Source organism: Clarias gariepinus, chromosome 4 (genome assembly GCF_024256425.1).
Source record: "Clarias gariepinus isolate MV-2021 ecotype Netherlands chromosome 4, CGAR_prim_01v2, whole genome shotgun sequence".
Classification (NCBI taxonomy): Eukaryota; Metazoa; Chordata; class Actinopteri; order Siluriformes; family Clariidae; genus Clarias; species Clarias gariepinus.
Window position 1 is genome coordinate 35,458,120 of NC_071103.1, and position 72,089 is coordinate 35,530,208.

Here is a 72,089-nt window from a genome sequence, read left to right on the forward strand (position 1 = left end):
TAGTTATTCCCTCTTAAATCACTGCTTAAAACTAGCCAGGGTTGTAGTGGATCTGGAATATAGTATATTGTTGGAAACCATGAAAAGACCTTGGATGGAAGACCAGTCCATCTCAGGGCACCACACACAATCACACACATTCACACACTCATTCACACGTAGGAACAACTTAGTGTGCCCATTCCACATTTTGGAGGACGCTGTGGAAACTCTCTCAGACCTTTTAAAAAAGGAGCTTACAAATTCCTTACTACATACAAATGCAATCAGCAGAAGCAGCGGTGCACATTTTATAAGATCCACCCAACACTGAAAATCTTTGCGCATGAACTGGGAAAGCAATAAACCAATTCATAAATGTCACGAGTGTACATCATGTTCCCAATCTGGATTCATCAACTGACTAATGATTTGTGTGATTACGATTTTCATCAATGCCTAATAACCTTTAACAGGGAATCACCTCTATGTGTAAAGATGCTTTATGGCATGCTTGACATCTCACGGGGGTTGAACTGCTTTATAAAAACACACATTCACACACACACACACACACACACACAGCTGTATCAGGATAAGAACATAAAACTGTCCTGGTTTCTTGCTCATGTTGTCTCAGGGAGTTTTCCCCCCTAACAATGCTCATTAGGAATCTAAAACTACATCCAGATTTCAGTGAAACTGATTCCTGATAAGGTCTATTGTTAAAAGTGTTTTCCAAATACAATTAAATTGAATCGAGTATTGTGTGGAAAACAGTCCAATCTGCTCTTAAGCTGTTAAATGGATAATCCGTCTGAGAGGCTTCTAACACTCAGTTTTATCAAAGCAAACTAAGGGAAAAACCCTTCTCCTCTTACTCTGGGCTGAGATGGAGTGCCGAAGCGGTCCCGTGTTCAGGACGGGTCATTAACACTGTTAGTGCTGTTTGATGTCGGACCCTTCGGCTCTTGGCACAAGTGCTTTTTGATTAGGGTTAATGGGAATTGGTAATGGCCTTTGGCTGGTACATGAATGTTCATGCTTAAACAACAATGAGAAAGTGATGGGGGTGTTGTTTGCTGTTGTGAACGCACACACCTAATTACTTTTCTCAAGGGCACGAAACTGGTGGGATTGTGAGAGTTGATTGTTGGCTGCAGTTTTTATGGTTTATCTCAAACCACTGGCACTAATCAGCTCTTGTCAGTGCCAATTGAATATGATGCTAAATCAACCACTGAAACAGATTTAAATCTTTTTTCTTTTTTTTTACATCCCAAACTGCATCCATATGAGCACTCACTCACCAAAGACAGCCATCCTGTACTGATTTTAAAAGCATGCTGGGACTGCTACAGTATGGACTCCAACTCTCTTTCACATTCAAGATCACCTGACTGCAAAGTGTGTTCAAACCTGGCTTCAATCCCATTCTCCGTATGCATACCTCTTGTGAAGTATGCTTATCTGTTTATGCTACTGTACAGTCCTCTGTGTTAGCGTTTGATTCTGCGTTGATTGATGTGTGTGATGATTGATGTCTTCTGGCTCTCTCTTTTAGTTATGCTGTCATAGTTAGTCCCGTAGTCCCTGCACTAAATATACATTCACCTTATACATCACGTGACCGTGTCCATACCTAACTGACCTCTTTCTCTCTCTCTCTCTCTCTCTCTTGCTATACAGGGTGCTCCCCCTCTTCCCCTTAGGACTCGTCTGACTCATCCCAGTTTGCTGCTGTGTAGCTGGTGATCAATATTGTTCAGTGTTAATGATACGGCTGATCAGTGTATATAAAAATAACACTTCTGACTATAAACAATAACTGGATCTTTACACATTATACACAGTTGCCTACCCCTGTACTATAACAAAATCCACAAGTTATAAGTAAAGTTATAACTAGGTAAATAGCATATGTGTTGTCTTCGTTATGCCTACTATTGTTTTCCTTCTCTTCAGATTACAGTATGCCATTCTTTAAGCATGCCTAGAAGTGAAAATTCCTTTCTGATCTTATAAGAGGCTGGATTAGTTTTTCATTCTGAGGTTGGACTTTCCCAGAGACCATTAGCTAGGAATCTTTAATTAGCCCTTTCTAATGATATTAAATGATAGTTAAATTTAAATGAAAGTGTAAGACATCAACAGAGTCACAACCTGGTTGACCTGGACCTTCTAAAAGATGTCTTCATGCTGTTTAAGGATCTATTCAGAACAACCCTTTTATTTTATTTCTATGTAAATGTGCATGTCCTCCCTGTGATTGGTAGGTTCACCCCACAGTTTCCTCCCACTGTCCAAAGACATGCAGATTAGGCTATTTGGCATTCCCAAATTATCCAGTGTGTGAATGAGCATGTGAGTTTGTGTATGCGGGTCCTGTGATGGATTGGGACCCCATAAGGGGATACGCCACCTTGTGCCCCAGACCCCCCGCAACCCTGTGTATGGGACAAAACGGTATAGACATTGAGTGGGTGAGTGGGAATATTTTAATGTAATATCTCAAAATATGCAATATTATACAAGTAAGTGTACTATTTTTGAATACAACTTGGTGAAAAAGGCATTGTCTTTGTTTTTTTTTTGGTCTACTCATCCCTAAATGTAGGCTACTGCTCCAGTCTGGCATGAAGACTAATTACCTTCCACATGTGCAAGCCTTCCATCAACCATCATCTATTGTCATATTTGCAATTTTTTCACAAAAGATTCTCAGTTAGGTCATTTTCAGCCAACCTTGCTTGGAGTAACTTTGTTGCTTTCTACTCCCTGATACTTACCTATTCACTATGCGCTTGAAGCTCATCTCTAAGTTATTCCGACTATGCATTACAACTAAACATGGCCTTTCAAAGAATCTTAGCAATGAAACCCAGCCAGATGCTTGATCACACCTTTGTTTTAGCACACACCAGTATCGAGTGGCATTCTGTCCAGTATGACAATGCGTTCTTGCGTTTCGAAATCCCAACCAAACTAACCAGCATCTACTTTGAGACAGGCTCTCTCGCATGCTAATCCTAGCATAATATTATTCTTATGAACTGCCGGTGACTTCACGTTAGCCAGCGCTCCGTCAAATTAATGTCAATTCCATTAACACTGCTGTCCATTTGTGCCCTCGTCGCCCCCCCCATGCCAGCAGCTGAAAGTTTTTCTCAGTGGAGCCAGCGCAGCAGGTCTCCTTTCCTCTGCTAAGATGAAAGAGCCAGAGAGTAATGGATGCCCAAGGTCATTTGTCAAAAGCACGACCCAAAAGTGTGGATGAAACTGCAGATGAAAATCGGTCCTGAGATGTGTCTGTGACAAATTAACTCCAATGGATCAAATCTGAGGCCTGCACAGTCCTGAACATTTTACAATCTTTCAAATGGAGCGAAACTGGTTAGAAAAGAGACATACAGTAGCTGAAGGCTTTAAGCATAGAATACCTCACCAGTACAGACTATACAGTTTATTACTCCTTTCCAAACTATTATTTTTGCACTGAAATGTGAACTGTTTTCACCATAATGTGACTACATGTCAGTTCCTTCAGACTGCTTTATGCATCAAGTATTTTTACTTACAGGGACAACATACTGTAGACTGCTTGAAAGAACTGGACAAATGTTCCATGAGCTCCTCCATGGGTTTGAAGAGCGGTTTCAAACTCAAATGTAAAAGCTTTAGTCATCGCCATCGTGGCAGGCGCTGACTCCACCTAAACCCAGGTTAATCCATAAATGGGCAAATGGGCGGAGTCAAAGAGACTGTTTGGAACAACTACTTAACCCCTGGGGTGGTGGTGGTTCAGTGTGTTAAGGCTATGGGTTACTGATTAGAAGGTTGGCAGTTTGAGCCCCAACTCTGCCAGGGTGCTGCTGTTGGGCCCTTGAACATGGCCTTTAACCCTGTCTACTCCAGGGGTGCTGTATAATGGCTGACCCTGGACTCTGACCCCAGCCTACTAACAAGAAGCTGTGGTATGTGAAGAATTAAGATTTTCACTGTGCAGTAATGTATATGTTGCCCTCCGATGGATTGGCACCTTGTCCAGGGTGTACCCCGCCTTGTGCCCTAAGCCTCCTGAGATAGGCTCCAGGCCCCCCGTGACCCTAAATACAGGATAAATTGATATTGTCGATAAGAGAATGAGTAATGTACAGCATATGTCTCCGTTTCCACAATCTAGTTAGCTTACCTTTAGCTTATAAAAAGAACCTGTGGTGGATAATGCTAGTTTATATGCTAATACACCATCCCTACTCTATGCATCATCCTGTTAAACTACAACAGTTCCAGTTAGCTGGTTGACTAATGCGGTGCATAGCAGATTGGATTGACATTTGCAGTGTCAAGTTGTCACTCAAATCACACCTCTAATTATGCATGACTTAATTCACGGTGTTACGGGGTAGGCAATGTATTTGAGTTAAGCTTAATGGATTTATGGATTAATATAAATCGAACGGAGGAATTACGTAAAAATTCACCCCATACAGGTGTTATAAATGGGAAATATAACTACAGAACTGTTTTGTACCAGGGGGTCTATGAGGATTGACTCGCTTTTGCAGCCAGCAAAACCCAGTGGATATTCTAGGAACTGCATGCTTTGGCTCTTCTCTGTTGGCTTTATTTTTCAAAACTGGAGAACGCTCCTTGAGTGACATGAACATATGTTATATTTCAGGTGAAAAAGGTGTCCGATCTGTCACATATGCTGGCTTCAGTCAAAGCATGCCTTATAGCCTTAATCCTGAAGCAGGAGTACGATAGAAACAGCACAGCTAGCTAAAACAGCTGATTCCTCATTCTTTATCAAGTAAGCCATTACAACCAATGTATTCTATTCAATGTCACAAATGACTTTTTTTCCCTTTAACTGCCACATTGTCCTTTGTTGCCCTTCAATTTGTGAGCTGATTGATCAGATTGTTTTTTGGAATCTCATGTGTGACAGAAAAATGCTGATAGAAGCACTTTTTAAAGGCTGCTTTCCATAAAATTGCATGTAGCTCATCTGGAAATTTAAAAAAAGTGCAACTATGAAAGCAACCCTAATAAGCTATTTAGCAGTCACCAATATTTGTTGCTTATTATCAGGTCATTAACATACCTGCAACATACAGCAGTGGCCAAAAGTGTTAATACAACATATGCCGTGGATTATAGTTCTCCCGGTGCACAAAACAGGTGATGTCACTAATTAGTTTGAGCATATCTGCCTGAAGTGTTGTGCTAATTAGAATCAGCTGGTTTAGTTAATAGATGGAACAAATATGTGGCAGGAGTTTTACTTTCTGAAGCCGTGGTGTCCACTTCTGCACAAAAATAGATAAAAGTAGAGAAAAGAGTTGCACTTGATCATCAGGAAGGGAATGAAGTGAGCGAGCGAGTGAGCGAGCGAGTGAGCCCAGAATACTGAGTACTGTAGACGTCTTTTCGCCTCTATACCCAGCTGGATCCAACATGTTGTGGACAATAAAAGAGTCATAATATTAATAAATACTAATTGTTTTACAAAAATTTCATTGCATAAAATGACCAAAAACAGAATGTCATTATGCGGCACAGTGGAGTAGTGGTTAGCACTATCACCTTGCACCTCTGGCGTCCGGGTTCGATTCCTGCCTCGGGTCTGTGTGCATGTTCTCCCCATGCTTGGTGGGTTTCCTTCGGGTACTCCGCTCTCCACCCAGTCATGGTAATTGGGTTCCCATATTACCCATAGAAGGTGAGCGAGTGTGTGAAATTGGCACCCCATTCCGGGTGTACCCTGCCTCATATCATAAATCTCCAGGGATACAGTAGGCTCCAGCCCCCCTATGGTCCTATATACAACACAGGATAAAGGGGTATACAGTAGATGATGGGTGAGAGTGGCTAAAAAGTAATCATTAAAACTTTGAATTTCACTTTAAAAGTGTTCAGTCATTAATTTTTTTTATTTATTTGTTGTTTCAGACACATACACACATCTTCTAATATAGCCCAGAGGCAGATATGTCACTGGGCCATCAACAGTTATGTTCTAAATGCGGCAGCTCTTTAATATTCTGGTTAAAATAATCCTGAGAGGGAGCTTTCTATCATTGCACAATTATCCAAGGTCTATCTAAATTCCACCCTAAAACCAGTTTCACCATGCTGCTTCGAAAAAAAGAAAAAAAAAGAAAACACCTTGGGGCTCTTGAACATCGATACAGCATGGAGCAATTTTAAGGACAGTGGCTCACACTGCCTGTCTTTTCTCCGATGGATTTTCTTCCTTGTGTGTAGATATCCTAGAATGATCCGAGTGCAGTTCTGGGACGTCAGATATTCGGCGATTTCTGAGATATGTGAAAAATGGAGTCTCTTTACTCACAGTGTCGCATCTGGTTTGCGAGAAGGTGCTGCTTCCGATGCGATCTCCAATACAAGCGCGTGAAAGCGAGCAACTCTGCAGCCTTTAATCAATGAGGGAAATCGAGAGTCTGATACCGCGCACACTGTACAATACTGTACGGATTCGTTCAATCAGTCCGAGAGGAAAAGTCTGAGAAACTTGCATCCATCACAGCCGGTCCTATTGAGCCGCTCCGGCTACACTGTTGCACTGGTTTTATTCTTCCTATGGATGTATAAGGCTATAAATATTCATTTCTTACTGTCTACTGTACACGTGTCACACGGTCATGCTGTCCGAGTTACGCACACATGATTTATTTGAAAGAGAAATATTGCCTTTTTAATATCCCAGGCAAAGATTTATTGTCCCTCATTACCATTGTTATTGCAATAGCTTTCAAGTAATCTTTTTTTTTTTTTTTAAACCCACTGTGAGTATTCAGCATTTAGTGCAGTCCGGTTTCGTCCAGGATCATACATCTTTCTCTGAAAATCCATACATGCAGAATCAAAGGCAGAAATCTGCAACACCAAGCATTCTCGGCTCAGACGGCTCAGACGCAGCCCCGAACCCGGAGTGCGTTTAATGGGATATAGTCTCTTCGCCAGGCCATTTGAATGCTTACCGGCTTCGAGGTTTAATTGGTGCGGCGCTTAAGGTGACTGAAGTATTAAATGAAGATAAAGTTGAGGAAGCACACATCTGCCTCGGCTACGTAACCACACCCGGTGCATTCATTTACAAGCCCTAATCAGTCTGATGAGATCAGATCAGAGTCTGATTTAAGAGAGGGTAAGAAAGAGCGAGGGCAGAGATGAAATGGTAATTACTATTGATTCCCTATGTGCATATGACCCCATAGGCCTTGCTTTGCATTCTTAAATCAACTCAAATGATTGGATTTGCTAATTCTTTTTCATGCACCGTGTGCCATTAGGGATGCTGCTGCTGTGAAATACCACCATGACGGAAAAACACACACACACACACACATCTAACCATATTTATCCCAGTGATCCCAGTGTTTGATCATTTCTATTCCTTAATCCACTCCAAAGGTGAAGGTGATGCCCGCAGGGCCACATTATCTTTTCTCTCTCACCCCGCCACACACCCTTTTTTTTTTTCTCCTCTCATCAGCACTACACAAGGTTAAAATGACTAGCAGATGTAACCGCTTATGATTCGGATCAGCATATATGTGCTGAGTAAATCCATTTAAGTGTGACACTTCGCTTCAATTACAAGTGCAAACTGACACAACAAGCCCCCTGGGAGGGTAAAGAAAAATGGATGGAGAAAAAAAAAATGGCTCTGTTAAAGGACACAGTGTATGGCAGATATATAAAAAATGTTCATGGACACACACACACACACACACACACACACACACACGCTGAGAGTAAGCGTATTTCCAATGCAGTCAGCAGTCAGGAAATTTGGCAGAAAGTGAGAAATGAGGCATTGCAGATTTTAAACCATGCTGCAAAAGCATGGCAGGTCCATGCTGCAGAGCACGTGCCGACCCTGGCGCTGAGACAGAACTCTAACGCCCTCTACTGGAGAAACCACACCCGTACTCTAATGTTGGCCCTGCTATACAGTAGTAAGTGATCACCCTCTCACTCACTCATTGTAAATACCGCTTTATCCTGTATACAGGGTCACTGGGGGCCTGGAGCTTATCCCAGGAGACTAAGAGGCAGAGCACACACACACACACACACACACACTCGCACACTACGGGCAATTTGGGAACACCAATTAGCTTAATCTGCACGTCTTTGGACTGTGAGATGAAACCCACCCAAGTACGGGGAGAACATGCAAACTCTATGCACACAGACCCCCGAGGCGGGAATCGAACCCGGAACCTGGAGGTGCAAAGGGACAATGCTAACCATTAAGCCGCCATGCTGCCTGTAGTAAGCATTGAATCAGCTTTATGCAAAATCAAAGGCTGAAGACTAAAATGGCCATTTTATTCAATCAAGTCTGATGTATGCTTCTCACATTTTTATTTGCAAATAGGTTTAAGAAATTAGACATATAGCACTCACTGCTAATGCAATAGAAAAGACAAAAAGTGGCTAAAGAGTATTTTGTTGACTCTGTTATGTAGGGGCGTTTATTCATTCGCCTTGGTTTGTGCTACAAATCAACATAAAGTTCTTCAAAGTGATCAGAGTTCTACTGTATCAGATCCATGATGACCTTGGACACATTGGCATCACTAAATGGTTTGAGGGAAATAGAAATGATGTAACTCATAGGCCATGGCCTTCACTCTTGCCAGTTGAACACCAGTGGGAAATGTTGGAGCGATGTGTTAAACAGTGTGCTCTAGAGCTCTAATCGAGCCTTAAAAGTTAGACCAGACAGAATTCGGCCCAAGCCCGACAAGTACATTGACAGCTTTTTAAAAGCCCGAACCCGTTTACAGCCCGACATTATTCAAATATGCGCACGCACACAGCTTTTGCCAAGAATGAGTCATTTATACATATTTTAACATAATTTATTGATAACTAACATATAGGCTATAAGTCACTTGGAAGTTATAAAACAAAGAAATAAAACAAGTCCTCTGTAACATCGTCACATTTCAGCGAGGAACTCCCCATTTTGCTGTCGTACTTTAACAGAATGTTGCATTTTTTTTTTGCATTTTACAAAACCCACTGGCTCATTATTCTCATTATAGCACATAGTCAAAGCTTCTCCACACCTCAGACTTAGCTTTCGTTGCTGGTGCAACCAAGAGGCAAACCTCCGTTTCACCTCCTCAACAGGACCGGACCCGACAGGTTCGGTCGGGTTCAGACTTAACTTCTATCATTTTACACAGGCTCGGGCTGAGCTTGGACGGTAAATGAGTGGTCATGTGATGCATTTCGATTAGTGACCTTGCCCACAAGGTGACAGGCTGCACAGTGCTTAAAGATACATTTTAAAAATTAGTTATGTAACAACCTCAGCAGCGACCTCATTTCCCCTCTCGTCTGTTCCAACCACTCAGCATTCAGCATCACCAGTATACTAATCACTGGTCTGATCATCTGTCACCATCTCCACATGTCTCGCACTGGTTCATGCCTTAAGTTAAAAGCTTTAATCTGCTTGAATGATTCATAGGTCCCTGTTTAACATTTCTCTGAAACTGCTTAAGTACAGGGATTGGGCTGAAAAGGACTTTCGGGGAGAACTATTCCTGAAGACTCCATTAAAAATCCAAGAAGGTCTGACTCTGAAAGCAAAATATGAAGAAATGGGAGAAATAAAAAAAGGAATATAAAAAATGTTTTGTACATTTCCAGAGACTTCTTTGAACCCAAATCAATGCCAATGTAAAGTCCTTTTCATTCAACCACAACCACAGAAAAGCATGATTATCATAATCACCAAATTACATATAGCCTAATATCACTTTAATATGTTTTTAAGTATCACAATTAGAAAATGAATAGACAATTGGGAACTAAATTAAACCATAATTGACATGCATGTACGGTGTTGTACATAAGTACTCACCCCACTATTAACTTTTTAGAATATATTTTGTAGTGCAACTGTAACAGAGATACAACGGTGGACAAACATATTGAGAAAAAAAAGAGAAATTCAACTTTTTAAATGACAATCAAGATAATAAGCAGAATTTGTTATTTTTAAGCAATGAAATCTCGATACAATAATCAACATTTAGCTGAACATAGAGTCAAAAAGACATCTGCAGTATTCTGGTGTCTCTCGCTCAATCCATACCTACACGAGTGCTACTGGATTCTTCAGCATTGTTCAACAGTTTTTTCTTGACTTTAGATCTGGAGATGACTCCAGAAGCTAAATACATGAATTTTTGCTTTTTAATACAGTATAAAAAATGAGACTATGACTCAAACTAATTGAACGTTTTCTCAGTATGCCGGAGCCATGATCGGACTGCCTGCTTCCACTCTCAAACGCTGGCCTCCCAGGAACTCGTATAATGGCCCAAACATGTGGAAATGGCTTGGAGTGAGGTCAGGACTGTAGGGTGGATGTGGCAATAACTCATAGCTGAGTTCCCGTAATGTGCAAGTGATGAGGTAGCTAGTATGAGGATGTCCTGAAAAAACACAAGATGACCAGACCAGGTCGTTCTGTCCCTTAAAGGAGCTTTAACATACAGTAGTTCCTCATCATGGCTCTAGTGGACTGGGAAAGCTTTCTACAGTACCTTGATGGAACCCAAGCACTGGTGAAACACTGGAGATATAGCTCATGTGAATGCTTTGAAATGTACAATTTCCTTAATGGAAATATTTTAACGATGATGTAAATTTCATACTGGAATAGTCATAATGGCTTTACCAACAATACCGAAAATAAATACATTAAGCTCTATAAGGAATTGATGTCTAGATTACTGCTGCATTCCTGACTCTTTGTAAAAGTAAGCTGTAATAAAGAGACTTGGATTCCTACATAATGGTGTTTTTGTTGTTCTGTCAGTGCATGTAAAGCTCATAAGAACCGACACTAACCATCCCTTTACAGTTACAGGCCGGAGTAGCTGCTACTTCACAGTAAACTCCCCAGTGTTGATTTAACACATTCAGAGATGATTCGAGTGCAACTGCTGGGTATAAACACTGCTGGGTGTTAATTCAACGCTTGTGTACAGTGAACTTTAAACATTCATGCAACACTCTGGAGTGAAACTGCAACAAGTTTGCCAGCAATAACAGCAAGTAACTTAGCAACCAAGTAACGGGATAACATTAGTGTTAACCCTAGTGTTGATGAGCACAACAATCTAATGCTAATAGTGTTTAAAACTAATTTTAAAGTAGAGAAGTTCACAGTGTCGCTTCATAATCAGGGAAGATGACTATACCGAGGGATAAACGCTCTGTACAGCACATTCAGGACATGACCGGGGAAGGCATGAGCGGAAATTACAAATCAGGGAGGAATTTTCCGTGGCTTTTACAAGATGGGAAATTGCTACATTGTTACACCTTTAACTTTGATCGCAGAATAATATTAAAAATAAATACAAGGGGCGTTCAGTCAAACCAGGTGTTTTGATTGTGCAGAATAACACAACACAGTTACGAGAGTAAAAACTTCCTTAATTTCTTTATAAAATCCCCTGATACACTAATGCACTTATCCCAGAGTTTTACGAGTGCTTGAATACCATGGAATCAGGGGTAGCTCATTGGTTAAGGCACTGGACTATGGCTCAGAAGGCCCCAGGTTTAAACCAAAACCACCAACCACCAAGGTGCCACTGTTGGCCCTGAAATGGGTATTAAAGTATCATCATCATGGCTCCAGCTTACTGGGAAAACTTTCTACTTTGATGGTATCCAAAAATTCTTGAAACACTGTGATTAGTGCATTAGTGAAGCAGGGGATTGATTATATAGAGAAAATAAATGGTTGTGTCATTCTTCACAATCAAAAATCCCAGTCTGACTCGAACACACAGAGTTAATGAGATGTGTTAAAAAAAAAAAAAAGTTAAAAATAACTCGCACACATGTTCAGGCAGTTCAAGCAGGTGAAGGTGTACTTTATTGTTTAAGCTCATGATAGTCATACATCCACACACCAAACCGTGCTCGAGAGATTGCACTGGATTTACATATAAGTTACAGCATCTGGACACTAACACGCGGGTCTACAGTACGGCTCTGCTTTGAAGGGAGAAACATCTATTTCACTCAGCAGAGGTGAGAGTTCGTTACATCATGGACACGCACTAATAGCCGAGGACGTGACCGATCTCTTGCTATAAACACTCCGTACAACACATTCAGGACACGACCAAGGGGGGGGGGATGGGAGGGATGAACGGGTTCTAACGACGCGACGAAAAGCCGATGGTTCACGACGTGGATGAACAGAAGCATCTGTGTCATCGCACACTACACACGACAGGGTGACCTTTGACCCTGCTGCGACTTCAGATGGCGGCAGTGACGTCGCACTCTTTGGTTCCCCTGCGCACGACGTGTTCCAGCTGGCCCGAGTCCGACACGTCGTAGCTCGTCTTGTACTTGGCCAAGATCTTCATCAGAGGACGAAGCTTCAACCACCACTGCTCCTTAGGAATCCTGTGACTGAACACACACACGCACACACACATTAACACAACTGCATCTGTTACATAACCCTAACCTCATATGGTGATTAAATCTATTACAATATATACACTCGCTGGCCACTTTATTAGGAACAAACACTTCTTCATATGTTTGGGCAATTTAAAATAGTGTATTAACGTAGATATTTATAATTTACCTCTCTTTTTTAGAATGATTATTTGCATAGGTTATTATTTCTATTTCCCATTTTTTCTTCAGCATCAGATTAGGGCAATTACATTACATAACGTTTTTCTTCACCAGCCTTTAAAAAGGAAAGTAATAATTCTGGAGCTGTAGATTGTAGATATTTTTTTTACTTTTTTGCCTTTAATTAGGTAAATATTATGACAACTTGAATTGTGAAACATGTTCTGACAGCCCTCTAATGCTACATCTAGTTCTTTTCCCAATGGTTATAAATTATAATATTTGAAACGCAGAAAGTGCAAAGCAAAAAAAACAGCCTAAGGAGACAGAATGCACTAAGTGACTAAAATATATCTCACAGCATAAACGGTGCCAACAGCAATGAGGTTCACACGTACCAGTCTCTCTCTCTCTCTCTCTCTCTCTCTCACACACACACACACACACCACCATCTCAGTATCACTGCTGTACTAAGACTGATCTATAATCAGAGTCATTTCTGACAAGTGGTGGTACAAGTAAGTCTATAAGGAACTACAGTACATATAAACAGGACAACCTAGAGAGAGAGAGAGACTGTTGTGGTAGGTGACAAATAAAATATTTGCAGACATCATGTTATTTCACTGTAAAGTTTTAAAAAGTGTTCCACAAAGCGACTACGGCTGCACGTCAAACACTGACTAACTGATTTAGCCCAAAGATTTTGCAAGTCAAAATAAAACCTATTGTACAAAATTTACTTTTTGGTTATTTTTGGACATTCAGATGGTTCTCCAGTTAAAAAAATGTGGAAAAAAAAAATCCCTGCTTTTTGTCTTTTTTGATATATTTGTATTGACCGGGGTTTAACCAGTCTAATCCAATTAGATTTTTCCCTATTGTGACTTACTAGGAATATACCCCTCCCTTGGCTTGTTGCTTGGCTCTGCTGTTCCCTGGTGGGTGTGGCTTGGTAGTCGCTCATTTACATAAACACTGAAATGGCACGCTTGGAAGTGGAGTGAAATATAACGGATTTGGAACATGATAGTGATATCTGCCACCGATGTTATGTGTGTTTACTGAAAATGTTATAAAGTATGAAGTAAACGCTTCGCTGCAGCCGAATTATAAGATTAAATATTGGGTGATTCTGTCTCGGATTATGTTTAAGAAACCAGTGAAAGCGATTCAATGCCGGGTGATAGCAGCAGCAGCAGCACTGAGAGTGAAAGTGAAAGTGAGTCAACAACATCAATTTAACATCAATACACAACCTGTCATGATTTATTAAAATAAAAAATACTCGGCCCCAGGATTCTGCACTTTTTAAAACATGTGACGGTCTAAGACTTACGGTCTTGAAACTCAAACTCATCCTTGCCGTTTCTGATTATTAGCACTGGATAACTATAGAACTTGATCAATGTCTTTAAACAAGAAGACGTCTGGCGAAAAACTATCCTTGTGAGAGCATCTTCCAAGGATCTACTGTACAAGACATGCTTTATAACCGTTCTGTTTAACCCAGTGTGAGAAACGGCAATACACCAAGGGTGCCAATAATTCTGGGCATAACTGTAAATACTTTAAATATGTAAATATTAGGACAATTTTGACTGTGAAATTTAAAAAAAGTTTATAACACATGAAGTAGTCACAGTAGAACAATCATAACAGAACCATCAGAACAGTAGAGGTACACTTTTGCTTTATCAGCTTATCCCTGCTAGGTTGTGTTTGTAGTAGCGTGTGAGGCATACATACACAAAATCGGTCTCATCCTTTAGCTGGACCACAGGCTGGAAGACGAGGTTACGGCGACGCATCCCCAACAAACAGGCCGAGTCCTCGGTGTTGGCAAAAACTCTCCCTGGAGGACAAACACACACATGCACACGGGTGAGCAAATCATTAGGACTGTCTGGAGTCATTTCTATCTCAATGCGTGAGGGGGCTTAACCTCTGCGATAACTGGATTTATATTACACCCTTGTTGAATTCCTGATTCATCAGCTCTGACTGTAGGTTCTTGCTGTGATTTTCTCAGTCTAGCAAGTTTATAACTTATTCAGAGTATTTATTCATAAAAAAATAGTGTTTATAAAGCTATGGTTAATGCATAATATAAGTCATTAAATAAAAGAAAAGTAAATGTCACTTTAAGTTCTTCACAATGTGTGGAAAAGTTTTCTTAGTCACATACTACTATTAATTAACGTTCATTGCTGATAGAACGACTGCTTTTAACTGCTATAAATTATGTCACAAGTTAAACCGACTTGAACATTAGATTTAATTATAAATTGTGAAAACTGTAACTGTTGGTAAATTACTGTGGTATAAGAGGAATAAAGCATTTTACTCTCCTGTAATATTACCACCCAAATGAAAAGACTATTAACCATGTTAGCATGCCTTGGATGAACGTACTGTATGAATTAGCACCACAGACCCCAGATCGAGTGGGCGATACGAATGCAATATTATCACAATACCCTTCATTATCACAAGTATCTAAACAGGTATCATCAGTAGCTCTAAAACTTATTAATAAAAGTACATTACAATTTGAGTGTACATTGTGTTAAGAATTGAGATATTCGTTAATTTGAGAAATCAAACCTACGTAGATCGAGTAAACATTTAGGAAATCAGGTCTACTCAAAATCTACCTATAAAACAGAAAACTGAAGATGACTTTTAAAACTCATGATTAACCTTTTTTATTTTTAAGGGTGAGGTATTACAGTGATATTATAATCATATCGCCCAGCTCTAGTTAAAAGATGACAACCATACCGTTCTAATTCCCAGTCTACGGGTACACTATGGCCTAGTATGAGGATGAAAATCATGTAGATGAGAGTTTAAATAGTTTTAATAGAGGTTGTAAAGAGTTACCTTCATCTTCCGTCAGCCACACGCACAGCAAAAAGGCAAAAACACACACAATGGAGAGATCAAACCCACGACTCATGCACAGTTAATCGTGTCACACTGAAACTTTAAATAAAAGTGTTAAGAAAATTGATATAAATAGATCTAACTGATGAACCCGTCTATTTACCTGCAATACACTGCTCACCCTACGTACGGTTTAGTTTTTTCACCTTTTCTGCTCACTCAAGTTGTATAAAATGTAGGTTGTATCCTGTGCATGGTACAGACATGTTCAAGTCAAACCAGGACTTCTGATAAAAATCAACGTTTAAAGAAGACTTCAAGCGCAGTACGGAGTACTTAGCCGCAGTAAAACATTTAAACAGAACAAACATTTTAAATGTCTGTCTGTGATTGACGCCCTTTATTCTTGAAAATCATTCACCAGCACCACTTGCACATCACAGGAACTCGGCTGGGAGTCATTGCCACATCCCACGTACAGCCCTGACCTCACTCCAAGCCATTTCCACATGTTCGGGCCAGTAAAGGGGTTCCTGGGAGGCCGGTGTTTCAGACATCTAATCCACAATCCAAAGTCCCGGTTTGACTTGAACACCCCTCATATACACACATAGGATCTGTGTTCTGGCTAATATCATGAAGTGATGCATCAGGATTTCCACACATAAATTGTAACAGTATTTTAACAGCATTTCCAAAAACAAACAAAAAAATGTCATGCTGCATTTTTTTATTGTATAACTATAAGCAGTTTTCTGTTTTTGATAAGCCTGCCTAATCGAGTACAATATACTGTATACATACTGTAGAGGCATTGCATTCTTTGATGTTGGTCTAACAAATACATCTGACTGAATGTTTGTGCCTGTTCCACCTAAACTTGATTTCCTGTTATTTTAACTTATTAAAATTGTGTTTATTGACTGTTAAGACGAGCTTTGCGTTGTTTTTCCAGTATTAGTTAAAATGTTTATATAATAACGAGCTCCAGCGTGTGAAAAACAGAAACATTATTTGTTAGTTAGTGTATTGTTTCTGAAGTTTTTTCATTTTTTTAGTGTACACTTTGTTTCCACACATGGTCTGACCTTGAGAACGTGACACTTTTTGTACTTTTGCTTCGTCCTTAAAAAAACTGTTCGTTCTGTTCCCAAATCTTCTGATATTTCTTGATTATATGGCTAAAAGTTACTTTATATCATATTATTCATATATCACTTTTTAGAAGTGACAAGAATGGACAGGATCAAGAATGAATCCATCAGAGGGACAACCCATGTTACTGTTGATGTTTTGGAGATAAAGTCAGAGAGGACAGTTTGAGGTGGTTTGGACGTGTTCAGAGGTTGGAACTGCCAGGCAGGAGGTCTAGAGGAAGACCAAAGAGGAGATTTATGGATGTAGTGAGAGAGGACATGAAGGTAATTGGTGTGAAAGAAGAGGATGCAGAGGAAACCTGAAACGTGTGGAGTTTTGGACAACAGAGACTTTACAGATATCTTTAGCCTAGTTGTACAGTATGTACTGTACAGTTCACCTTCTGCCTTCATTTTCAGTTCCAGGTGTCAGGAACTCGGCAAAAGTTCATAAAGTGTTGAATACATATACACAATTCACAACCTACTGTATAGTGCTGCTCCTACAGTTAACACCAAGCCGCATCCTCAAGCTCGGCACACACAATGGAAATATGTTGCGATGTAGGTAAAGAGGCAATTATTTTGCTGTGTTAGTGCCTCGGGCTGCCCGTGCGCTCGGTGTGTTCCTGCATCAGCTCGGCGTGTCTCTCGTCAGAAGACTGTCTCGGCATGTTAGGAGTCTGTCAGCGTGTTCACCCACCTTGCCTGTAGCACTCGTTCAGCTTTTTCGTGATCCACTGCATGGCCTTGGCGGAGATCTTAGTGCCAAAGTTGCGGTCGAACGGGGACGGAGCGCCTCCCTGAGGAGAGAAGAGGAATAATAAATGGAGAGACGAGAAGATTTTAGTGTTTTTAGCTCTGTTTGTTTTTAGCTTTTCATTTTAAAGCCAAAATAATGAGAGTAAAGACATATGTAAAGACTGTTTTTCCCTTGTGCATTATGGGTCGGTGCAGGTATTATAATTTTTTTTTAATCTATAGTAACACACACTGCAATAAAACTTTCTAACAAAGATACACACACACACACACACACACACACACACACACGTGTGTACCTGCTGCATGTGGCCAAGTACATTCTTCCTGCAGTCGAACACGCCCCTGCCTTCCTCTGAGTAGAGCTGATAAATAAAATCTGTTGTGTAGTTCTCGTTACTGTTCTCATTTCTGGAGGATCACACATGCAGAAAACACCCACACACACACACACACACACACCCACAACACAAAAGAAAGTGAGTGATGTGCCAATCAAAAACCAAGCCAAAAATATCCTGATGTGACATGGCGTGATCTGAGAGGCTGTTTAAAATATTCAGGGAAAGATTCAACACACATCTCTGTTTTCTCTCTCTCTCTCTCTCACACACACACACATTTACTAAAGACTAATGTAAAGGCAGAGGTTCTTACAGTGTTTAGCAATGAGAAGGAAAAGAGGTGTTACCTGAGGACGAGTCCTCGCTGAATGCTGGTTTTCATCTTCTCTGTTAAATGCTCCACATTAGACTGGAATAGAACATATTGCATCACATTAGTCTTTATGAAGTATACAGTAGGTACACAAACTGAGTGTGTGTGTGCAGGGCGGGGTTTCTTTAAAAATGTATTTGAATTATGACACAGAATTTACTTACTCTCACTCACTCTATACCGCTTTATCCTGTATTCCGATTCATCACAGGATGAATCATCACATACACACACTCATTCATTCACACACTACTAGCCAAATCTGCATGTTTTTGGACTGTGGAGGAAACTCCATGCACACAGAGATGGGAATCGAGCCTGGCCAGGAATTGAACCTGGACCTTGAAAGTGAAAGGCGACAGTGCTTACCACTACAGAGTCACTATTAGCATAACACTACATCATGTGAAATGCCGTTAAACAGCAAAATATGCCTGTTATTTCTCTTTTTTTGGATATCATAATCTACCGATGATGTAAATGATCTACAGGTTTGGTTTTAACTACTAACTTTAAATTTTTTAATGGCAATAATTTTAAGCTCTGAGTATCATATTCACTCTAGCCTGATTTGTTTTTTTTGTTTAATAAAAACTTATAAAATGAGTTTATGATGGTGTGTCAAAATTTTTAGCCCCTGCATGGGTGCTTCTAACTTTCATCAATTAATCCACAACCTTACCAGACCAAAAAACTAAATTAAGACCAAATCAAAAATGCAAATCTAAAAAAACGGTCAAAGTGGAGGTTTCTAGTCTGCCATGTGGAAGGCCTGGGTTCAGTTCCCACCCAAACCCCAGCCACTGGATACCGCAAACCCTAACCCAAGCTCAAATGAAATAGAAGGGTTGTGTCAGGACGCAGACGACCCCTTGATGGGAGCAGCCGAACGACCAACAACATCTCCTTATATTGCCAACTGTCATGGGATGCGATACAGTAGGCTGCAGGTGTGCTAGAAGCTGGAAAAATGGGCAAGAGTTTTATGACCTCTGAGAGACTTTAACAAGGGTCACATTGTAATGGCTAACATCTCTGTTAGAGCATCTCCATGATGTACCATTAATTAAATACCTACAGAAAGTAGTCCAAGAAAGGATAACCAATGATTTGTTGAAAACGTTATTTCTGTCTATGATGGGGAGGGGACAGGACACACAGTGCATTGCTGTGTGTAAGGCTGTGTAGCCCCAGACCAATCAGAACGCCCATGCCAATGCCCCTCTCCACTGTAAATAGCTCCTTCATTGGACACATAAACATGGAGCAATGGAAGAAGGCGGCCTTGTTAAATGCATTGCATTTTATGAATCTCCCTAATTTAATTGCTACCGATTCCCACCCGACATTAGGGCACTTCTTCAACAAGGCTACAACTACTAGTCAGAGAAAGCCGAAGAATATCACGTGTTTCCTCATGATGCCAGCCAATTACACCTTTTCGAATTGTTTGCACCAATAGGAGCACATCTGCTTTCATGAGCTCAGAGACGCCCAGAATTGGCTTAGAGCTACAATTGATGAGAATGCATTAAATTGCCTCTCATCCCACCCCACTGATCGAGCTCGGCCAATCAGCTCTCTCCGGACTGCGAGAGGCCACAGCATCGTCTGGTATTGGAACATGAGATTTCAAGATGCGTCGCAGGTTGAAGAATCGCTTACCCGGGCAATAGGTACCTCCGGGATGCACTATGGAAAAAAGGCATGCCGAGGAAGAAGTGTGATGATCTGGGCAACGTTTTGCTGAAAAACTCTGAGTCCTGACACGTTACTTTGACATGTAACAGCTATCAAAACTGGCAGATCAAGTATTCCCTGATATCAGTGGCCTCCTTTAGCAGGATATTGCACCCTGCTGCACCACGGAACCATTTATCAGTGATTTGAGGATCATAACAAAGAGTCCAAGGTGTTCAGTTGGCCTCCAAATTCTCGAGATGTCAATCAGACTGAGCATCTGTAGGATGTACTGGACTAACAGTCTGATCCATGGGGGGTATACCTTGCAGTTTACAGGACTTAAAAGATTTGCTGCTAACACCTTGGTGTCAGAGAACACAGCGTACCTTCGGAGGTCTGGTGGAGAAGGTTCAGAGGTGTTTTGGTGACACAAGAGGGATTTACACGATATTAGCCAGGTGATTTTATTGTTGTATAAAGGGGAAACATGAAGCTATCATTAAGTGCCTTCAAATCCTTGAACTCGTCAGTTAACACGACTTAACCTTAAAGTCAGTGATAGAAAAAGTCATTTTCACGATTTTCACAGGTGTTTTAAGTTCAAAGGTAGTTTATACCAACCAGAAATTTCCCCCAGGTTCGTAAAAATATGTTATGTTTCATATGATGGAAGCTCAGAGGAAAGTCTGTGCATCTCCTCTTTCATACCCAGAGACACACTGAGTGACCTTTTCTTTAATAAATAAAAAAAAGTCTCCTTGTAGGTAAAGTTCTGTAATATAAGATGAATAACCCCTTCAGAGATGATACCTTGTAACATTTCTTCGCATCACTTTACCGTGTTATTGATTCTTTTCCTAGCATTCTACTCCCTCCCTAACACACCATGCTCCCTGATGACTAACATCAGACTCGTGTTATCCTTCCTGCCGCTATCGCTCGAGTGCATTAGCCTGTGGAACAAAACACAGGGTTGTTTTGGTTGCTGGTGTGTGTCAGGTGTACCTGCAGGTCTCGGATGTCGAAGGGCTCTTCATAAATGTAAGCGGCGTCAGCACCCGCTGCCAGACCGCCCACGCTGGCCAGATAACCACAGTACCCGCCCATCGTTTCGATGATGAACACACGCCGCTTCGTCCCGCTGGCTGACTGCTTGATACGGTCACATGTCTGATCGCACACATACACACATACACAGAAAGAGATTTTGTCAGCAGGTCTGCATTAATGCTGTGTATATAAGCTAGATTTTTGCTCCTACTGGCACACTGTCATGCTGAGGGACAAGAATAAAAATATCATCCTCTTTAATAGGAAGCTGTTATTTATTTATTCATTCGTTTATTTATTTGGTGTGTCTCCAGGAGCACGGTGTGTGCAATAATCACATTTTTTTGCTTTTTTAATTAATTGGACATGTGACAAATGACTAGACCTGCCACACGGTTTGGGCTAATTAATGAATTTGTCACTTGGCTAATTGATTAATTAAGTAAGTCTAATTATATTTGTAGTAATTATTAAAATCATTTTAGATTTTCACGAAATTGAAAAAGCTGTGCCTAAAGCATAAAAAAAATTATAATAATGATTCGACATAAATACCTCTTTAATTACACATGCGTTTTATGAAAGCTGCATACTATGCACATAAAATACATAAATAGAAACAAAGCTTTACGTTGCGAATCATATAACATTTATATTATTTGTTATATAATGTAATAATGTAATAATTTTTTCATTAATTTATTATTTTTTTTTATATATATATATATATATATATATATATATATATATATATATATATATATATATATATTTTAATTTCTTAGTTATTGATCCCCATGTTACTGTTTTTATTTATGACTTTGTTTTTACATTATTATTATTATTATTATAAATATAATTATTATACCATTTTATTTGCATAATTTTGTATTTAAACCTCATACATTTGTTTAGATTTTTTTTTTTTTGGTGTTAATTCTTTAATTATTTTAGAGTTCAATTGTATAATTTCCCAAAGATAAACATCAGGACCCGTATTCACAAAGCTTCTTAGAATTCTCTCAGAGAGCTCTTATCTTAGCGTAAAAACTCCTAGCTGGGAGTCTTAGACTAAAAGTGATTTAGAAAACTTCTAAATGTGACTCTGAGTAAAGAAAGTACAAAAACCTTTATCTTAGTAGGCAGGCATGGTTGACCCCATTACTAGGGATGATGCAGCAATTCAAGGACTGTGACTGGTTAATAAAAAATAACCTCTGACCTCTGTAAAGGTCTTGAAATGCTCTTTTTGTGAAAATCGAATACATGATAATAGAACAGACAGTAAAATCATAATGTTTGTATATAAAGAAATTGTATAATCATGACTACAGGCTACTTTATGCAAAGTTTGTCAGAGGCTGAAAGTTAATTAAAACAGACAAATGTTGAAAATGTGTCTACTTTTGAAGCAACCAATTTCCACACAGTAGTTACTATATTTAAGTTCTTACATTTATTTATCATACTGATTTGATTACTTGTAATCTATTTCAGATTAATGGGAGCAAAATGTCTCAGCTTCTACCAATTTACATGATTGCAGGTCTGTTTAAGTTGCACTTTTGGATGGTATGTAGTTAACAACCCAAGAGAGATGGAAGGAATTAAAGACCAAGAAACCCAAATTGGACAGAAGAGCAGTGTTTACTTTAAGCTTTACATTTAGTGTTTGGAGAGTATTTCTATTTAGAGAAAACTCTTAAGCCTCTTAAAAGTCCTTCTCTCTACTCTTAACAACTTTTACCTTAGGAGCTGTTTTTAGGGCTAAGATGTTTTGTGAATCATTTTTATCTTTACTAAGAATTTTCTTAGAATTTCATCACTAGGAGCAACTTTTAGGCTTAAGAAACTTTGTGAATACGGGCCCAGGTTTTTATGATGAAGTGAAATAAAACCACTTAATTTCTAACCAGAATCAATATTTTAAATAACTTTTAATATACTAATTATGAACATCATATAACTATAACTATCATATATCCAGGATGGACGAGGCAGTGTTTTCTCTCTTACCTCCACGATGGCATTAAGGGCAGTGTCTGCCCCGATACTAAGGTCAGTGCCAGGGACATTGTTACTAATGGTAGCAGGAAGCATACACAGCGGGATGCAAAACTCCTCAAAGTTGTTGCGAGCCTCATAGAGCTGCAGCAGACACTCAAGCGCCTGAGATGATCCCATGCACACACACACACAGACACAAACACACACACACACACACATACACCACAGCACATTGCAGTGTACACGTCAGAGCAGCTGAGGCGTGTTCTGGTGCAGGAGTGGACCCCGTCGATCACACGCTGACCGTGTGATAGCAGCACCGGCTTCCCGTTGGCCAGGAAATAAGAGTGTGGGGGGGAGGAGGAGGGTGGTGGGAGGCAAAAACATCATGCATGCACACGGGTCGGTGAATGCATACACACAAGCGCACACTGTGTGTGAGGTGGGATAGCGTGATTCTACAAGACTAATCTGGGTGGAACAACCATACACTCCACCAAGCACGTGTTGCCATGACAACAGCAGCAGGACGGAGAGTGCAAAAAAAATAACCAGAGTTTGTTTCAATCCATCTCTGCCTGTTTTTCTATTTATATCTCATTCTGCTTATGATAATTGTGTTATATGTTGCTACAATTATTTTTAAACATTATCCTGTCTTTTAAAAAAAAAAATATTCTCATTATGTAGAAAAATTATTATCTTTTTATAGTGCAGCGATGACTCTATTTATGCACACGTTTGGCGTGTGTCACGGCTTGATTACAAATTAAGAGCTGAAAATTAAAACTCAATCAAGAATTTTGCGGGCCTCCTGCGGTGCGATGAGGTTAATCGACATCATTTACATTACTGAGGTGTTCGCTCGGCTCTGTCCTGATCCTAAGTGCGTTAAAGGTGAATCAGGTGGAAGTGGATGGGGTGGAAACGAGCGATCGTGGGGGGTTCTCGCGCTCGGCGACCCGGCTTTTTAATGAGGGCGGAAAGTGGTGCGGTTACAGTCAAACGAACAAGACGGCATGCACATAAACCAGCAGCGTGCCTTCATGCCTCATCATCATCATCACCATCATGATCACTTACCTGTGAGCTACCAGTTTGCCTTTGAGTTTACCAGCCTGCAGTCTCCAACAGCACCTAAATCTCTCTTACTGCTGCACTTATGGTTTAATGATCAGTAACGGCTAATGGCTTTATGATTAGCGCCGGCTCGGGGTAACGATCAGCAGGCCGTTATGGCTCAATAATCAGCGTGGAGTGTGAAATTTACCATGTGTTTATGAGAGACGAATGGAAATCTGCTACTAATGCCTATAATCTGTCATTTCAATCACATATTTTACGCGTCCTGTGTGTTCAAACAGAGATCCATCCCTTGGCACCATACCAGCTCAACTCCATGTGATTAAAAATGCATCTTATATATCAGCTTTCCATCCATCAACCAAAGTTCAGCTATTAAACAGCCATTCATTAACTACCTATACGGCTTATCCTGTGTATGTCAGCACAGGGCCTGGAGCGTATACTTACTCGCAGTCAACTAATTGGTACCCAAAGGAAACTTTGAATTCATATTAATTTATTTAAATAACACTTTAATTCAAAGTGGCTAAGAGAAAGTATGACTCAGGTTCAGGTCTACACAGGTTTACTGACAGCCCATAAAAAAGTTTTGCTGTAGGCACTTTTATTAGTGTACCAGGTAGCTCCTGTTGCACCTTAGTGGGTACCGTGGTATGATGTGTATACTGTATGATGTGTACTACAGTACTTAAGTACCTACTGGGTACTGTAGTGACTTGTAAAGAACAGCAGGCATCTAATACAGTACAGCATGTTTGTACAAATTGCACTGTTTTAGATATATGGTATTGCATACTACAGTACCGTTGTGGCATAGTACAGGCAGTACCATAACATGCATACAATATTTTTGACATTATTTTGATATGTGCTCTATCTTGTAGTACCATACTATGGTAAACCCATGTATTACACTATAGTACAAGTACCAAAGTACCATGTTCGACAATGTGGTACCATGTACTACAGCAAAACAGGCCTGTCAAAAATACCACTGTACAGGTACAACTGGACTAACATGGCACATAGACCATAGTGAAATTTCTTATCGGACGAAATAAGATATAAACTAACAACCTGCTGGTTTCTCTTTAATCTCAAACATAGTATGAACTAAACTACCTTTAGACTGAAACATCTGTAGTGACTTGTTAATGCTATTTTTTGCATAGCCTGAGAGGATTCTCAGCAGCACAATCATCACATCCATGCCAATGCAACACCCACAATCTCAAAATCCACAATTTCCTAAATCTGTAAGAATTATCCAGTTTTGTTATTATTGAAAACAAACAGGCCTCTTTCTCGATCACCATCCTCTAATAATATTTACATTAATAAGAAGTCCAATGTGAAAGTTTTGGAAACATCTTAAGCCTCAATGCTGCAGGAAGCAAGACATATAACTATGGCAGAGACTCAGCCAAGCTCGCTAACCATCTACAAGAAGAAGAGCACGATGGCATTGATGGTAGCATTAGCAGGACGCTGATCTGTTTGAGCCATGTGTACAGATGAGGAGGCACGAGAGCTGGATAAGCTAAAGCAGTGAAGCACCGCTGCATCGATATCAGCAGACAGTCAAACAGCATCGTCAAGTAGGAAATCATTAATTACTGACAATGCACACCAATAAGTACATAATAAACTTTCATCTCTAGGAAATCTTAAATATCACTGAAGGTCACACAATAATTATAAAGATAAGGCTGGTGTGAAAAAGAAATATTCAGCATTCTGTGGTGATGTCAAACCCATGTGTTTCACCCATATGGCAACACATATACAAATTCAACAAAATATAAGATACAGTATGTACAGTGAGCATATTTACATTTTTTGCCAATTTTTAAGCTGAAATTTTGTGTTCTATCGGGAGATAATTTTTCTTATTTCTAAAAATAAATGCTGAAAATTAACAAACATCATCTGCCAACTAAACAACAAATGTATACTTAAGATTTAAGTAAAATATGTCCGGAAATATTCTAACCCATCTTATGGTTGGTTAGCTATTATCTTATTATGGAAGATGAATATTCAGGCCAAAATAAAAATGTTTTTTTATTTTTTATTCTAATTTTAATAACTTTTGGGAGGGGGGGATATTCTGAGGAAAAAAAGGCAAAATTCTGGAAAAAAAATTATAACCTCAAGAAAAGAAGAGTAGAATTCTAAAATTAAAGTCAGAATTCTAAAAAAAAAAAAGTATAATTCTAAGATTAAAGTCAGAATTCTTAAAAAAAAGTATAATTCTAAGATTAAAGTCAGAATTCTGGAAAAAAACTATAATTCTAAGATTAAAGTAGGAATTCTGGGGGAAAAAAGTATAATTCTAAGAGTAAAGTCTAAAGTTGGAATTCTGAAAATAAAATAGTAGAATTATGAGAAAAAAATATTGGCCCTAATCGTCTTCTGTATATATATATATATACATTTGACTATCAAAGACATTTTTCGCAGTGTTTTTGTATTTAAAAATTGTACAATTTTCATTTTTCAAAACATTGAAATTAAATATACTGTAAACTATTTGTAGCTGACCTATCTGTAGCTTTTCATAAATCATCCCAATGTTGCAATAATTCATTTATTTAAAGCTTTGGTATGTATAGAGATTACTGTGATAAAGCTGGTAAACTGAAGGCTGGAACTGGTAACCTGAAGCCTCTTTTATGTCTGGCTCGTGTGATTGTGGGCGGGGTGACCAGCCGCACTTACATGAGTGATGGCGTTCAGAGCGGTGTCTGCGCCAATGCTGAGGTCTGAGCCTGGCACATTGTTGGAGACTGTGGCTGGCACCATGACCATTGGCACACACAACTCCTCACATGTTCCACGGGCTGCTAACAACTCCAAGATCCCAAGGTAGGCCTGCGGGGTACGGCAGAGCCACGGGTTTAGTGCTGCTCGGAAGTGAGCCGGGTGCAGGGAAGTGTGTTAGGGCAGTGTGCAGGGGGACAAGAGACATGAAAGAGAAGGGAAATGGGATGGAGCCGAGGGAAGAGCCAGGTCTATCACGACGGAGAGCATGACAGGAACAAAGGTACCACTCCAAACACAGGAAAATACATACAGGTGTATACAGAAGATTAATTCTAAGTTAATATATATGTATATATATATATACAGTACTATATAAACACACTGTTTCTCTATATCTCACACACACTCAAACTGTAGGCATGTCTGGAAAATGTTTCAATTTCTCTGCAGAGAAGATGGGGTTAGAATAAAAGGCTAGATGTTTACTAGAGACATTCTGCTGCTCATGGTTCTCCTCTTTAATCTAATGATAGGTCAATGTTATAAATCAAAGTATAACAACATTTAAAAATTTCAAAAGTAATTGTGGAAGATGAACCAATGAGGGCAGAATAAAATGATCCACATGTAATGAAGAAAGATAAAACTACTACATCACACACGGAGGAAAGACGATTACAGAAACACATCTGTTATTCAATATGATTAAAATGAGTCAAATATAAGAAACTATACTAACGTAATTCTGATAACACTTTATAATAATTAAAAATAAATTATATTTAATTTTATCAGAAGGTTTTTCCCTTTTGAAACGAAGCCATCTCATCGCTTGGCTTTGAGTGCTCGGTTTTTCTTAATGGATCCATTTTTATTAAATATCATGTCGTGTCATGTTAAACAACGCAGGTCGGTATAAATACGCTCGTTCTAATACGTAATTGTGTTAGCTTAGTCACAGGGACAGACCTGCTTTACAGAAAGTCTAGTACATAGATAGATGAATAGATTAAAGCTACATGTTATTTAACAATGAATATGTAGGCCTGTTCTAAAAGGAGGCGTTCATTTATCATTTATTAAAGAAAGTCTCCAGCGTCAGCACTCACAGGGAAAGCTGACTTTAATGTTACTTACAGAGAGACAAAAAAGACATTCTTGTGAAATAATTGCTGTAATGCAAGATTAAATATAACAAAAAATAAATGTAAAATATTGGGTCATTTATTAATTGGTAAGAATTGTAATTGTTGCCATATTTCTGTAGTAAAAGAGGAATAAAGCACTTTAGCACAAGCTGGGACAGCAAAATAATCAACTTTAAGGTGATAATTTCACACCAAATTATCATGTTGCTGTGATATTTTATGTATATATGTATAGCGTATTGTGCAAAAGTCTTGACCCCCCTCATTTCTTTATATTTTGCTTACAAAAAATCAGACATTCTTGTATTTTTTGTGTAGTCTTGAGGAATAAAAGACTTTTCAGTCCAGTCCCTATTGACCTATAAATCATTTAAGCATAAAAAAATAATAATAATCTAACTTAAGGCATAAACCAGCGAGAAACTGTGATTAGTCTACTGGTGATGCTGAAGGCTGAGTGGTTGGAGCAGACGAGAGGGGAAATGAGGCTGCTGCTGAGGATGTTACACAGACAACCTAAATCTACAGTCACAGCAAAACATTTGTTCACATTCTTTTTATTATTAAATCTACATAATTTCATTTAATTTGATATAACACAATGAGGGGTGGATTGAGGCTTTTGTACATCACTGCAGGTTAACTAATATAACATCATTATTATAAAGTGTTACCCAAATATCTAGTGATGTATACGTATAACTGTCAAACATTTATAAATTCTAAGATCAGTAAACCCTACGATTGTACACTACACATACTTCACTCACATACCTCAAATCCTCCGATGACCAGCAGTGCGTTTATGTTATATTTCTTTATCTGCTCAGCGATTTTCTCGGCGTGCTTAGCAGGCAGTGTCCTGGAAAGAGGGCGAAGACATGGACTCGGTACATTTATGGGAAGTTAATTAGATCAAAAGCGCCTTAGCGGCACACGCTTGTCACAGGCGCACGACAAATGTCTGCACGGTGTAATAATTACCTTTTAGTTCCTAGCAGAGATCCACCCTGGCCTGTCCAGCCCCCTACATCTCCCCATTTAATCTCTTTTATCTGAAACAAAGACAGAACAAAACATGTCTGAATTACAAAATGGAGAGGACGGACCTGAATACAAAAGCTGAGAGCGCCAGCAGCTTTAACACCAGTCAGATCCGGATGCTCGACGAATTAATAAAACAAACCTAAAAAAAATGGCCATTTGGATTGAGATAAAAAACCAATCCTAATACGGTTTCCTTTTACTTCTTATAAAAAAGTAACATATTTTCTAAAGAAAAACATCCTTACGGTGTACGATGTAATAAATCATGATGTAAGGATGTTGATTTTTATTTCTTTATTTTTTTTTGGCACAAGATACAAAGGTAATTATGAAGCCGTAGAGATTCGATATGAACGTGAAGGAGAAAACTGACTTTTAGTGAATATTTTTTAATACAAGCCTATTATGAATACACCGGTAGCTTAATTAAAAGTCACAGCAACTGGTAGCTTTATTCTACTCATGAATAATAATAACTTCTCCAATTCAATAGCAGGCCACAGGAATGAGTCTATTTTTCTTTAGTATTCTAAATAAAACTCTAAATTAATTATTAAGATTAGAAACTCCACCCGTCCGGTCCGTCGAGCCAGTATCTTCGTAACACCTTCTCTAAATTGAAACAGCACACAAACACATGTTCAGTGTCGGGTAAAAGGGGAATTGCATCAGACTGGCTAATTGACGGTGCTCAGCCTGGTGAATTCATCCGTGACTGGGTCAAACCAACATTATCCACGCTTGCTGGATCAATGTACGGATCGATACTGGATGGAAAGTTGGAACTGGTAGTTAATGAAGGGCCTCGCTTCATCTCCGAGCGCTCTTAATTCTCTTTTCGATTGGGTGTCCACGTCGAGATTCATGGTGGATTAAGATTTTATCTACTCCATTGACAAAAGTAATTAATGTAATCAGTAAATAATTACTTCCGACATGTTTATCTTCTATGACCCGGAGAGTTTGCACGTTGTCACTCGTCGCCCACTGTCAGCTCAGAGCGGTACTGCGGGCTGCGCAGTAGTAAGGCCTATTGGTGTAAACTAATCCGGTAATCCATGTAATCTGTCTGACGAGGCACAAGATCAGAGGCGTGGTGTCAGAGGTCACAGCGCGGCAGCTTTGATATTAATTTGTGTGACCCGCTCACATGGCATTAGTGTGGGGGTTTTCAGGATGTGCGGTGGGGCGCTGATGCCCTCTAGTTTTCATATTTTACATGAGCCAGTAAGACATTACAAGCAGGCTTTATATTCACATAGTTCATTCTTCTCAAGACCACAGCTTTCTGAAGATTAGAATTGCTTTGTACTGTATGCTTTCGGTACGGTATTTATTGTGCTAAATACACACACAACATGAAGTGCGTATGTCCTGTGTATTGACTGTTTAGTTTATATTGTACTGATCTGTGCATTTATTGTCCTGCACGCCTCTCACTCTGCTGTATATTTAGCCATTGTGTAGATCTGTGTACTACAGTATAATGTGGTCCTAGAGAAATGACATTTTGGTCCAATATACTCTCTTCATTTCATTTGTAAATTTTTCAGATTTTCTCCCATAATTTAGTCGTAGCCAATCACAACACATCATTAGGCCACTCCCCAATCAAGGCTGTCATGTCTTTCCACCGAGACACGTCATGTCAGCCAACAACTACTTCTGATAGACATGATCGGCTAGCATCGTCACTGATGTGAGAGCGCCACCCATCCCTCCTTCCCTCTGAGAGAGAGAGAGAGAGAGAGGGAGAGAGCTCGGCCAATCAGCTCTCCCTGGGCCCCGGACTTTAGACATTTTATACATTAGTTTACACACTGACAATATTGTATATAATTTTAAATTTTGGTATCTGGTGCACTCACACAATACACGTGAGCTACTTCTATGATTTGTTCCAGCGGTCTGTTCCTATCTGTGGAAAATTCGTAACTCGAATGTTCGTAAGTCGGGGACTACCTGTATTATAAATAATGTTTATTCATGACACGAAATCGCATGCAGATCAAAGATGCGGGTGTCTACGTCTACCTGTCCCTTATAGAAGCCCTCGAAGCCGTCGTTGATGGCGAACATTTTGTGCCCCTCGCTAATGCCCACTCTGACGGCCGAGCGCACGGCTGCGTTCATGCCTGCTGCTGGAGCGCCAACGTTCAACACTGCAATGTTAAAGTTGCTCTAAAGAGAAACAGAGAGAGAAAACACAGTATGATAAACATCTGATAGAAATCATCCATTAAATAATTTTTACAGCAAATTAGCTCATCAGGTTTCTGTGTCTCACTAGTTAATTCCCTCCCATCATAATTATTCGTATTTTATTTCCAGTATTATGAAAACCCTGCATCAATCCTCTTGCTAGTATGCAATGTGGATTAGGAATGGATCTTAGAACTTGATTAAATTTTCAAAATCCTAATTGAATTCCCATGAATCTTATACACATACAGAATTGCGTTGATGATCATAACTTCTGGATGATTGTTATAGAGTCTGCAACCTAATGATGCAATGACTTGCGTTGAATATTACCACTCGGAAAGTTCTCTATATTCAGACTTGTCTTTCATAGGTGCTTACGGTAATTTCCATTCAGATTCTTAAAGTAAAGCTTGTGCAAGTTATTCATCTGAGGGTGAAATATTTTCCTAGCTGTGCATTTTCCATACAGCAGGTCCAGACCATGTGCAGATTCATTTGAGCCCAAAAATCAGGGAATAAAAAAAATACTGACTGATGAAACAAGCTGCATTTTACCATCTGTTGTGTATATATAAAATAAACATCTAACATTAATTGGGCGATATCTGACTCTCATGATCAAACATGGCATAAAAAAGTATTCAATAAATAATGCTTAATAATAAACAAATTTACATTAGGCACAGCGATTTTAGCCAAATTTTAAGAAGGTCTGACCACAGTAAGATAAACCACATGTTTATATTAATGCACTCTATTTATTTATATTTATTATCTAATAAATATATGACTACTACAATAACACAGCTAACACACAAAGGCCTGTACCGCAGACGCTCATCATAAACTAATTGTTGACTGTTGCAGTTAATTTAAACACAGAGCTAATAATAATATTTAAGCTGACAGGGCGAGGTTGAAGGAAGTGCTTTATCAGGTAATCTATTAACACCTTATGAGGAGTTATTATCACCTAAACAATTCAGAGAGAGAGAGAGCGAGAGAGGGAGAGACTTTGACTAAAACAACATCTCCGACTCTCCTACACTGCCATTTCCCAGACATCAGATCTTATCTCCTCCCCATCCTCCTCTTCAAACCTGTTTGCAGTACAATATGATCCACAAGAACAAACAAAAGGAAAGAAAAACAAACAAAAAAAAAAGACATGTGGATCCCTGCTGCCGGAAAAAAAACTGAAACATGACCATTGTGACTAATAAACACCCAGCCCTTTGTTCATGAGCTATGAATCACAGGAAGGCTCACATGTGGAAGTTCAGATTCTGGTTTGCGGTGAGCCAGGAGCTTGTAGGTCCTTAGATTGTTCTCGAAACTCCTAAACAGAGGGGAAGAACAAAACAAAACAAAATCATTACATTTATTTTTCTGGATTTTAGCTTGTATAGATTGTACTTGTTTTTGTTTATTTGTTTATTACTATACCTGCCACGAAGCCTTACAGCTTCTTCAAACTTCTTCTCATCCATGGCCTTCTGTACCTCCTGGGTCTGTTAAGACAAAGCAGAAGGTTTTAAATTCGAGCAGACGTTCACATTCAGGATCAGTGGTCTACGCATTGCCATTGAAGTACGAGCATGAGTAAAAAATCATCCGCATTTCTCTCTAAACCACAGGTGATCCACACGCTCTGTATAACACATGCGGTTTATGTAGAAGTATATTTAAGACATCTTCAATTCTACAGACGTTCCAGATTAAAATAAAAATCTGGATATACCGAGATCAACACAAATCTATGAGAACACTGCTTCCATTTCCAACGAGCTATTTTTGTGAAGCGGGGTCGTCTGTAGCGACCGCAACGAAAAATAAATTATGGATCAGAGCGGACATAAGGAATAAACTCCGGGTGTCGTCGTCTCCCATCGGCCCTAAATATGTCAGAGAAAGGCACAGCACCTAAAAACCACCTGAAATCTTCACCGGGTGACTGTGTGGACATTTGATAATTTTTTTGGTCCGTACAAAGCGGTAAATGTCACATACACACACACACATTGCGTACCATCTGCACACACTCCATGAGAGGCAGCCTCACAGCCTGGTTTCCACACAGTGAGACGACGCAGGCCGGTGTGTTAGCCGTGGTCTCCAGCAGAGCCAATACGGCCTCTACGCCCATACGACTGGCCTAAACAAAACACACACACACACAATTACATAAACACATAAAATAAACAACAAATAAATAAATAAATACATTTACACTAATATGCAGACACATTGCAATGGCACTATATTATTTGAAGTAGTAAAATGTTGCTGTTCCATTATAATCCTGCAGGTGGTGCACTATAAACTATTCACACGGTAGATAGATCATCACCAAAGATTATTTATACAATATTTATTATTATTATATAAATGTTTAATAAAATTATGATTATTAAACCCATATGCACAGTAAATAAGACTCGCATGAAATGATCCTAGGTTATTGGCAGATCATTTGCTAAAAAAAATATAATAATTACAGAAAATGTTATTAAGATTAAATAAAATTTGACGATACTATCATAAAGAAAAATATAAGAACTAAAAAAAATGTGCCTAAATTTATGGTCTTTAATTTTGCAAAATGTAAATTTATGCTGTGTAAATAACGCTATAAATTATCAGTGCTAAAAGTTATTGGTGATAATCTGCATTAATGTATTACAATTTCAGTAATACCACTCAATCGCCTCACATCAGATTCTCTCCTCCTCATGATGAAGAGGTAAAACACACGTCTGTAAAGTCTCACCACTCCTAATCTTTTAATGTGCTTAGACTAAAAGTGGCAGCGTTAGTAAACGCGGTACGAGGAGTGATCACACACCAGGATTCTGTCGAAGGCTGATGGAGTTCCTCCTCTCTGGACGTGGCCCAGGATGGTCACACGTGTATCGAAGCCCAGACAGCGAACCACCAGCTGTAGAGCAGGATTTAAAAAGAAATAAAATAAAAAATAAATAAATACACAGACTCAAATTTTTCAGTAATAAATTCCTGATGTAAACGATAAATCTGGAAATTACAGAATGTTCTAAAGCAATCAATCTTTTAAATGGGATTAAATCTGAAACCGAGGGAACAGCATGCATTATGTTTTAATGATTCATGTTGGAAAACATTTGAGCACATCGATCAGGACGAGACAGGAAAATGTTGCGAATCAAACACTTTGTGGCATGCATTAGCAGACGATCACTGAAGAGCCGCCATGCATGTGCAAGCCATTACGGGATGAACCGCAAGCGAAGCATGCTTACAATTAACAAGCGCGTGCAGCAAGCACAAGCTCAACTCCTGCAAGACCTGTTTAACTGGAGCGACGGCCCACTACCAACTTATTGTACTCGTGTTCTTGCTGCTTCCTTATTTTTTCCACTGGAGCTACGAGGCCAAAATATCGGACTCTTCACGTTCTTACGTGTTACATGGATTATTTTGTTAGAAATCAAAAATATATTGAATGTCGCACACTTGGTTAAGGTTTTGGGAAGCAGATAAAAAGTCTCTCGCAAATAAAAATAAATAAACAGAACAGAATCTTTAATTGACCTGACTCACTGTATGTTTATCCATGTTTGTTTTTTTTAAACATTCTCCAAATAAACACATTGTATTATGTATAAGGGAGAGAGGTCGGTCTCAGGGAATCAGTTTACATGATACGTACTGTGGGTTTAATAATAATTATGAGAATTTAAAACAGCTTTAATTTCTATGTATAATCCCCTGAAACACTAATGCACTTATCCCGGTATTTCATCAAGGTTGAAAGTTTTCTCAGTAAAGAATGCAGCTACAAAAGCCTTTAAAACTGACTGAAATGATGTACAGTGTCTTTTGTTTCTTCTGTTTAACCATAAAATACTAAATAAATAAATTATTGAATATAATAAATCTGATATCCTGCTTCTGTCCTATATTACAACTGAAACAGTCTGCATGTGCACCTTCTACCATGTGATATTTACACTCTATTATTATGTGAGGGACGATTAGGGACGAGAGGAGAGCGTATGACTTGCTAAAAAGCAGAGTTAGGAGAGTTTCCCACATTCCTGAACTGTTTCCAAATTGTCCAAAATTAAAGTTATTGATGATTTTTTAGTCACGCTATAGGTATGTAACATCATATAACTTAACCTACTATAGGCTACTACTGGCTATGCTATGGTCATGCAATGAAATTATGTATTCTGACTCTGTTGGGAACTCACAACCTGTCTATGAACTTTCGTGATTTACCCGCGGGGTATAAAAAACATCACATGATTGGCTTCAAATTGTTAAGGATCCAGATTTTTCTTAACCTTTTACAATTTCTCATCACTTTCTAGGTTTTCTAGTGATCACCTTATCCTCAAAAAGCCTACTAGTCAGAAATTTAGTGGAACATCTAAATTGAACAAGCTTTGCCTAACCTAAACCCATATTTTAACCTAAATCCTAATTTATATTCCAACCCTAACCCTAATTCAAACCCATAATCTAAACCTTACCCTAACCTCTAACTCCTATTTTTAACCCAAACCCATATTCTAACTCTAATCCACACTTTTAACCCTAATCCCTAACCTATCTGTTAATCTGGATACCCTTGTTTTTTGGAAACCTTCTTGAGAACATCCTTCTTATTAAGACTTAAATCTACATGAAGCAACATTTTAGGTCCTCTATCTCAGTACAGTTAGCAAAAAACTAGCACTTAGCACACATTCCAGAACCAATCCCTAAAAATCCTGTCATTGTCCCTAATTTAGCACACTACGTTCCCTAGGTAGTGCACTACATGTCCGTTTGAATAGACTAGTTAGCCGGCGCTGTACTGGTTGTGTAGCTCTTAGATTATAGAAATTCAACACATTTTGATAGACAGCTACATTTAAAATATTCTCTGACAAGTTTAAAATTTTAGCATTGGGATATTCTATAGTCTGGATATCATACAGGTTCAGGATGAAATATCAGGAATGTGGGAAAGGCCATCCTTAGCTTACTACATCTATCTTACCACACAGCTCCCCAAAGAGGTCACAAAGCCACACAGTGAAGCCACACAGAGAGGTCAGAGACGCCAAAGGCCAGGTCAATGCAGGAGTCGTGCTGCCAACAAGCCTGATGTACTTACATCTTTCACACGATCTGTGGTTATAGGCTTGTTGCTACGATCAATGGCACCCTCGGCTACTATTATGATATTCAGCCTTTTTCTTCCCGCCCGATTCTATGAGGTGACGAGAGACACATTACAGGAAACGAAGAAAACAAAGCGCCAGGGAAGTCCCGAAGCCGGAGACCGTGTGGTGGAAACAGTTCAGCCTTTTCTTTCCTTTTTTCTTTCCTTTTTTTCTTTCCTTTCCTCTTTTGCGCAAGGAACCAAATGTTTGAAGGGATTTTAGACGCTGAAGCTGCTTTCACTCAGGTCTCCATGCATTTGGTCTCCCCTGGCTGCATGATCCAGTACTCACATCCTTCACCACATTAGACGTAATTGCTTTCCCATGTCTGTCAGTGGCTCCCTCTGCCACTATGATAATGTTCAGCCTAGAACCTCTGGATCGAGTCTGGGGTCATGGACAAATTTCATCATAACACGAGTACAAAACATCCGAAAAACAGACAAGTGTCAGTGGAGGTCATTTTCAGATTCATTACCCTGAAATAGAGGTGCATGGTGAGACATAGGAATCACAATTCATTTGTTCAACAATTAATCAGACTTAGGAGTGAATCTGTTTGTAGTGCAGTTTGTACTTCTCGAGCACTCTGCAGCCTGTAACTATTATACTATTATATTCACGAGTCATTATACGAGGGTGAGTCAAAAATGATCCGCACTCTGGTTATAATAAAACTTCTGTCTTATCCCCAGTCACCGCCGTGCAGGTGTAAACATCTTACATCAGTTCATTTGTAACTGCGGTGCAAACAAAAATGAACACGAAACGAAGAGCAGCGTGGAGTAATCTTTGTGGTCTTTGTGGTCTGAGGGTGTAAAAGATGCTCTAAGGAAGGTGAAAGTTTCTTGAAGAGAATCGGTACTAGGGACGAGACACGGATTCATCACTACGAGCCTGAGAGTAAACGGCAGAGTATGGAACAAAAACATCCTCAATCGCAGGCCGAGAAAAATTTTAAAAGTCAACTATCAGCTGGAAAATTTATGAATGCTTACAGTGTTTTCTGCTATTTTCAAAATCAAGTATTGGAACAGTATCAGGAAAAACTGATGCCTAAACGTCGGATTAAACACAAAGCACTGCTTTCTGTTTTAACAGATGAGGATGGGTTCCCTGTTGAGTCTGGTTCCTCTCAAGGTTTCTTCCTATTACCATCTCAGGGAGTTTTACCTTGCCACAGTTGATGTCGCCCTCAGTTTGCTCATCAGGGATAGTCTTATTATTTTGATTCATACACATTCACATTTCATACAAACTTAAATAATTCTATTGGTTGTGTAAAGCTGCTTTGTGACAATGTCAATTGTGAAAAGCGTATACAAATAAAATTTTATTCAATTTTATTTGCAGAAGAAAGAAAGATAATTATAAACTACACACGTTTTAACACATTAAAACAGCTGCATATGGAGTTAACAGCCCTGTTTATTATTATTATTATTATTATTATTCATTTATTTATATTTATTTATGTTTTTATTTTTTCTTGTCATTTATTAAAAGTTAAGTAAATAAATGACTTAAATATAAATGAGTAAATAAAGTAATTAATAAACAATAAAACAAATAAAATTGAATTGAATTGAATATGCGAGGGCGTCGTTATCTCGCATGACTATGCACCTCCACACTTCTGCTTATTGCTGTCGACATTACGAGGTGTTTACACGTCCTCCCTATAGTCCAGATCTCACTCCCCCTGAAAGCAGCCCTACCAAGGATGAAAATTCTCTTCTGATGAAGAACTGAAGACAGCAGTGCAGCTCTGCCTAAAAGATTTTTTAATGATGAAATAAACGCTTATCGACAGATGGACAAAGTGTATTGAAAAAAGGCAAGGAAAATATGTCGAAAAATGAAGCATTTGTCTTTTCTGAAATTACTGAAAATAAATTCTACAGCCAGTGCGGATATTTTTTGACTCACCCTCATAATTTATATAAAAAATGCATATTTACACATTTACTACTTGTTTTTTGCACCTATAACAAATTGCACCTATAAATGAACAGCATATGCAATATAAACCCCTACTTACTCAAACTGCTCGATTAGATCTGTCTATTTATTAGACTGGATCAAAACTAGGATGCAATAAAAGCTAGTCAAGAAACCTTTATCTTCAAGTTGGTTATATTTTACTAATGGTTAAAGTTTACCTTGATATCGCTATGTATCAGAATAGCTTCTCGAGGTCTACTTAGACATTTTTTTACTTACTTTACGATACAAGATTTATTAAATTAAAAGTATTTTTAAAAAATCAAGTCTGGTTTACCGCAGAGAGTTTCTCACACATCAAATCCTCCCAGCCGTCTTCCGGAGGCATCTCGGGAATCAGGACCCAGTCCGCACCGCAGGCCAGAGCGCTCACCAACGCCAGGTAACTGTGCAGAAACAGTCAGACAGAATCTCATACACAGTACAGAAAAGAATTCGATGACGAACCCCAAGTAAGAGTTTGAGTGTTAAAGCAGATCTGGAGAATCTGAACATCTGCATGAAGAGGTGATATTAGCCAGCTGTGGTCTGATAACAAAAAGGGTCTGATTAGACTTGATAAGAGACAGAGGGTTGTTCTTACCCACAGTGTCGTCCCATCACCTCCAGCACAAACGTCCTCTGATGGCTGAAATCACACACAGTAATTCCAGTTGGTTAAAAAAAATAGTGTGGAGCAAATGGTTTTCAATTAAAAAAAAAAACATTAATAAACATTGTTGTAAAATTAACTTAGTTATTTACTTCAGTTTTAATAAGTGACAAAAAATGGTTGTTATAATTATTATTAGTTTTCCCAATCATTTAATAATTAATTTATTTACTCACTTTTAATTAACACATTTTAATAAATGACAAAGGAAAATACTACTACTACTACTAATAATAATAATAATAATAATCAGGGTATTTACCTCCATATGTAGCTGTTTTAACATGATGATTAGTTTTTAGTTTTCTTTAATTTCTTCTTCGCCTTCTTTGTCTTATTATTATTATTATTATTGTCATATGTTTTCCCTATTGTTTTTTTATTTATTTATTTATTCATCCATTTATTCCATCCATAAAAAAATGACAAGAAAAAATATATATTATTATTATTATTATTATTAATATTTATATTCTAAATGCCCATAATAATTATAAGGATGATGATAAAATAATAATAATAATAATAAGAAGAAGAAGACTAAAAGGTAATGAACACAATTTTAAAGTTGCATATGGAGTTAACTGCCCTGATTAATTAGTAAAAAAAAAAAATTCCAATGATTTGCTTTAGATTGAACTTAAATATCTTGAATGTAAACTAACACAAGAAAACTATCAAAATACATAAATCCATGAGGAACTCAAGGTCTATATCTAAACTTTCACAATTAATCCTGATCCTGCCGGTTCCTATGATGAAGACTCATTATTTATGTCTTTGTATACAGTGTTACTGTGTTCGAGGCTGTCATGTCTCAGCTTTAACCTCTGAGCAGTAGTCATGATGGCGTCCACCACTTCGATGATTCTGTGGAGAGCCGAGTCTGTGCCGATCGTCATGTCCGTGCCACAGAAGTCGTTGTCGATGGATCCCACCATTCCCACGATGTGCAGGGCTGAATTTTTCTGCACAGCCTCTTCATCAATTAGACCTGATCGGAAAGATTTTAATATATAATCGAGCTGTTTTCCTTCTTTTCAAAATCATGTGTTTAACAAATAGATCTATCTGTAATCCTTCAGATATATGACGGCTTCCACACAGAGTTAAATGTGGCTGCCACATACTGCAAGCTTTGCAAAGAGACGCAAGCTCAGAATTATAATTTACATTTACGCATTTGGCAGACGCTCTCATCCAGAGCGACTTACATTTTTATCTCATTACACATCTGAGCAGTTAAGGGGTTAAGGGCCTTGCTCAAGGGCCCAACAGGGGTAACCTGGTGGTTGTGGGGTTTGAACCTGGGATCTTCCGAACCGTAGTCCAATGCCTTAACCACTGAGCTACCCCTGGTCTCATTAAGACCTTTATGTAGGTTTGAATCTGCATAATAAAAAAAAAAAAATTACTCTATCGTATGTAAAGTAAACAATTTAATGCACATTTCCTCTTCAACCCTTCTGCCCCTAGACTTCTATTACAACCTGTAACCTATTTGGAATAAACCAGTTTCCTCTTCTTAGTGCAGATCAGCATGTGCTGTTCATACATTACACACACTCATTTAATTTAATTCTATTACATAATCATTCTATTTTTATATCTACAGTATTACTGTTGTAGATCTATTCACTATAAAGATATATAGTGAAGAATAACACACACACACACACACACACCTTTTCATTTTTGTGAGGACTGTGTAAATGTGAGGACATTTAAAACTGATTTGAACACCAATGTATCTTTCTGAGAACATCGATACTCACCTGTCTCTGTGAGGACAATTGATACAGACGCTTCAGGAATAATGTGTCTTTGTTTGTCCCATCATGGCAAAGACATTTGACCTTCATTACAACTTGTGGTTGTGAAGAAATATGACACTGATCTGTCTTACAAGGTCATTTGACAGTGACCTGCCACTGTGAAAATATTCAACATTGAAATTTGACACTAACGCTGATCCATCATTGTGAGGACATTTGACACTACTGCAGGTCAATCATTGTGAGGACATTTGGCACTAAGCCTGACCCGTCATTGAAGACATCGGACACGATCTCGGATCCATCATCCTGAGGACATTTGACACTAACGCCAATCAATCACCATAAGAACATCTGACACTAACGCCAATCATCGTGAGGACATTTGACACTAAGACTTATCCGTCACTGTGAGGACATTTGACATTAACTCTGATCCATCACTGGAAGGACATCAGACACTGACATTTCTTGTGAAAACATTTAACACTAAGATTTGACACTGATCCATTATTATTAGGACATTTGACACTTATCTGTCCTTGTAAGGACATTCAACAGTGACCTACACTGTCATCTCAGGGAGCCCTCATGTCAGTGTTTGCTTCCGGCTCTCCCTTTTAGTTATGCTGTCATAGTTAGTCCTACTGGAGTCGCTGCTTGCACTCTGATCCAGTGATCCATTGATCCAGACCCCCTCTGGCCCCTGGAGCTGTCTGACTCGCCCTGGTGTCCTGCTTCTGGTTGGAGATCTCGTCTCATGGATGTCCCATGTGGTCTTCCTGGGATGCGTGTGGTGCTTGGGGACGGTTCCACTTCTCCACGAAGACGATCCTGTCCTCGGCTGATGCAGAACACTGTTCTCTGGGGACGTCAGTTGCTTGATAGTTCAGGACTAGAGTTTCCTTCAGTCTACCAGAGCCTCAAATAATGACTTGGACGGCATATTAACTTAAACATATCTCCTGTTATACTGAACTTCCAGTCTCACACAGTATGATGCAGATCAATCCCTGATATCCATTTTCACCCAGATGAGGATGGGTTCCCTGTTGAGTCAGGTTCCTCTCAAGGTTTCTCCCTATTAACATCTCAGGGATTTTTTTCTTTGCCCCTGTTGCCGTCGTCCCCAACTTGCTCATCAGGGACAATCTTATCATTTTCACATTTCATATAAACTTTTTTTTTTTTTGATTGTGTGAAGCTGCTTTGTGACAATGTCACTTGTTAAAAGCGCTATACAAATACAATTAAATTGAACTTAACCTAGCATTCTGAGGACATTTGATGCTGACCCATCACTGTAAAGACATCTGTCAATGCCCTGATGTTGTGAAGACATATGGCACTCATCTGGACATTTGACATTGAAAGGAAGGACATTTGGTAATTTTTGGCCCTCACAAATGGTTAAATATGCATGCACACATACACACACACACACATAGAATACACTGCGTACCCTGCTGGACAAGCTCAGCCAGCAAGTCACTCCACTCCTCCCTGAAGAGGTTGGCGCCTGTCAAACTGCCGTCCCCGCCGATGACACACAGGTTAGTGATGCCACGCTGTACCAGGTTATGGGCGGCCTTCAGACGCCCTTCACGTGTCCTGAACTCTTTACACCGCGCGCTTCCGATCACGGTGCCACCCTGATGATTGTGCAAGAAAATATTATGCAATTGAAGTGACATTTTTAAATAAAGAAACATCAAAGGCACAACAAGGGCTACACAGTATCAAAGAGGCAGTCAAAGAGAAGAAAAAGAAAAAAAAGATTAGGTATGAAATCCACAGATCACATGGTATTTCTACAGCTCTGTCGTTTGGTTCAGATAATTAATGATAATTTCACAGAGAGAGGAAGACAGAAGATTAGACTCTGATTAGATTTGTGTTTGAGACATATACTGTATGTACTGTATAATCACCTCTATTAGTACGGTCAAGGGTTCTCCACAGAACCCCAGGAACGCAATCAAAGAAGCCTGAAGGGGACTAGGACATTTTGTGTCTAAGAGTGTATGTAGAGAATAAATATGGTTCCTGGACATGTGCTGCTTGTGTGTGTGTGTGTCTGGATCTTTTCAGAACACTCACCACTTGCAGCATGCTGGACACACACTCCCATGTGGCCTCTTCTATGTTATCACCTCCATCCACCATACCCTGATATCCCTGTAACACACACACACACACACACACACACACACACACACAGACAGACAATGAATCTTTCATGTCCTGTATCCTTTTATGTCCTCTTCACTCATTTAATCATCAATTTGATCACCAATTTGATTTTATTTGGTCACAATTAAATTTGAATGTCATTAAGACCTTTATGAACAACAGACATTTAATAAAGAAATGTGTGTGTGTGCGTGTGTGTGTGTGCGCGTGTGTGTGTGTGTGTGTGTGTGCGTGCGAAGTGAAGGGCATTAATACCGTATCCGCGTGATTGACCCTTTTTGCCGCTTTATAGCACGCACACGCACACACACATATACACACACACACACACACACACACACACACACCCTTCCCTGTGTCAGCACTGACTTTCAGGACAAAATCTATTCTTGGAAACTAAAAATGGCACAGTTTTAGCAGGACAATGCTGCTGAGTAGGGTTTACTTTTAAGGAGCGAAAGTAATGGCGCCAGTAACGTGAAAAAAAAAATCTGCACACGAACAGTATTCTGGGAACTTATATTAAAAAAAAGGTACACATATAATAGGAAGGTTTATCCTTGTATAATATTTGTAAACTTTTTTAAGGACTCCTTTTAGACTGAAAAGAAAACACTGATGGTATTGACAGGGGTGTGTTAAAAAACTCAAAATCCCCATCATATTTAAGGGCTCTAAAGGAGGCGTTATGGTATTTATTATAATGACAAAAAGTATGACATATATTTTCCATCCATCCATCTAGGGATTATGGAGGCCAATGGTCACTGTTGTGGTTATTTCCATATTACGACCATGGTAGGACATCCGGGTCAACGTTTAAGAACGCCAATTAGTCTAATCTGAATGTCTTTGGACTGTTAGAGCAAACCCACCAAGCATGAGAAGAATATGCAAACTCCATGCACACAGACCCGAAGTAGGAATAGAACCCAGACCCTGGAGATATGAGGCGACGGTGCTAACCACTATGCCATCAGGCCACAAACATATTTTGCCACAAGATAAACCTCAACTGTTAGTGCTAAGTTGCACAATCACCGCCACGTGCTGTGACTTGGGTATCCTCAGATCACCTCAAATATTTCTTTCTTTAAGAAACAAAACTCATGTAAGTCAGTTTAGAGCTAGTCCATCAATAAAATTAGTTTTTTTTTACATTAATTTTACTAAAATATTCTTAGTGTTTACTAATAATAGAGTTTAATTAATTAATTTAGTTTTTCCTCATATGACAATACATGCTTGATTTCCAAGACGTCTACAGAACATGTGAATGGACCATGCTCTTTAACAGAGTAGCCGATGTACATCATGTGTCCGTACTTTGTGTTTCTTCAGGGCATTTGGCTTTGGGCTTGTGTGAATAACCTACTGTAGATAACATTCCGACACTTCATTGTCCATGTGTGCGTTTGTTCCTCTCCTGATCAGGAAGTGTGTCAAAGGACAGAGGACAGATCTAGCGTTTCAATCGTCAAATTTTAAACCTCAGTATCTAACAGGCATTGTAATGCTGAAAATCTTGTGTTTTTGATTGTTTAAACATCATGTCTCGTGCAAGGCTGTTTTCAAAAGTATGTGAGAGACATGCACGCGGTTTCCATTTTCTGCAAAAGCTATGGTATTTTTTTTAAAGAATCTCTCCATTTTAGCCCATGTAACGGCTAACGTTACATGTAACGTTTGTAGGTTTAAAAGATTGACTGTTAAAGCATCATGAAGTTTAATCAAACGGTTAAACCTAACTTACCTCATGAATAAAATAGACTTTGGCTCCGACGTAGATTCCCATTCGCACCACAGCCCTTACGGCTGCGTTCATGCCTGCAACACACACAGACAAATACCCACCAAAGGTTAGAAGTGCATATGAAACACACGAGCAACATATCTTTAAAACCCCCAGTGACTAAGGTTCTCTTCACACTAGGTACCATTGCTTAGTACCATGCCCAAGTATGATTGGTCTGCTCCACTACATTGTGCTCTCCGACACAGTAGGTGGCGTTATGCACCTATAGTGGGTACTGTGATCTGCCAATTAACACCCAAATTGTACTGTATATCTTGACACTATGTCTATTATTCATTGGTATTTTGTGGACAATGTCAAGAACGCTTCTGTATTGTGGCACAGTTAGCTTTCACACCCGATTCCAACCGTGTCCATGTGCAGACCAACCATGTGTATAACTTCACACTACTTAAACAAACTAATTTAGGGTCGTGTGGACTCCCTAGTGTGAAAGCACCTAAAGCAACCTCGGGTATTTCATAAAGATCCAATTGGACAGGCCCATTGGAGGCGTCTCGAAGCTCAACAGTTATAAGGAGAAGTCCAGCTATGAGCAATGAGCGTTTAAATGAGGAACAGAAAGTGTACATTCATTTTACTATTTTAGAAACAAATACTAAAGCAAATGTGCTCTTATATTAAAAAAAATAATAATAATAATAAAAAAAAAACTGAAGATTCTGGAAGATTTCTTTTGTCTTTTCTCTCAAGTGTGAAAAAAAGAATGTACACACATTAAAGTGAATATGATTTTTGTTTTTAAATGAGCCTAATTAAGTTTGAATAAAAAAGGCACAATGGTGTAGTGGTTTGGGTTCGATTGCCGCCTTGATTTGCGTGTGTATGGAGTTTAAACGACCTCCGAGTACTCCAGTTTCCTCCCACAGTTATGCAGAATAGGTTCATTGTTGCTCCCAAATTTCCCATAGTGTATGAATAAGCGTGTGTATATGTAAATATTCCTTGCAATTATTCCATTAATCGCACAATTTAATTAAGCCAAAAGATGCTTTATAAATGTTATAGAGCGGAGATTAAAAGGGGGAAAAAATGAAAATCCCAGTAAACAGTAATTAATGGAACAAAGTCAGTATTTGGTGTGACAACGCTTTGAGGATCTTTTAGTCTCAGGCACAATTTGTGCAGTTTTATAATGAAAATAGCTACAAAGTTTTACTGAGCGTCCTGCACGACCACCTCCAGGTCTTCTGAGGACACCTGATTCTTTTTGGCATGCAAAACCCGGCAGCTTCCTTTCTGTTTTATCGTCTAAAAAGTGGTCACTTATATAATACGCTGCTTTCTTTTCTGGAAAACAGTCATTTTAACTTTTGTGGTGAAATACAGATGTTTGAAAATCAGAAATGTGTTTTGTACTGACTTAAGAATAAAGTCAAAAATTATATATATTTTTAAAATATGTAACAAAGTTTGCATCAAAAACGCTGGGTGCCATGACTTTTTAACTTGTCACAACGAATAAAATAAATATGGTTTTTCATGCTGTGCTGAAGCTTTTGGATTGTACTGTGTGTGTTTGTGTGTGTGTGAGAGAGAGAGAGAGAGAGAGAGAGAACTCCCTCGCTCTTTCTCACTGCCATGTTTGGTAAAAACTGAGTGTGTGCTGATTCCTCACACTCCCTCTCTTTAAGGCTTAGAGAGAGACACCGTCTAAATATCCAATGTGGAACTGAGACAGAGTGGAGGAACAGAAATTACCAGGCCATGACACCCTCTACACCTCCTAAGTGTTTTGTTCTAAGCCCTTCTCTTCGGTTAAAACGTTTAATGATTCATGATGTAATGCTGTCACTAAGCAACAAGTTTAAAGACGACCAAACACTAGGGACTGTGAGAAGCAAAACAAGTGCAAGTCAGGAAAAGAGGCTGCTTAGAAACGGAGCAGCACCGGATGCTAAACGTGCGGAGAATTAGATTAAGCATCAGTTTAAGCAAAGCGTCAACTGACTTGTGGTCGAATCCAAGTGTGTTATGTTTTAGATTCCAATTAAACGTGCAGATGTTTTTCATGCCAGTTATAACATCTGATATTTCCTTGAAAGATTCTGAAGAATGTTTACACCACAGCATTGCTGAGTTCTCAAATCTGATTGGTTAAAAGGGGTAATCCTGTCTGCAAGGCAGATCACAGGTTTATAATAATGCTCTTATGTTAATACGGAATTCTTCCTAGCAGATACAGTAAGTGCTTTATATGGTAATGTTTTCTGTGATGAGACAGAGATGAAGCCATACAAGCTTTTAAGCTTTTTATCATTGGGAATATGATGCATTCGGGCTTCTCCGTTCGGGTACAAACTGCTTTTTTTGTCTTATCAACTTGAACAGAAGGAGAGAAACAGAGGCTGGTGATCGGTGATGGTGCGGCTGTTTATAGCTGATATAACGTAAGAGATAACGAAAAATAACTTCTCAACATTTCATGTAACTAATAACAAGTGTGATTCTTAGTTAATTACGTGTAATCAATACCAAGTGTTATAGTAGGAACAGAACAGTTGAGGGTGTGCTGTAAAAGGAAAATAATCAACTTCCAGTACCATCACAGCCCTGCGTTAATTATTCATTTCCATGAACTCATCCCTTCACTATGCCTCTGGGTTGCTTTCACACTATACTATGTGGACTCGGGCCCGGACCGGAGCACACTTGACCCTCAAGTTTGATATGTTTGCATTTCAAGTGGACTCGAGCATGGTATTGCATACTCAAGCAACCAATATGAAAGCCAAGCGTACCTAAAGATAGAACAGGACCGATGTGTTTGTCCCCTTCAAAATCTGTATGATCGCGCAACATGTTCCAATCTCAAACTTTCAACCTCACAGCTGTAGCTGATAAAGCAGGGTGGCGTGCGGGAAGATCGCTCTTCACGTTGTTTTATGAAATTTCAGTAGGTTAACTTCCTTGTACTCTTCAAACACCGCCAAGACGCATACTGACAATGTATAAGCGAGTGTGAATACGCAAGTGTACTCTTGTCTGGAACTATATTACCAATGTGAAAGCTGGCCAGCCTGAGAGTGGCAAGCAATCGTACCCAGGCTCTGTATGAATCGATTGTGCCTAGTGTAAAAGCAGCCTTTCCTTATGTGTATCCTTTTCCCTGGGGTCATTTTTCCATGTTTTCCATCACACTCGTGCTCCCTCTGCGGCACACGTGAGTCGCTGCAAACCCGCTGGTGTCCTTCACCCACGTCATCATCCTCTGCCTCATCAAACCTCCAGAGGGAGGGTTTTTAATTAATACGTGTCACCTGATCCCAAGGGAGGGCTCTAGGTCTTATTCAGTTGTGCTGACAAGGTGAACAATGTCTGCAGTGATGATGTGGGTAATAACCTAGTGGAGTGCGGGCATGACTGATGAGTTGAAGATTGAAGCAGGGCTTTTCTATAAATGTCATGAATCAAACTAAACAAACTAAGTTGTGAAGATTAATACTCCTTTCCTTTTAACTTAATCTATCCAGGCTCTGCAGAACAGGGTGTTGTTTGTTTTCTACGCCATTCCATGGTTTTGTGTAAATTCTTCCAGGACACAGTGGTTTCTGAGATACTCAGATAATCAGGCACCACTACTGAGATAAATCTTAAGTCTGATATGTTTTTGCACACCGCTTTCTAATATCTGATTGGCTGAGTCGAAAGCTGTGTGAATAAAACGACCTTGGGTCGAAAAGCGAGCCATTCTCTTCTGTCTGACACTGAATAATGAGGTCATATATACCGTAAGTAATATTTGCACTATCGTCAGTGGTGCTGGGTGACGTGACCTTAAATCAATATCACGATGAATTAAACATTTTGCCTCGATAGGATTAATTAACTATTTCTTTTTGTGTGTTTTTGCCCTAATAATTCAGTGACATGATTGGTAGAGTAAATACAGTGGAATATTAAAGATGGGATATTTTTACTCTTCTCTGTGTTGCTTCCATGTCACAGATGGGACGGGGGGGTTAAAGTTAAGACTTTAGTTGTCACATATACATTACTAGACAGTGAAATTATTTCTAGAATATTCCAGGGGAGGGCTCCAGGAAGGGTTAAAGGACAAAAAAAGGAGTACATAGGGTCAAGGACCCACCAATGGAGCAGATAGGGTCAAGGACCCACCAGTGGAGCAGATAGGGTCAAGGACCCAACAAAAGGAACCTGGTGGAAATGGAGCTTGAACTGCCAATCTTCTGATCCGTAACCCAGTGCCTTAACCCTCTGAGCTACTTATAAGCCCCCCCCCCCCCCACCCCAATCTTAGGGTTATAAGGGGACAGTAAATAAAAATACAGTGGGGAAAGTACAGAATTTAAAATATAACAATAAAATTGAAAAATATATATTAACAGAACAAAACATTTGATTATTGAGGTTTTCATTGTTGGTTTTCAATTAATTTATTCAATTACCATCACGCTCTAATTCTCAGCTACTACATTATAAAGTCAACACAAAGACATAACGTCTTTGACGCTTAAACTGCAGCTTTGTTATGGCTTTATTTAAGATTCTGGATATTTCAGTATGTATTACCTTTTTTCACCAAAACCTTGCATTTCCGTTTCATTTCTATTTTATTTTTTTTGTATATAGCTAAATGTTATATGTTACATTATTGTTGTTATATATTATATATTATTGTTATATATATTGTATTGTTATATATATAATATATGTCTATATTTACTATATTTGCATAATTTTATATTATTATATATTATACATATTATTATATTCTTTTTTCTTATTTTATAATCTTTACTTGAATATTTTATTTTTTATACTCTTTTTTATTATTTTATATTATTTATTTGAATGTTATATTTTCTTTTTTTTATTATTTTTAGGTCATGCCACATCGTACAAGGATTTCATTTCATATCATACTGTGTATGACTGTGTACATGACAAATAAAAATTTAATTTAATCTGATTTAAGCTAAAAGCTGAGCTAAGCACCGTGTAAGAAACCTGTCATTCCCTGTTACTTGATTATACAGTATGTTATCTCATGTTTCCTGATTAGCAACATGCCACAAATGGCAATAAATTCCAGCTAACAGGAAGCTGACAGATGTCGTGTAGCTCTGCGCTGACACTGCCGGTCAGCAACTCACTCACCTGTTTACTTCCATCTGTTTGTCCTACGTGGATTTTTTATGGCTTCATTATCAGTATACTTTCAAGCTGGAGTGAGTTTTTGTGCATCACCTTATTTACTTATCATGACGCAGAACATGGATATAACACGACTGACACGGTCAGTGTGCCCGAGCGCACAAACAATCACAAGATAAAATATATGTTGGGATTTTTATAATAAAGGTGAACCAAATTACTGACATTTCCAAACCCTTGATGCGACTGGTTCAAACTGGATGAATTATATAGGAACACAGGTCTGTATGTGTGTGTTTGAGTGTGTGTGGTTTGAAAGCTTGTCCAAAATGTGTGGGTTATTTTGTCTTTATTCTATTTTAGGGCTCGTTTAGAAGGAGCGCAGAGTCCTCTAAATATGTCCATGTCTCTGCTGTAACATTCTAGATGATTTAGTCAGATATAAAGTGTCACATTTAACACTCCTCAGACTCGTGCTTTCACTTCGGGAACATTTTCCTTAACTGGTGCTCACTGTAATACGTTCGATACATGACAAAGTGGCCGCCTTCGCAGAACCCAGTGACCTTAAGCTCCTTTCATCTCCTGACCAATCAGGTCGCAGCTTGAAGGACGACGTGAAGGACAGTGCCTGGAGCTTTAAGATCTATTGAGAGATATTTTTATGTTAATGTTTTAACCTTGGAACGTAACTACAGATTGGGGCATGCTGTCTTATTTCGGAAGTACACTCAACAGCTGTGCACAAACACCTATATCACAAATGGCGACCTCACGAAGGCATGCTTTGCCCTGGTTGGAGTGGAGGAACCCGTGTGTGCTGTACAGTGTCCTGACCTCAACCCCACCGGACACATTTAGGACAAACTGAGACAGCAACTGTGTCCCAGGCTTTCTCACTTGTCATCAACGCCTGACCTCACGCACGCGCTGAAGCCTTTCCAGGACGGTTGTTATGACTACAAAAGGAGGAACTAAATCTGGAACGGGACACCAAAAAAGCGCACGTGTGATGGATAGGCGTCCAGAAACTTTTGGCCATATAGTGGGGAGAGTAAGAGTGTTCCAAACAAACAAAATTGTTTATTTCATAAGAAATATAACCTACCAGGAGCCCTAACAGTGGATTAACGTTGTAATTCGGTTGTAACAACGTTGCGATGATGTCGGGACCACATGGTTTTTTAAAGTTAGAACGACTTTAATAAAACGACTTGGAGATTTAAACACATTGTTGCAACTACAAACTCAAGAGAATGAAATTTAAACCTTGGAAAACAGCTTCCCACACACATAGTGTGTATCTCATTTAGCGCATCTTTTACAGTATCGTAATGTTTCTCTCAGAAATATTGACTCGAGGTGCATCTTACCTTCCAAATTACTCTACTGTGAATCCCCAGTCCAAATAAGTCCTGCCCAGGCCATCATTTTAGTATAGACTAGAAATTAATGGGGAAAAATGAATGATTTAGTTACATATCGTGATTGTTTTGTGTGGCGATTTATGTTTTGCCACACTGACTCCAAAACTGATTTTTTTTTATTGATGCTTAATTTGCATTTGCATTTTAAAATGCTGCTGTTCCTCTTTAACACTACAAGCAGTTTATATACGGTATATATATATATATATATATATATATATATATAGCCATATATCTCATATAGTAATATTTATAAAACTATAATAATATTTATAAAATCGCAATACAAATCAAATTGGCACCTAGGGATCGTGATAATATCGTATCATGCCGTCCCTGGTGATTCCTATTCCTAGTATGCGTTCAGCCTTTATTTGTCACATATACATTACTGCACAGTGAAATTATTCTTCACATATCCCAACTTCTTGTCAATTATACGGCGACTTTATCCGGCACCCCTGAATCACACAGGGTTAAGGACCATGCTCAAGGGCCCAACACCGGAAACCTGGCGGAGCTGGGGCTTGAACCACTGACTTTCCAATTGGTAACTCAGAGGGAAAAGGTTTTTCACATGTATAACTTTGACTTGGATATACTGTATCACACCTGAAGTGATTTCTATGGGCATTTTTATAGTTAATTTAAAATAAAGACTGACATGTGATGTACTCTGGGTATAACTACCTCTCTGCCAAACAGTCTGAATGGGGCTTTTGCTAAATTGACCATCTGGAAATCACAGATTGATGTGGCATGTAAAAAGCTGATGAGTATAGTACATATGATACAAAATTTATATTTCCTTCCAACTCACCAGATACTACAACTGCTCTGATAACAAGTAGCAATGACATCTATATGTGGTTAAAACCTTAAACATTCACATGAGTCTTATGATTCTTTACTCATTTTAATCCTGGGACACATGAAGATAATTTAAGGTCATTTAAAAAAGTTTTAGTCTGACCTGTCTAAAATGATCATGTGGTGTGTATGAAAGCCACAGGATCCCCTCAGGTGTAGCTACCGTTATATAAAATCATAAACAATAAGCATGTTTAATATTTACGACTCAACATGCTTTATGTCTTATGTGAAAACACCATCCTGTCCGCACGTCTGCACTGACGTTGTGTAGGTTTTTATTCTGGAGTCAGGTTTGCTCTTGAGACATTTAGTAAAAAGATTGATGGGACTCTGTGTGGCGTTTTCTAGTTCAAGGAAAATCTTGCAGTCTGTAAGTCAGTAGTCATGACTAATGGATGATCAGGGAGCAAAAAAAAAATCTGTGAAACCTGTTATTACTAGTAAAGCCTGACACAGTTTCACACAACAGCTTTTCATAAATGTTGTAGCGTGGCCCAGAATGATTCAAACTTCCAACTACGTTTTTCTAATTTCATATTTATAATATAGTGTAACTGCAACATGTGTGTAATTTATTTATTTATTTTATTAAATAATCAGGTTTCCACATATATTAAGTCAAGCCGGACTTGTGATGAAATTTCTGGTGAGTGAAGGCAGAAAAACTGACTGACATTTAGAGAAGACTTAAAGCACAGTACGGTGATGAGCCTCTTAGTCGCAGTAAAACATTTGAATGTTGTAAACGTGTTAAAGAAAGCTGTACATCTGTGAATGACGATCCCGGCCAATCCCGATGCTCGGGGTCCCACTGCAGTTTTTCGTATCAATATTCAGAGAATTAAATGCCTGATCTTTAAAAAAATCAATACATAGCTTGTCAGATAGCTTGTCGCCCAAGAGACACATCTGTCTGTTGGGAGTTACTGTCACATCCCCCGTACAGCCCTGACCTCACTCCAAGCAATTTCCACACATTTGGGCTGTTAAAGGAGTTCCTGAGAGGCCAGGGTTTCAGAAGTAAAGCATGCAGTCCGATCATGGCTCCAGCGTAGTGGAAACTTTCTACCTTGACAGTATCCAGGCACTAGTGAAGCCCTGGGATAAGTGCATTAGTGTAGCAGGGGATTATATAGAGAAAGTCCCAGTTTGACTTGACTTTTTCAGCTATTTTTAACATGGCATACAGACGTTTTGCAAGATTTACAAGTGATTTGGAATTTTTTTTTCAATGTATTCATTTACTTACTTTACTAAATATTAATAATAAATTTAACATCTAAAATTGACTGGACATCCATGCATACTTACACTACATATTTATATTTTCCTTTCTGGATCATTGCATGAGACACTTTAATAAGACACTTTTTATGCATATTTGCACGCCCCCAGTCATTTTTACTTCATTCTTTTCTTTATTTACACTAAATTTCTTAGAGTTCTTAGAATATTTTTTTTTATCCTAGTTAAATTTATTTTCTATTGCCTTTCTTTTTATTCATATTTCTTTCTTATCTATAAGCTTTTATTTTTTAAGGTCACGGGGGGTCGTATAAGCATTTCACTTCATATCGTACTGTGTATGACTGTGTACGTGACAAATAAAATTTGAATTTTACTAACCATGAAAGTAAAACACATCCAGCATTAGAACCTAATAATACAGTCTAGAACGATACACTAGTATGCAACCTGAGACATGAGACACGATGCTGACTTGATTATCTGAGGTACATGACCGAGGTCCATGTGTATTTTGGAGCTGGGCTCATTCAGTGGATCTGAATAACGATGGACAATGATTAAAATATCATGTATTCATTTAACCATGGCTTGTCTTAACCTGACTCCCAGTGATGCCATTTTCTGTGTTGTTAATATTAATTATTTACAATTATTGAAACAAAAAAGAGATCATGAGTTACTCCCATGCCACCAAAAGCACATCAAGAAACACCACGTGTGGTTGTGACTGCTATTTTAGGAATCTCTCATCTATAGGTACAAGCATCTGAGCACGTTTTTATGTAAAAGTAGTATAAACCTGCACTGTAGGGCTGAGCAGCCTTTTTTTTTTTGCTTTTATTCGATCGTTTATTCATTTATTCGTTCATTCATTCAAGCCCTGCTCCTGTATCGTTGGCGGATGTCTAGACACAGCAAGATCAAAAGGTCTTAACATTATTTCTGTTTGAAGCATCTTATACTGAACATCTGAAACTGGTGGGAGGAAGAAGAAGCAGAATGTCAAATAAAATGAAAAGAATAAAAAAATTATAATAATAAAGAAAAAATATATAATAAGAACATTAGGAGAAGAGGTCATTTAGGTTGAACTGATGCTGTGTGACGCCTGAAAGGAAATGACTGTATGTGAGTGAGTGAGTGTGTGTGCGCGCGCACGCCCGGGTTTCCCACCGCAGGGTTACGTGCCTTCACTCTCGTGCTTCTAATAGAGATGCAGTACGCATGACTGTGCTCTTCCGCCGGGTGGGATGCCAGATTGGTATATTTTAGGCGCACACTTCGGCTATTTTCAGTACACCGGCAAACCTGGTCTTTTCTCTCTCTCTCTCTCCTTGTCTTTCTCTCTTTCTCTCACACACTGTCTCTCTCTCTCTCTCTCTCTCTTGGTCTGCCCCTCTTTCTGTCTTTCAATCAAGATTCAAGATTCTCTCTGACTTCATCACACTTCTTGCCCTATTTCTCTCTCTCTCTATCTTTCTGTTTCTCTCTGTCTGTCTCCCTCTATTTCTCTCTCTCTCTCTCTATGTTTAAAGACAGTACATTATGTTTATACACCGCTCGGTGCAGAATTTAACACCATGTCCAACATGGCAACCCAACCTTCGACAGGTAACTGCCGCGTATCACGTAGCCCTATCCGTGACGTCATTTCCGATGCTATTTAAAACCTTAGCATCCAATAAAATATTTAGATGTTACAACGGGTTAGGAAGGGCTGCGCGCTGAGATTAAAAAAAATGGACGACTTCCTGGTTTAAAGGAAAACGAACAGGAAACCGGATAAAAGAGATAAAAAGCGCCTTCTAGCGCGTAAGTAACGTTATTTTAATAATAACCGGCATCTATATGGATCGCCATGGCGACCGCGCACTCTCTGCAGCTATGCGGGATTTTTTTTTTTTTTTTGCGACGCAACCTGCGACCCCGCAATGCCGTGCTGGGGATTTTTAAATCACCCGAGGCATCTCAGAAATTGAACAACCATGCATTTCATTAAAACTGTTTAAACCCGTGTTTAAGTGTTAATTTATATTAAACCGTACATCAGTTGTTATGACCCAGCCAGAGCTGTAGAGTATGGTGTTTAATTTGTCCTTTACAATGTCATTCTCCAACACTGGCTTAGTCCCAAACCACCCCCTAGTCCCCTAGCTAGGCTGTACAAACTCCGCTATCTCGCATACTTCAAAGTGCACACACATAGTGGTCAAGCGGTTTTTGGGGCTGCACCCCGACACACGGTACCTTGAGCATCTCCTCCGCTCGTCAGTACGGCGATGGCTTTCCCAGCCCCCGACAGATTCTCAAAAAACTTCTTGGTGTCCGGCTTCGACATTGTCGCTTCTCAGAGACAGCGAAAGCACAAATGTATTCATACAAAAATAAACCAAACGGATTAAAATTGTGCCGGCTCAGGGACTCACTCAGCCCCCTTTTCCTGTCTCTCTCGCTTTCTCGCTCTCTACGCACGTCCTCTAACCGAGCTACGCCTCATTAGCATAACAAAACTCCATCCAATGGCGTGTCACGTCAAAAATGACGCTTATTCTTCTCCACCAATCAGATTTGTCATGAGTGGGATGCTTCCGCATAGAATAACATGCGGTAGGCGGAACTGAAATGTCTAGATTGAAAGGTGGATGGAGTGGCATCTCGCTGAGCTTTAAAGCATAGTTAAAACTCAGGGCATTTTAGCCATCATTTGGTCTACTGTTTTTTTTTTGTTAAATAAACATATGTAGGGCTCAAGATTGTGCAATATAGAGTGACATATCCTTTCCTTTATAACAATATGATGAACTGAATTTTAGTTATTTTTGGCCAACTACGCAAACATGACTGAGCAAAAAAATTTGTAAAAAAAAAATGGCTTACATAGGCAAATAAATAGCAAATAAATAGCACAGAAACACATAATCATGTTGTTTTCATGACCAAATAATAATAATAACTAAATGTTTGCGATGTCATTCCCATATTTTGGTAGCGGTAAAAAATTTTTTTTTCAGTTTTAAAAGTAATGATAACTTTTGTTCTACCTGACATACCTGAAAACCTAAATACACAGTTTTGAAGTCACAGTTAAAGCCTCTCCGTTAACGCACACCGGCAAGTCCTCTATATATATCCATATATATCCATATATATATATATATATATAAATATAATGTTTTAATCGTCATTAACCTATGTTGAGATGCCGGCATTGATCTGTGCCTCTAGGGTAAAAAGTTTTAAGGTTATTTCCTTCCACAGGTCAAAGACAGACATTCTCAAACTGCCTGTAGTGTGTGTGTCCTGTGATGGTTTGGCACCCCATCCAGGGTGTACATACCCCGCCTCGTGCCCTGACTCTCCTGGGATAGGATTTCAGGGCTCCCTCTATTCAGCGGCATAGACGATACATTAAAATGGTACGTTAAAATACATATTAGTGGTTTTTCCAATGCCATGCGTAAGGCCCAGTTCCGTTCCCACCCAGTGCTTAAACCCCAGCCACCGGATGCAGTGCCAGTTCCAAGCCCGTATAAAATATGAGGGCTACATCAGAAAGGGGATCTGGCGTAAATCCTGTGCCAAGCTGTATGTGTATCAGATGGTCTACTGTGGCCGTACATTTCCTAGCACGACCCTTTGTCGGGGATAGTCAAAAGACTAACAACCAATAACACATTGGAAAATGTTGCAGAAAGAAGTTACAGTATATAGAAAACCTATGTATAGATATAGATAGGTTTTCACTTTAGAACATAGATTATGTAATTGAGCAACATTCTTTAAGGTTAATTGTAAAAGACCTTTAAAGGTATCCAGAGAAGGGAGTGCTTCTAATATAATGATAATTTGCAGCTCATTCATGTCCAGGGTGTATACACAAAAGATTAACTAGATCTTAATGCACTCTGGGAATGTTTGAAAGAATTCAGGTAGTAGGTTTAGTTGATTTAATTGCTACATAAAAAGATTGTTTATATAAGAAGATAATTAAAATTTGTCTTTGTAGTAAATACTGTAGCAATTAATCTTATCCAGGCTAAGGGGCAGGATATAGGTTTACAATCTAGGTTCAACTGAGCTTTATGAACTTGTGAAACTGAAATAGGAGTGGAAGTAAACAGTTGAGCAGGGCAACATGGAGCAGGTATTACTTGAATAAAAAAAATGACCCAGGGATAATGAAGTGACTATTTAGAGTATCTACATTTAGACTAATATGGCCTTAACTGGTGTTAAAGGGTTTAAATCAAAGGAAGGTTGGAGACAAAACATTTCCTAGTACTAAAGTTGTCTTAAAGATGATTTAAAGACCTCCTAATTAGTCTTCAGTTTTAAAGACCTTTTACAGACATCTTGAGGGCTAGTGTATAAAAATTAAACAATTTCCAAATCTGTGGCTTTTGCACTAACAAAACAGCTCAGTGGTGATGCAGTCAGATCTCAGGATGTCTATAGAGGATATTTTAACTCAAGACTTCATAAAAGGTCTTTACATGACTTTAATTTAATGACTTTAACATAATATAATGAAAATCAGGACTAAAGACAAGTGGGGGTGTTAAAATTTTAGGCCTTTAAAGGGTCCAAAAGACATCCCCAACAGGTCTCTAGTCCTGAATACGTCCTGCAGTCCTCCTTTACAACTCTTTGTCCCATGTCTTCTTAATAAATGTTGACTTAAATAATCATCAATGATGTCTTTTATCCTTTAGTTAAGAATTCATCAACAATTTGTGTACATAATTCTCTAATACAGGTAATAATGTATACATTGATCATCTATTACATTAAAAACACTGACAGATGGCGTGAATAACGTTGATTATCATTTAAAAGTAGCACCAGTCAGTTCTTGAAGGTGGTGGCTTGTACCCAGAAAAAATAGACAAGCGTGAGTGACTTTGACAGCGGTCAAACTGTGCTGTCCAGATGAACGGGTGAGAGGTATGTCCAATTAATCAATATCCTTCCCAATCAATCAATCAATAAAGAAAGCAAGCAAGCACAGGATCCCAACACCCAGTGATGCACATTGTGGTATTTCCAGCTCTACCACGCCCACTTCACATCAAGCGTGGTAATTATTTACATAAATCGCATGTGTTAGAGCAGGAAAGACACCTAATTGTACAGAACACAATGTATGGCAATGTAATCATCCAATATTTACACTGAAAACATATTTGTGTGATCAAATATGTAGGTAGAACAAAAATAAATAATGATAAATGGTACAGTGATCCTCCAGATTTAGAAATGAAAAACACATATGCAGGGTAAAGATTTGCATTTTAAGTTTGTGTCATGGCTCATACAAGAATAGATGCATTTTTTACCCACAAGCAGGCAAAGATTGCTGTCTTGGTGTCATCAGCTAATTGTGCTGTGCTATTTCTCTTCCTGCTCTGTGTGTGGTTGCTCACGTGACATTTGCAACTCTGGTAACTGGCTCAAATTACATTCCCAGGAGTGACATCGTCTCAAAGCTAAGGTCTTCTAACACACATACAGTGCATCTTGGGCTTCATGAGGCATCAAACAAATGCTATTCAAAAGAATAGAATACTAACACTATTGGTTTTCCTGGGTATTTTAATGCCTCTGTGGATTGGCCTTGTGTATTTGGTTTACATAAAGCAGAAAATTGAGATTTTCTTAACATCAGGTTAAATAAAGAAGGAAACAGTTTCATTTTAATGTTTATCCTATACTGTAGAAGTATATGATTAGGTTTTTGCACAAATCAATAATTATGAGAGATTTGGTTTCAGTATTACATTTTGTCCACTGTGTGGTTCTGGCTTGAGTAGTTTTTGCATGTGTTTGTTTTTTGTTCCTTTATTATAATACAGCTGTTATTTCCAACCAAGTAATTTGATTGGACAAGAGGCATTTCATGAGTGGGGATATAGAATATAACAGCACTGAAATGTTTAACTACATTCAACTCAAATAATTTCATATAGTGTAGTTAGTAAATTCAGCCTTTATTTGTTACATGTACATTACTATATTGTAAAATTCTTTATTCTTCGCATATCCCAGCTTTGTTAGTATGCGGGCGTCAGAGCGCAGGGCCAGCCATTATAAGGCACCGCTGTAGCAGACAAGGTTAAGGGGCATGCTAAAGGGCCCAAAAGTGGCCACCTGGCGGAGCCGGGGCTCGTACCACCGACCTTCCGCTCAGTAACTCAGGGCCTTAACACACTCAACCGTCACTACCCTCTGAATTTTGCATTAATGTAAATGTTATCAAAATATTATATGGCTATATAAACTGTTCAATTCCATTTCCACAGTAGATGATTTAATTACATTTTTCAAGCCAAGGTGCTTTTCTTTATATTTACATTCCCATTTGAAGTCTGAATGGAGCACAAAGACAGCCCTCTGTTTTTAGGATTTTGGTTCATTCCAGCTGTAAAGTATCGGCTAGTAGACCGCTCACCAGCGCAGCTGTAGGAGTCAAGCAGAGATATTATGAGCTGAAACACTACTGCAGCCGTGTAATAAATGTGTTATGTGTATAATTGACTTATACCTTCAGGATTTTGGTTTGTAAAGTGTCTTTAGCATCAGTCATTAACTCATAGGTGATTATAATTAGTGTTAATGTTAGATTGGTGACCTTTGTTATTATAATTGTAGATGACATTTAGATGGGTGCACTGTAGTCCGTGTCTTCCACCTTCCTGGTATTTTAACCCTTTGACACCAGTCCATATTACAGTATTTTAAATGTACTGTATGCTCAATACTTAACAACTGCAGCAACTTTAGGTACAATTATCCTGAATTCACTATAATGCATCAACAACTTTTCAACACAAGCTGAATCCACATGTCTAAATGAATATTTAATGTGTAAACAACTACAGTGAAACCTCAAATTGCAAGTAACTTGGTTTGCAAGCGTTCCGCAAGATGAGCAATTTTTGTTTTAGTAAATTTTGACGTTAAAAATGAGCGAGTCTTGATATACGAGTACCAAGTGTCATTAAGTATCATGTGGCACGCCTGTGCTTCTTGTTTTGATGCTGAGCTTTACATGGTCACAATTGAGCATATGGTTATTCTCTCTCGAGTGCTGCGGAATTGTGGGTAATTGTCTTCTAAGCTGTGCGTGTACTTTTTACTATAACACTGTGACCATGCATGTGCACTTAAAGCATATTTTATTTTGTGTTTGTTTGTGTGTGTAGGATGAATTTCTCACACACACACCCACACCAGTTTACTGAATAGAGTCTCACTCGCGCGAGGGTGTGAAAGTCGTCCTACACAGCAGCCGCCTTTTCCCCTTCTTTGCAAGCCAATGTGTATGTGTCTATACAGTATACAGTATGTGTGCTTTGGTGAGTAAGCGTCTTGGTGAGTATTGGTAAACTGGTGTGCGTGTGTGTGTGTGTGTGTGTGAGTTAAAGTCGTCCTACACAGCAGCCATTTTCTCCACCTTTCTCCTCTCCTCTCTCTCGTCTCAATCACTACAGCCACGATTAGTTTTAAAGGTAAAGCGCAAGTTAATTTGTTTTATTTTTCCTTTATTTTTATACTTAATTATTTTTATATTAATATTTTTGGGTTGTGGAGTTTCTATTGTTTCTTATTGGAAATAAGCTTTGATATACAAGTGTTTTGATATACAAGCATGCTTGCAAAATGAATTATGCTCGCGATCAAAGGTTTAACTATAATTGCATTTTTTTAAAAATAAAGTTATTTTTAAAAATGTTTGCATGTGTGTGTTATTTGGTGAGATCCATATAACAACATACGCCAGCAAAACTAGGGATAAAAGGAAACATTGTGACGTATCAAAGCACTCCAAGGAAGACGAAGTATTGACATAATCAGTAAAATCATTTTGGTTTACATGTCATTCCAGCCTTACCCTAACAAACAGTGTATCTTTGAGCCAAATGCTGAGTGTCGTGTAACTCTGTTACATCAAAGAACAAAACGTCAATAAAATGTTCCGATCAAGTTCACCACTCCCCTCCACTTCCACAAGCACACATACACTTCTATGGAAACGTTTGGGCGTGGATAGAATCATGGCTGCGGTCCAACCACACATGTTTATACCAGACTATGGACCAGGAGGATAAAGGTTTATAAAAAGGCTTCCAAAGAATTTTAGCCAGTGATACAACAGGAAGTTTCTGAATGATTAATTATTACTTTTATTTTTACAGTTTCTTTTTGCATGTTTTTATCTTTTCTACAGACATACAGTACACCATTCTTGCAGTGATGGTTATGTCCCTGGCAGACCAGTACTACTCAAGTGTTGTCACAGATTCTCCAGTTTTTCATCCAACCCTCACTTACACTGGCATCATGGCCTCCACATCAGTAGGAATGTGAAGGGGCAGGGCAACTAAATATGACACGGCTGATATTGCATAATGGGTGAAGCCCTTTGAACATTCTCTTCTTTATAAAGGATTTCAGCAGAAATGATAGTGTTTAACTAGAAATAGGTGCCATGGTGTGTGCCCATAAAGCTTAATGCTGAGGAGTCCTTTTCACTGCTGTCTCGACTTCAAGGCCCCCGCTCTGGAATGCCACTGCAGCCACAGACATGCGACAGCTTCCTCATGTTTAATTCCTGATACAGTACGCTCCCGCTGGTGGTTACCTACTAAGTCTTAAATGCCAGCCTTTCACCACTGCTACCGGACTGTGGTAGCCACGTTGTCTCCCTCGTTTTAACCCTCTCACCATGTGTCTGTATTTTTTGTGGTGCTTTCCAACTCTTACACTGGTGAATACGGGCACCCGGCACAGAACGTGGGTTTAACCCTTAACAAGTGTGAGGTCTTTGGTGTGTCATGAAAAGGCAGTGCGCAACGCTGACCGTAACCTCAGATCTGAGGGAGGAAAAATGACACGGATTTTATCACACACTATAAACGCATCGCCACGGCATCAACTTTAAGGCCCCAGTTCTCCAGACTGCTGCCACAGCAACAAACAGGCAACAGTCACATCTTTTTCCTTGTGGTTGATTCCAGATATGCGCTGATGATCGGCTATACTACACCTTAAATGACGGCGTGCTGTCACCGGTCCCCAAGGGTAATAGCCACATTGGCTCCCTTGCTTTAGCCCTGTCTTGCTCACTGCTACCACTGAACTGTGACTGGTCGAATGGACTTTAATGCAGTCATGCAACTGAGGAGCTTGCGAGTGCTACAGCCATTTCATTCCATTAATTTCCATTAATTATTTTTTTTCTGCACCTTTTATTATTTAATAAAAAAAACACCCTTCACACTATACAGTAAGATCTCGCTTCGTGTCTGTGTGTATGTGGTGCTCCCTAAGCCAAACCCATATACTGTAGAGTGTATATAAAACAAATATTTCCAAAATGCTATCAAACATGGTTCAGAATGACTTGAAGTACAGTCAGAGGTCTGCATTTCTCAGTGACGTCGTATTTGTTTACCAGCAGATCACGACCACTGTGGTATGGTCGACACTGACCTGGATTGCAGCGGCCTTCAGTCACAGAAGCACTTTCAGAAAGAAAACATATCTGATAACGTGTTTGCCTCTAATTTGTTCCAAATGCGTCTGAATCGTCTGTGTTGTTGGCACTGAACTATCTTTTAGAAAACATTTGGTTGCCAGTCGAAACATTGGACTGCCGCAGGTTAGTAAAGCAATCAGACACAAAGTGATTGGAACATACCAACGTTTTTTTGCTAAAGTTAGTTAATGCATATAGCCTTCCTCATGACTGTGGTGCTTCTGCCATACTGTTAATAAGTAAATACAAAATACTTCGGAAATGTTTGGGCCTCTCCGGCCAGCCCATAGGTGAGGGAAATGTTCAGGTAGAGGGCAGGTTATTCAAATTGGAGCAGTGTCTTATGTAGAAACAACCTCAAAATCTAAATGACCTGCTTCCAAATGACCTGTGCACAAGCCCTGAAAATAAATATTAAAAGCGTTGTTATTTTGACTTATATGCCAAATAAAACCCATTAACTTGAAGGTATGCATTTAAACAAACAAACAATGCACCTATATATACATGATCTGTCTTAGTTTTGAGGTTTAAACCAGTGTAAGGAACTGTATTAGAAATAGAAGTACAGTTAAAACTCAGGTAAGCCTTATTAAAAAATATATATATATTTATGTCAGATACTTGCATACTTTATATCAAACTGCCCTCAAACATTAATGAAGTACAGAAGAGTCAAGAGGAGTGAGCCAAAAATGATGTGAGCTGCTGATAAACTGCTACAGAAATAGGGCTTTAGTGGTGAAAGAGTTTTAAGCCATAGGGGCTTTGTTATAAGAACTCTCAATCTGGAAAAGGGATTTAACCAAGTAAAGATGTGCAGGTTTTTTTTTTTTAAAGACACACTAAAGAAAAATCGTATTATTGGTCTCAGTGTGATATGTGTTTTTAGATGTAACACAGCCTGTGTATTCTCAGTGGGGATGCAGCACATTAACCGACTCTGTGTGTTGTGTAATAAGACTGCATTTACAGTACACAAGTCATTTTTTACTTGATTCCTGCTGATATGAGATCATACAATAAGAGCAAAAAACTGAATGAAACTTAAATTATGCCACATGAAGAAAAAAGAACGACTAAGAGAAACTGCTAAAATGTAAGCAATAAGAAGTAAAATTCATAGTATTGATTTACAGTATGACCTCATTTGAGTCCATCTAGACCTAAAGAAAATGTGTATTAAGTTATGACATTAAAATCTATCTATCTATCTATCTATCCATCCATCCATCCATCCATCCATCCATCCATCCATCCATCCATCCATCCATCCATCCATCCATCCATCCATCCATCCATCCATCTATCTATCTATCTATCTATCTATCTATCTATCTATCCATCCATCCATCCATCTGACTGCGCACCAGTGCACAAAGCAAGGTCTATAAAGACACAGATGAGCGAGTTTGTTGAGGAAGAACTTCAGTGGCCTACACAGAGTCCTGACCTCAACCCGATAGAACACCTTTGGCATAAATTCGAGCGGATAATGCAAGCCAGAGCTTCTTGTCCAACATCACTGTCTGACCTCACAAATGCGCTTCTGGAAGAATGGACAAAATATACCTAAGCATCTTGCCACGGATCCTTCCGCTGTTAGTCTATGAAGTGTCTATCTCTACAGTAGAGACCCTGGAGAGGAAGATCAGCTGGCATCTTCGAAGATTGTTGCAAAGTGGGCCAGCGCTGCTGGGACACAAGTTGGGGTTTGATCAACCCCGGCTGGGTCACCTAGTAGAGGGTATCTGATGTTGTGAGACCCAAAACACCCGATGATCTCCAGAGATGTATCTAAGTACAGTACAATGAAATTCTCATCTAAGCCTCTTGAGAACAAGGAGGCAGAAGGGCAGTAAACAATAAAATTACAGTATGAGATAAATATAAATAAAAAACAACAACAAAAAAAGTAGAATAGAATTTTAAATTTACAATGTAAAGAACCCGTAATACGGTTTAATAACCATTTCCTAGTTCAGTGTGGTACAAGTAAACAATTATAAAGTGTATTAGATTAGATTAGATTAGATTTACCTTTATAGTCATTGTGCAAAGCACATGTACAGAGCCATGAAATACAGTTAGCATCTAATCAAAAGTGCATAAGTGGTCTATTTACAATAAATAATAATGTGTTATAACAAACAGAAGGTGCAGTAGGTAAGATAAGATATGGTGTGTGTATACAAATGGAAAAATGGGAAATTTATAATTGTAATCTGAGATGAACCAACATGAGCTTTAAAATCTATAAACAGTTTACACAGAATATATTGTATATACATACACATACACGGTATACTGTATAGTATTTACATAGTGGTATATAAATACATATTGCTAAATATTAATTAATATAATATTTAATATTGTTTAAATGAAATTTAAATATTGTTATTAAAGAGATTTTAAATATATTAACGTTCATGTTGTTTAATCTTAGAAAACAAAACATAAATTTCCAATTTTCCCAAATTTCCTTCATGTATCTTTCATGCAACTTTGCTCTGGTCAAATAATTCACCAGGCTGTGGGTTTGCCACATCTTCTGTATGCAGAACTGATAATTATCTGGTCCCACACAACTAAATAAAAAGTTAATTTTGGTATACTGCTTAAGCAAGGGCTTCTCTGACAAAATCACATGTGAGACATTGCCCTTGTATGTTTCTGTAAAATAAACAACTGTCTGCTTCATAGCTTTTACCTGTCCATCATAAACGGTCAAGAGTTTCCCATTTCTGCCACTTAATGAATAAATCCAAACACATTTTTTTATTACTTTGGTTGGTCCTGCATTTCCCGCAACACTGATCGTGTACTGATTATGGTAGCTTTCTACAAACAACAATGTACAGTAGTAGTGCTTTATTCCCTCAGACCCCCTCATCTGTACACATCCATGCTCACACTTTCTCAGACTTTTTGTGCTAACCCCATTGCCAGATTAATCACAATCACCTTCTTTTAACCTCTTAATAACTATCTGACTTGAGAATCAAATCATTATGACAGTGAACATTACAGGAATAACAAAACCTGATTTTTATGTTTTCCCCCCTTCTATTCAACAACAGTGACATCGCACAACTCACTTCTCATTTGAATAACAAAACTGCAGCACCAACCAATAGCCACCAACCAATAGACATTGTTTAAGCTGTCATTAATCTTTCAATATAAACATACTTCATGTCTTTCAAGGTGACGTCTATAGAGAATTCACCTGGAGCCCTGCCTGATATTAAAACTTACTATTAAACCATTTTAAATGAAAGACACAAGTAACCTCCAGGGTGGTAGAATGTCCTTTAAGGCTGTAAAACTAGACTATGGAATTATTTTATTTTATATTATTTTTACATTTAAAGACAACTGCAGAAAGTGTTATACTCGTACCATAAAAGAAAGTTGAAAGAACACCAAAAGTGTAGATTTGAAAATATTTGACATTTTTGAATAAATTATTTAAAATAAACTGGCATAATGGATGTGACATTTTTACTTTATGGATTTTTTTAAAAACGTTTTTTATGGTGAATCTGAACATGACAGTTCCTATATCTCTTTCTTTTCCTCTATTTTCCTTTGTAGATTTCATCATTGTTCTTTTTGATGCTCAGCATTGGAAACAATGTAGTCTTTATAGTATTTAGATGTAGTGTATCATTATGGTTGTGTATCTTTGATACAATATAAATTGTCCCAACATTGTTTTAAATTCACATAGCTGCTTTTATTCAAAGCGACACATGGTTAAGTTGAATCCCTTGTTTAAAGCTCCAACAGGGTTACGATAGCTGGGCAAGCCTGGACTTGAACTCAAAACCTGCTAAATCAGTATCTGAGAGACGTAACCACTGAGGTATTTCTCTAATCTACATAGCAGTTTTCAGAGATCAAGTGCAGAGATCAAGTTAACTGTAAGTACTGATATATTATAAAAGATAAGCACCCTTGGAATGTCAATGAACCTGTCAAATAAGCGGCCTAAAACTAACTGTTGTAGCATAAGACATTTTATTTTAAGTTTTCCTTATTTACTGTAATCTCTGAGATATAAAGTACTGTGCAAAAGTCTTGAGAAATATATGAAAAATACAAGACAGTTTGGCGCTCTGGGAGCAAAATATGAAAATAAAATTTACTTTTTTATGCTTTGTACGTTATTACTTTACGTTAAATTATAAAATGACTTGACCATTGGATTTATACAGTACACACACTGCAGTTCCAAAAGACTCCACAGAGTGGAAGCAAAACCCTTTTATTAGAGCATTTATTCCAACATATAGTACCTCTATTACCATTGATATTTACTCATCTGACTAGGACTTTTATCCAAAACAAATACATACTATAAAATATTCAAAGGCAAGCATAAAGCTCATCTAAAAATGAAGGGCCTTAATTGATATTTGAACCATATTTGATTCCTTATCCCCAAATACACAAAACTGCAGAAGTGAAATGTTTGTTAAGGATGAAGGCAAGAGTGAGGGAGGGGTTAGTGGTTAGTTGTTGCTGTCTTCAATTCAATTCGAATCAATTCAATTAAATTTTATTCAATTCATTTTTATTTGTATAGCGCTTTTAACAATTGTCGTTGTCGCAAAGCAGCTTTACACAATCAAAAGAATTATTTAAGTCTGTATGGAATGTAAGTGTGCATGAATCAAGATGAGCAGATCGTCCCTGGTGAGCAAGGACACGAGGCATCCATGCGACGAGATCTCCAGCCAGAAGCGGGGCACCAGGATGGGTCTCAGGATTGGTCAGCCTGCATCCTTTGATCGAAGTAGGCGTGGCGAATCGTAAGACAATAATATCTGCAAAATGTCATAAAACAACAAAATAAAAATGTTTCTTTTTCATACATGAAATGCTTACAATAAATAATGTACAAAATTGTCAGGACCATTTGTACAGTATATTTGTATTGCTAGTTATTTCCTTAGCTTTGAGCCTTTATCCTGCCCCTGGTTTTACACCAGAAGCCCTTCCTTTGGCAACCCTCCCATTTCCTAACTGGGCATAGGACCAAGCACTTGCTTGGATGTGTGGCATGTACGGTTATGAGTTTTGGCAACCCACCAGTAGCAGGGCTTAAACCCATAACCCACCAATCAGAGTCTCAACTGCATGAGCCACCACTGCTCCGCTTGTACATATATTAATCAGAGAATAAAGTGTAAAGCTATCATGGGCACACACACTGGGGAATGTTGCAATCCTTTGGTCTGTTTCCATTCTTTAACCATCCAGTTTCTATGAGTCTGAGTTTATGATACTTTCAGATTCCTGATCTTTGGCTGACAGGAGTTAAAACCAATGTGGTCTACTGATGTTGTACCTCTTCCACCTCAAGGCTTTTCAGCTCATCACCGTTGTAAAGAGTGATTATTTAAGTTATTATCTGGCCACAATCACACCACCTCGGCTTAAATTATTTTTCCCTAGCGGTATTTACCTAACTGCCTTATTGTTTTTTTTTTTTTTCTTTTTTGTCTTTCAGCTGTTCCCTCTTAGGGGTCACCACAACTTCCACCAAAACTAACCTTATATCCTCTCTCACTACAACCATAAATCTCCTCTTTGGTCTTCCTCTAGACCTCCTGCCTGGCAGTTTCAACCTCAGCATCGTTCTACAGAAATATTCACAATCTCTCCTCTGAACCGGTCCAAACCACCTCAATCTGTACTCTCTGACCTTATCTCCAGCTCTGCCTCTTATCTTTTCGAAGTCGTAGAGCATCGCTGGTCTCAAAACTGTCTTGAGATCCTTTCCTTTCGTTCTCGCTGATACTCTTTTATTACACAACACACCTGATACTTTGTCTCCACCGGTTCCAACCTGCCTGCACCCACCTCTTCACCTCCTTTCCACACTCTGGACCGTTGACCCTAAGTTCTTAAAGTCATGCGCCTTCTTTACCTCTGCTCCCTGTAGCCTCACTATTGTACTTATTTTTTTAATGGTAAAATGACACTGTGATGAGTTTTCTTTAATAAAGCTACATGAATGACCCCTACTGTACATCTGCCACTTGTTGTCAGTATTTGGTTATAAAAAAACGGTATCACCTGTAGCAGTGATATAAAGAGGACATTTTTGGTGATTTTAATGAAAAGCATGACTCAGATGATATTTGAAGTTCATCACAGCTGCATGATGCATGTGTTGTTTCATGGGACTTCACTTATAACGCCACATTCATTGATGTACAGTAAATTCATCAGGATTTCTTTAAAGCACTTTAGTCAGAAACAGCCCTGGTTTTGACATGAGGATTTCACAAGTATGAGCTGCTTTTAGTGCTAAAATGTTTTTGACCTTTTCTTAGACGAAATTAGTCTTTTATAATCATTAACGTTCCCATTGTTAAAGATGTTCTCCCAGTAGGAGTTACCTTTAGCCTTAAGAATGTTGTGAAAATCATTCAGATTTTTTAAACCAAATTTTAAGAGAATGAAATTTCAGAAGCACATTTACTGACCGTGAGAGATACAACATCCAAACGTGTTTCATAAAAAATATTTTATTTCAGTTTTATTATTACATTATGTTATTATTAATATACTTTTTGGCACATACAGTATTATCTATTTTGGTTTAAATAGTAAAGTTAAATCAATGAGAAGACATAGAAAAAATACAAACAATGATCGATACTGCTTGAAAAGTAAGAGTGAAAGATAACAGATGAGTTCAGCCTCATTTTCGGAGCATGCGTTTTTCTAGTCGCTGAAGAATTTCCTTCACTGTCACATTTACTATCTCCCATGCACAGCGCTCATGAGCCTGAGAACAAAGAGAGAGAACAAGAGAAATGAAGCTTTCTGTGCAGTAACAGATTCAATTATTTAACATGATAGAGTTTAGGGCTGTTACTTTAATCATTTCTAATATATGAAAAGAATTACCATGTTGTCCTGAATAAAAGCCTCCAGTTGATGAAAGCACCTAGCTACAGGCTTGTGGTCGACGTTATGAGGGTGATGAGCCTGGAAAACAGCATACACAGTGTAATTAATAATAAGATTAAATAGTACTGCTGTACGTTTAGAAAAATGTTCATTCTAGCTTAGTTTAACTTTAAAAAGTTTAACTTGTACATAGATCTTTGTCAGAGATTGTACAGAATAAAATCCTATATCTTAGGAAAAGACCTTTAAATGAACCCCTTTCTCAGATAATCTAATCTAATCTAATCTAATCTAATCTAATCTAATCTAATCTAATATAATATAATATAATATAATATAATATTATATAATATAATATAATTTAATTCAAGATAGAGTATAACATAGCATATTATCTATGTTCAGAAAGTAATAAAAGTTTTAATAATCAGCTTTATTACTTTTTATTTTGTTTATTTTTTACACTAGTTTATAAATAACTATATAAATTATTTATTAACACGCCTGCCACCATGACATTTCAGTTAATTTTTAATTCTTATCCACTTATTTGCAAAAAAATATTTTATTATCATTTTTGTTTACTTTTATAGTGTTTATAATAATTAAATATGTTTCTTTTTTAAATAAAATAAAAATTAAAGACATATTGCAAAAAAAATAGGAAAAGTTCTAGATCCATCAACAGAAAATTTTGCTTTTTTTTAAAAAAAAATGCTTAAAATAACAGAAGTGTCTATGAAGATTCTCAGTCATCTAGGAAAGGTTATTTGAAGGTTAAAGAATGAAAGCTGGACTTTCTTGTCAGGCTGAAAACGTTTCATTACTCATTTAAAGAAGCTACTTGGATGAGTAGTGAAACATTTCGACCTAACAAGAAAGAAACGCAGTTGACATGACTCAACTTGCAGATAAAAGAAGCAAAACTATCTCCCAAGAGAACAAGAACGGCAATTTTCTTTTCTACATTTGTTGTACTTTAAATGTAAATACATTTTTTTACCATACAGTACAGTAATGTTTGCACTATATTACAAACATGCCTTTAAAATAGTAGAATATGTCTAGAATAGATTTAATAGTTTTATATGTGGTTTGTTGTAGTTTTATATTAAAACACCAGTAGATAAAGTCGAATAGATTCAAAATATTTTTTACTTCTTAAAATGTCATTTTTTTCAATCGAGGTAAAACCTATTAATATAATGCGATTTTTTTTTTTTACTGTTTTAATGTTTTTTATGTACTGTATAGTATAAACCAAGATAAATAAATAAATGTATGAATAATGTACCAAATAATGAACTTGAACTTGTATATATATATATATATATATATATATATATATATATATATATATATATATATATATATATATATATATATATATTCATTATACATATTGGACCATATGTTAACTTACACATGGAGTTAAAGTGCGTTGTGAGTGCTGGAGCATGTCGATAAAGTCTTTAGGATTGGCATTTTTCAAGTAAAGGGATTCTGCTTTCTTTATGACCTCAGACAGCAGCATGGCATTGAGCTCCACCTAAGCACATGAAAAACAATTAATCAATGTGTTAAAAATTAGTGTTCTCATTTAACTTCCATCTTTATCTAATATTCTTTTTCTTTGTCTTCTATGTAAAGGATGAGGTTTTTAATATTTACACAGTGTATCGTGTATATTTCATAAAGTGACATCTTGTAAAAAGTGTAATAAATCAATCCATTAGTCAATTTTTATAAACTTGTAAAAAAGAGTATTAATGCTTTAAAATCTATTAATCATACTGTATATTTTTGCAGGGTAAAATTTGCAAAAATTGCTACAAAATTCTTAAAGTGTACTCGCACGTGAACAACTTTTTTCATTACAGCATGAAGGAAATTAGGAAAGAATTAGGATTAATACTTCACCTGATGTAGCATGTGGGACGGATCACAAAGTCTGTCCTTGTTATAGTGATGAGCACATGACTCAGAAATTCCATTGCTCTGTTGAACACACACATTCATACATACAGGTATAAACAACAATTCATATGTAGACTTTTTAATAATTAAACTGATGTTTAAACATAAGACAGTGCTAATTTACCATGCTGCTTAAGGCGTGGAGGAGGTGTCCCCATTTTATCATCTGTGTGCAATGTTTATGAGCATGAA

At 38.3% G+C, this 72,089-nt stretch overlaps 1 protein-coding gene across 5 annotated transcripts; it reads right to left on the reverse strand.

The window, feature by feature from the left end:
- Positions 1-11,897: 11,897 nt before the first annotated feature.
- pfkpa (phosphofructokinase, platelet a) lies at positions 11,898-55,923 on the reverse strand. Of its 5 annotated transcripts, XM_053495433.1 has the most exons (23): positions 55,697-55,923; positions 44,721-44,794; positions 42,875-42,952; positions 42,237-42,426; positions 39,828-39,993; positions 38,931-38,975; positions 38,625-38,733; positions 36,295-36,390; positions 33,994-34,086; positions 33,178-33,303; positions 32,595-32,659; positions 32,418-32,487; positions 30,978-31,124; positions 28,881-28,951; positions 28,671-28,758; positions 26,704-26,856; positions 22,906-23,058; positions 20,845-21,009; positions 18,131-18,192; positions 17,739-17,850; positions 17,381-17,480; positions 14,402-14,507; positions 11,898-12,477 (listed from the first exon to the last, which is right to left on the reverse strand). In XM_053495433.1, exons 1-23 carry the CDS (start codon positions 55,785-55,787, stop codon positions 12,321-12,323), a joined length of 2,517 nt encoding a protein of 838 aa, XP_053351408.1. In that variant the 5' UTR covers positions 55,788-55,923; the 3' UTR covers positions 11,898-12,320. The 5 variants fall into 5 exon arrangements, with proteins under 5 accessions (XP_053351408.1, XP_053351404.1, XP_053351405.1 ...); XM_053495429.1 differs by lacking the exon at positions 26,704-26,856; XM_053495430.1 differs by lacking the exon at positions 22,906-23,058.
- Between the last annotated feature and the right edge of the window lie 16,166 nt (positions 55,924-72,089).

Coding starts and splice junctions, on each gene's coding strand:
- pfkpa (XM_053495433.1), bottom strand. CDS start 55,787: ATGTCGAAGCCGGACACCAAGAAGTTTTTTGAGAATCTGTCGGGGGCT. Junction 39,994..42,236: donor GGCTGAGCTTGTCCAGCAGG/GTACGCAGTGTA, acceptor CTTTCCGATCAG/GTCTAATTGATGAAGAGGCT. Junction 21,010..22,905: donor CCCTTAATGCCATCGTGGAG/GTAAGAGAGAAA, acceptor GTGTGCGATCAG/ACATGTGACCGTATCAAGCA.